This window comes from Spea bombifrons, chromosome 3 (assembly GCF_027358695.1).
Source record: "Spea bombifrons isolate aSpeBom1 chromosome 3, aSpeBom1.2.pri, whole genome shotgun sequence".
Classification (NCBI taxonomy): domain Eukaryota; kingdom Metazoa; phylum Chordata; class Amphibia; order Anura; family Pelobatidae; genus Spea; species Spea bombifrons.
This window is the reverse complement of record NC_071089.1, coordinates 2,185,982-2,248,237: the sequence shown is the minus strand read 5'-3', so window position 1 is coordinate 2,248,237 and position 62,256 is coordinate 2,185,982. Positions and strand designations below refer to the sequence as shown.

Below are 62,256 nucleotides of genomic sequence, written 5' to 3'. Positions count from 1 at the left end.
CTGCTGGAAGGCTGTTCCACTTATCTACCACCCTCTCAGTAAGGTAAAAATTCCTTCTTCTGGCCCTTTGTTTTTTTTTTTGATTACAGCCTAACATTCCTCCTTGTTTTGGGGCAAAGGGAAAAAATGTTATATTTTACATGCAAAGCGTGTGTTCCGTCTGAGCAGAGCTATAATAAAAAATATCCTATTAATATTAAAAGAAATAATAAAAAAATAAAATAAATAAAACCTCCTTCCTTCCATAAATCAGCGGAATCCGGAGAGCTTCTAACAGAGAGCACGCGATTAATCAGCAGCTGAACGTTCGACCTCGGCGCTTTATTCAAACCTCATGCTTCGCTCTCTCTTTAATGTTCCGGGGAAAATACAATTAGCGCTTACTCAGAACCGGCTCTGTCGCCCTCACAAGCAGAGCGCTGTTTGCTGTCTGTGGCTGAGCGCACCAAATCCACAGGATTTCCACGAGCCTCGTGTGTCGTAATTCGATTTCGTCCGGTGGGTTTTTCAAGCGTGTCGGGCATGTGACCGAGCGCGAGGACGATTACTGAGACAGACACCGGCACCGATTCCTTCCCCGCGACCAACGGCCGCCACCGGTCGTTCTTACAATTTCTACTACTCCAGAAAATGGGCAAATAACAGGAAATGGAATAAAATGCGTCTATGGGCTCAGTGGCCGAGGTTCCACCTGCCTCGGAGCCGATTATTCAGAGTCTCTCCGAACCTGGGCTTCAGTAACGTTTTGGGACCCAGGCGAGTCGCTCATCGAGGGGCAAACCGTAATAAAACGACCAGGGCGTCACCAGGAATTCTGGGTAAAGTCTCACCTGGACTTTACTGGCAACAAAATATGCCCAAAACTTTCTACAAAGTAGTATTATTAACACATAAATCTAGAAGACCCATCCCAAGAATGTTTAAATTCCCTCGCTGCAGAAGACTCTACCACTTCTGCTGGGAGGCTGTTCCACTTATCTACCACCCTCTCAGTAAAGTAAAACTTCCTTCCTTTCCATCTCAGTCTCTGACTCTCTAGTGTGAGATTCCAGTCTCTTGTTGTAACTTTTCCTCTCCTTTGAAATAACTGCTCCCCATCCTTTATTAAATCCCTTTATGTATTTAAACGTCTCTCCCATCCCCCCTCTCTCTCTCTTCTCTCCTCTGTCTCTATCTCTCCCATCACCTCTCTTTTCTCTCTCCCCATCTCTCTTTTCTCTCCCCCAAGTCAGACATGCTAATTTCCCTTGATATTGCACAATTCCTGATGCGGAGGAGCCCAGGATCCATAGGACAAGCGGATGATCGGAGAACAAAAAAACTCAGAATATCAGAAGAGACATAAAGAGAGTGAGTGTGAGAGCGAGTGACAGAGGGTGAGTACAGAAAACGAAATTCAAACTAAAATTCAGAGCTTACAGCTTCGTTTCATTTCAGACTTTGGGGCCACCTACTTGGTTTTAGACCTTCATACGAATTAATAAGGATTAAAAGACCCTCAAAAGTAGACCTTTTGACCTCGATAAAATCAGATTCCACATAAATTGTTACTCAACATTGTTACGCACAGAATCAAAAAGGCTGACGTCCTCTCCCCTGATCGGAAGATTGGGGGAGGGGACATAGCTGGATGCACACCGCCATTTATCCTAAGGTGAACTTCTGCGCTTTCGGTGACGTCCTCTCCCCCCGCTTGGAGGATCGGGGGAAAGTTCAGGCTGGGTTATGTCCGCGGAGATGCGGATGAAGATAGAAGATGAAGAACAAGAAGAAGTGGTAAGAAAAAGCGGAAGAAGTCAGCAGAGAAGGTAGGGAAACGAGAATAAGAGTGTGGGAGAGTGTAAGGGGTAAGAGTGAAGGGGGGCATCCTAATTTCTGTCCAAATAGGCAGAGAAGGTAATTTGTGGCCTCAAAAAATGAATGGGCAAAAAAAGAAATGAAGAATTTGTCCAAATCGGTGGTTGGTCTCGTCTTAGATCCGAATCTCCGTCTCGCCTATTTGCACGTTTAATATATATATACAGTATAGTATCTCAGCATTGTGAAAAGTTTAGGGTATTTCCAATCCATGAAGGTATTTTCCACCCTCGTGCTTCACGAATCCTAATATTTACATTCATGTCTCCGGTACGCAGTAATTCTCTGCTGGAAGTTATTCTCGATCACGTTGTCTTTGGCCAGGACCCGGCCAACGCGTTTCATGCCTGTTGATTCAAAGTCAAAACAGCGCGAAGCTTCCAGGTAATTTAACTAAAACGTGATTAGCCCCGTGGTCATTTATATCGGCTCGACGAAATTTCCGACTTCTTACAGAAAGCTGCACAATGGCATTATTTTCTACCTTCCAACCTCGATGCGGTAAGCGCAATAACTTCCTCCTGTGATGCTAAGACGTTACGTAACATCAGGAAGATATCCAAGGTTCAACGTTCCTCCTCTCCATCAAAAAATTCCACAACCTTTCGCACAGATATCACATTTTATATATCTATCATATATTATGATTATTATTCCAGTAAGAGATCAAACTCACCGGCGGCAAAGGTTTCCTTTCAGCCAATTGAGATCAAAACAATCGATTCAATGAAACTAGCGATAAAAATGTGTCCAGATTCCCTTGATACCGAGTGAAACGGATGACACCCGCCACATACGCGTTTCAAACCCCTATTCTTTAATATCGTATCTAATAATTATTAAAAAAAAGGTCATATTTATTTTTCCATTTAGAAAATGCAACCAAAAAGTATCAGTTTAGCAAAATTTGGCGTTATGCGTTGAATTGCTGAGGTGGGGGGTGTTTTAATCCATCTCCGTTTAGCTTCTCTTAGCACTTGCTATCAGCGAAACCCAGAACCTGCCGGCAGATCGGCCCCATCCGGCCCCCGTCTAGTCGCCTGTTTCTCCTGCTGTAAAGACTCAAACCTTAATCAGTCGTTGGTCTCGTCTTAGATTCAGGAGCCGTATGTCTATCCCATGCGGGTTTAAACTCCCTCACTTTACCTCCACTCAGTCTCCATTAAACCTGAGTTAAGGCAGGTAGTTGAATTAGAGACCACAGTATTTGGTGGGACGTTGAACCTGGCCCCATATCAGGGAACCATATTGGCCCCATTGCCTGGATTAATATTTAGATGTCCGAAAACGGCCTATTGGAGTACTTCCGCACAAGAGCAGACTCACTGGGACAGCCTCTTGCCTGCTCCTCCAATCGTGCGAGAGGGTGTTCCCGGAGGTTCCGCCCTTTTGCGGAAGTGCACCGGGAGACCTGGTTTCCGGGGACACGGACAAAGACAGAAGAAAGAAGAATGAACGTGGGAGAGAGTGAATGAGAGCGCGAGGGAAGTCAAGTAACAAAGAATTTCATTTCCGAATGCAAAATGCCTCTGAATTTCATCCAAACGGAAAGCGCAGTGTGACAGGGGCAGGTTAACAGGAGTTGCCCCAGACCTCCTGTCCCCGGGCAGAGGCAGACATTTTCGTGGATCTCTAAGTGGGGTTGTCTGAGAGCAGTTTGCACAAAATATTTTGTTATGTAAAACATTTTTGGAACTCTTTATTGCAGATTTGTGTGCAAATAAGGTGTTTTAAGTTATAGCCGGCCCTAGAGACTGAATGCGGCTGCAGCTCCGGCCCTTCAAAAAGACAACCCGGCTGGGGCTCTTAGTCAGCCAGCACAGCCCTGTCTGGCCAGACGGCCCCCGCACTACAGGGGGGATAACACAGGTGGGGGAACCCATTGTATCCCTTATCCCTGTACCGGATCCATTGCCTGTGTACTCCCCGAGCTGATGGGGTTTGGTTCTGTGTCCTCCCCGAGCTGATGGGGTTTGGGGTTGGGTTCTGTGTCCTCCCCGAGCTGATGGGGTTTGGGTTCTGTGTACTCCCCGAGCTGATGGGGTTTGGGGTCGGGTTCTGTCTCCCCCCCCGAGCTGATGGGATTTGGGGTTGGGTTCTGTCCCCCCCCCCGAGCTGATGGGATTTGGGGTCGGGTTCTGTGTCCTCCCCGAGCTGATGGGGTTTGGGGTTGGGTTCTGTGTCCTCCCAGCGTTATAAGTTGCAACGTAGCTTGAACCCTGCATCTCAAGTTTACCGTAAAATGCATATTGGAGTCCATTCTGCTTTGTCCCCAACGCATTTTAATCCATAGAACTTGGCTCACACATCATAAAGCCATTGGGGTTAGAAGGCAAGTCTCATTTTCCTTCATTCCTGGTGGGCTCAAAAAATGGACCCCAATTCAGCATTTTGACGACTGGACCGGCCCTTAAATACATTGGTAAAAAGTTTTATACGTCGTGAGATTTAGATGTCTCGCCGCATCAGGCAGTAGAACCGTAAGCCTTCCGCGGTCGCTTTAATAGAAAAAAAAAAAAAAGAATAACAATACAATGAATCTGCGATTTTGGCAATCTGTGCAGTTATTTTCCACTCTGTTTTTTCACGGTTCATAATATTTACATGAATTAATCCCCATACACAGTAATGCTCGGCTGGAAGTTATTGCTTGAAAGTTATTCTCATTAATCCTGTTTTTGGCCGGGGAATTGGCCGACGCGTTTTATACCGATTGACTCAAAGTCAAAACGCCGTGGTTTTTTTTTTTTCCAGGCGCTTTTATTTGCCCCGCGGCCATCTCTATTGAAGAATTTGTCTCCCCGTTTACAGAAACGCTGACAATGATCTTATGTTATCCCTTACAACAGAGAGATACAGTAAGCACAATAACCCCTGTGTGCTTAAACTTCCTCCCGTCAGGCTAAGAAGTTTCATCACATCGGGAAGGGATCTGAGGTCAACCTTTTCTTCTCTCCCTCTAAAAATTCCATCACCTTTCATACACATTTCACGTTTTTCTACCTTAATGAGGTGTTTAACCTCTTAAGGACAATGGGTGGTCCCTGAACCCATTGAAAAACAATGCATTTTGAGCCCGTACATGTACGTGCTTTGTCATTAAGGGGTTAAATGATCTGTCCGGGGGAATCCATGCTCGCCGGAGACCCATCGGTTTTTTGTGAAACGCGCTGTCCGTGATAACATTATCTACCCCGTCTCTTATTTTGTAAATCTGTAGTATCGCTAGAAAACAACTTTTTAAGTCATTTTTTACGGCGGGGCGATGGGGAGCCGCTCTGCTGGGGTTCCCTATAGCGGCGGCGGCTGTATATTATCACAGGCACCAGACTTTCTCTATTTATTATTAATGATAAACCATCAATTTTGTAAACCCTTTTTTGTTACTTAGAGATATTATATAAGATAATTTTATATATTATTAGATATTAGAGCAATCACAGGTTTGGAATGTAGTGACTTTCATTTTAATGAGCTGTAGGGTGTCTGAGAAACGCGTTGTCTGCGCTAAATCACAGCCTCGGTTTCATTTATTCTGAAAGTGCCCTGGAAAGCGCTAAACGATCAATGCTTCCAATAATGGCTATTAAGCAGGGAACGTAAAGGAGATGGAAAAGGAAATGTAAGTAGGTTTTTATCTAAGACGAGGCCAGGCTTCAGTCTTTACAGCGGGAGAAGCGGGCCGACGGGGGCCGCGCGAGTCTTAAACTTCGTGGATGTTTTGATGTCACTTTGAGCCGTGGACGTGAGCGTTGTCTGATCTCTCTTTGCACATGGGGGACCTTGACAGATCGTTCACCTCGTTGGGTAACTGGGGGCGCTCTACATTGTTATCTAATAACATCGCTCTCGGGGCCTTGCAGCTGTCACTTAGAATATTGTTTGTTTGCTGCCTGGAAATTTTACAAGGACTTCCAAAAAAACTGAACGAGTCTCCCGTTCTCCTCCGCCCTGCGCGTGTCGCTCCTTCCTCCATCTAACAAAACCGCGTCCCGGGCTTGCAGTCAGCGAGACCTCCTTTTTACGAGATGGCAACTAGATCGACCCAAGAAGTCTATGGCACCCCAAAAAACATGGGCAGCTCAGGGAGTCACCAACCAAAGATCATTGAATGTGTGACCCACAAAATCCCAAGAGCCGCACAATGCCTGCCTGCCTGCCATCCGCTGGATATAGAGTGATGCCGGCTGGCAGCCGCCATGTTTGTGCCTGACAGGCCAGATGGTCAGTCGGGTCTCACTTACTTTACATTCTCAGTGACGTAGTTAGTAAGGTTTTGGTCTATTGGTTGCTGGCAGGGAGCTCCTTCATTGGTTGTTGCCAGAGGAGCTCCCTGTTGGTGACCAAAAGAGTCACTCGCACCGACCTTTAACTCCTGAAACCTCCCCAGGCCAAGTTTCGCCATCAGGAGTTAACACAAAGAGTTGGCCGGCACTCAAGTCCAGTTATTACTGTATACAGCGCTGGGGGGTTATATTACTGTATACAGCGCTGGGGGTTATATTACTGTATACAGCGCTGGGGGGGTTATATTACTGTATACAGCGCTGGGGGGTTATATTACTGTGTACAGTGCTGGGTGGTTATATTACTGTATACAGCGCTGGGGGTTATATTACTGTATATAGCGCTGGGGGGTTATATTACTGTATACAGCGCTGGGGGGTTATATTACTGTATACAGCGCTCTGGGTTATATTACTGTATACAGCGCTGGGGGTTATATTACTGTATACAGCGCTGGGGGGTTATATTACTGTATACAGCGCTGGGGGTTATATTACTGTATACAGCGCTGGGGGTTATATTACTGTATACAGTGCTGGGGGGGTTATATTACTGTATACAGCGCTGGGGGGTTATATTACTGTATACAGCGCTGGGGGTTATATTACTGTATACAGCGCTGGGGGGTATATTACTGTATACAGTGCTGGGGGTTATATTACTGTATACAGTGCTGGGGGGTTATATTACTGTATACAGCGCTGGGGGTTATATTACTGTATACAGCGCTGGGGGTTATATTACTGTATACAGTGCTGGGGGGGTTATATTACTGTATACAGCGCTGGGGGGTTATATTACTGTATACAGCGCTGGGGGTTATATTACTGTATACAGTGCTGGGGGGTTATATTACTGTATACAGTGCTGGGGGTTATATCACTGTATACAGCGCTGGGGGGTTATATTACTGTGTACAGCGCTGGGCTGTGTATTAATGTATACAGCGCTGGGGAGGAGATAACATTTTGTATAAAGGAGGATGAAGGCCTAGCTGATTCCCGCCATAAATGTTCAGTTTGTAGTAAAATGGCAGCTGCAGACGATGAACGAACCTCGGGTCAAAGAAAAGCTAAATTTCTGGATTGTGAGATTAGAAGCAGCTTTGATTCACTGGAGGGAGATCCTGCCGGAGAGCGGAGTTTATAACGAGAGGCGTCTGGAAGCGTGAGAGGAGGTTCTGCCGCCGAGAGTAGTGGGTACAGTTCTGGAGACCCCATATTTACACATTGGAGAGAACTCAGAGGAGGGCGAATAAAATGGGGAATGGGTTGCAGGTAAGGAATGATCCGGATCAGGGCCGGCCCAAGACTTGCCACCTGGGGCGAAATCTCCATTGTAGGGCCTGATCAGGAAAGACTAAGGGATAATAAAGGAGGGAAGAGAGAGAGATGGGATGTGAGAGACATTTAAATACATAAAGTTATTTCACAAAGTACAGGAGGGAATTTATTTCAAAGGAGGAGAAAAGTTACAACAAGAGAGCGGAATCCAACACTAGAGAGTCAGAGACTGAGATGGAACGGAAGGAAGTTTTACTTTACTGAGAGGGTGGTAGATAAGTGGAACAGCCTCCCAGCAGAGGTGGTAGAGGGTATTACAGTGAGGGGATTAAACATGCATGGGATAGACATACGGCTCCTGAATCTACGTGACCAACAACATTAAAAACAGGCAGACCGGATGGGCCGAATGGTTCTTATCTGCCATGAAATGTTTTGTTCCTCCGTATTCTTGGAGCGAGCCCCTGCATTCCATGGGTGAGGAGACGCTCTTCATCTTGAGTAATTTATCTTCCTCGGAGGAGGAGGAGTGAAGGCCAGGTCTGATATTACAGGACATACCACCGGCGGCCCTCTTACGCTCCGTACATTCCAGCGCTGGTATGAAGACCAAGGCTAAGCAAACGATGTAAAGGACCACCAGCAGCCTGCCCACCTCCCTCTCCTACGGGGGATGGCGCAATAAAGTTACATCTATTTCATTATAAATTTGTTTTATCAACTAAACGTCTTAATAAAATGCAAAATAACCAACCTTTCCCAATAATCCAGAAAAAAAGGCTATTTATTTAGACTGTAAGCTCCTGTGCGCAGGGCCCTCCTCACCTGTTGTCTCTGTTAGTCAAATTGTTATGTTACATACTACTTGTTATGTCCTGTCTACCCATTGTACAGCGCTACGGAACCTGACGGCGCTATATAAAAGATAACAAATAAATAATAATACATATATTATTATTACTTAAACATAATATAATAAATATAATAAAAAATATATAATAAATAATAATAAAAATAATGATTATGATATATTATAAACATACTAAATAATAATAATAATACAAATAATAATACATATGATAGATAAAATACTAAATAATAAAACAAATAATAATGCAAATAAAAATAATAATAGCAATAATAATTATGATAAATAATAGCATAATAAAAATAATATAATAAATATAATAAAAAATATATAATAAATAATAATAATTATGATATATTACAAACATACTAAATAATAATAATAATACAAATAATACATATGATAGATAAAATACTAAATAATAAAACAAATAATAATGCAAATAAAAATAATAATAGCAATAATAATTATGATAAATAATAGCATAATAAAAATAATATAATAAATATAATAAAAAATATATAATAAATAATAATAACACAAATAATAATAGCAATAATAAATATGATAAATAAAATACCAAATAATAATAATATACCAAAGCGGCTAAATGTTACTCTATATCTTGTTGCCGCTCTGAGTTATAGGCTAAGTAGACAAATGAGACAATCACATCGGGGCTTATTTGTCTGGAGGGGCTTTAGACGGGAAGTTTGTTGTAAAAAGAGCGTAATTACTAAATAAATGAATTTGTGATTTGTGTGTTTGCTGGCGCGGGATACTTCTGGATAAAGGAGGCAAATAAACGGAATTATCTCTTCATCTAAGTTAGTTCTTCATTGAGAGAATGTTGCGAAATTCAAGGGAAGCAATAAACACACAAACACTCCAAACAAAGACACGGCGGACATCGCGATCTCGGCGACTGTTTGATCCGTACACAAGCTTCTAATCCCCGCCATTGAGGGGCAATCAGACGGACATCCCGGGGGCCACGAAAAGTCAACAGGGATCGCTCCACATTCTCCGCTCATTCTCATGTAAATCAAAGCATCTGCCCTCCGCAAACACCCCCGGCCCACCCGGCCCACCCGTTACACGGCTAATGAATGTCTGGCCGTGTTCACGCCGATCATACGTTCTGAACGGACGTTACCATCGAAGGCAAATGGGAGCGGTTATTTCCTTTCATTATTTAATAGAACGCGGTGAGAAAACAAAAGAAATAATATTATTACAATCAACAATATATCAAATAATATGAATAATAATAAAATATATTAAAGCCACAATAAGATGAACTCGCATTGAGACATACAGAGGGAGAGGAGTCCTAGGAGCTTACAATCTACTAGAAGGCTGAGGAGGGGGTGAGACAGAGGGAGAGGAGTCCTGGGAGCTTACAATCTACTAGAAGGCTGAGGAGGGGGTGAGACAGAAGGAGAGGAGTCCCAGGAGCTTACAATCTACTAGAAGGCTGAGGAGGGGGTGAGACAGAAGGAGAGGAGTCCCAGGAGCTTACAATCTACTAGAAGGCTGAGGGGGGTGAGACAGAGGGAGAGGAGTCCTAGGAGCTTGCAATCTACTAGAAGGCTGAGGAGGGGGGTGAGACAGAAGGAGAGGAGTCCTGGGAGCTTACAATCTACTAGAAGGCTGGGGGGTGAATAATTGTAGTTGTTTTTGAAGATATTGAGTTTCGGTGTCCACCCCACTGTGCCTCCTCCTCCTCCTGACCTTACAACGGCTGCCTGCACCAATCAGGAACAATCAGCAACGTAACAATACAGGAGAGATAACCTAATGGGGAGGAATAATCACGCGGATCCTGAGAACAGGAAGCCAACATGACTGCTTCCATAGTATACAAGGGGGGGGGATTACTAATACAGATATATTTCATTTTGGAAAACCCCGTTACATGCGTTTATTTAATAATAATAATAATAACAAAAATAATAATAAAAATAATAATAGTAATAATGATAACAATAATAATAATAATAATATTCTCCCCAAAATTCCAGTGGATACAGGTATTTATTATATGGAGCGGGTAACAATTTCAATTGGAGGTTAAGTTTTAAGATTCTTGAGTAATTAACTTTTTTTTTTTAATTAAATATTTGGGATTTAGAGCCCCCTTGAAATGTAAGCAGCTTTTGGGTGTCTTAAAACTATAATTAAAAGCGTTTCCATAGAAATCTACCGGGCAGTGTGCGATTCTCACGTCGGGAAGGAGCTTTTATTCAGAGCGAGAATAAAAATGAACCTTTTTTCCATTTTGAGATATTTTCCTGAACTATTAAAAAAAAATAAAAAAAATGGTAAATCATAATTATGACAACCTTGTGATTCATTATTATTATGAGAGGTTAGTAAATAAGTGGAATAAGGGATTCTCCTAAAAGTAGTGGCTCTGAGGCTGAGGTGAAACTCTTGCTTTGCTGAGAGGGTGCTGGTGGATATGTGGAGCAGCCTCCCAGCAGAAGTGGTAGAGGGTAATACAGTGAGGGGATTAAACATGCGTGGGATAGACATACGGCTCCTGAATCTAAGACGAGACCAACGACTGATTAAGGTTTGAGTCTTTACAGCAGGAGAAACGGGCGACTGGAAGGGGGCCGGATGGGGCCGATCTGTTTCTTTGTATAACATAATGATAATTTCCTGGATTCCGATTGGGCGAGTGACCTCATTACTCCGGCGCTGTCGTTAGTCTGGTGGGGAGTACATCGTAACGCTTTGGAGATATTTCTGCAGACGCCGCTCTTTAAACCAACGAGATGAGGAAGGAGTTAAAAAATCTTAACGCAATAAAAGCGACATCGTTACAAACGGAGCTCAGGTCAAGAAGATGTCAATATTTATTGTAAGAATATTCAGCAATACAGCGGCCGCCGCCTGTCCAACGCCTGAGGACCTGAGCCGCCTGTCCTGACCTTTGCCTCATCCGACCGCTCTCTGTCTCTCTCACTCTGTCTCTGTCTCTCTCACTCTGTCTCTCTCGCTCTCTCTCTGTCTCTCTCACTCTGTCTCTCTCGCTCTCTCTCTGTCTCTCTCACTCTGTCTCTCTCGCTCTCTCTCACTCTCTCTCACTCTGTCTCTCTCTCTCTCTGTCTCTCTCGCTCTCTCTCACTCTCTCTCACTCTGTCTCTCTCTCTCTCACTCTCTCACTCTGTCTCTCTCTTGCTCTCTCTCTCTGTCTCTCTCTCGCTCTCTCTCGCTCTCTCTCTCTCTCTCTGTCTCTCTCTCTCTCTCTCTGTCTCTCTCTGTCTCTCTCGCTCTCTCTCTCTGTCTCTCTCGCTCTCTCTCTCTGTCTCTCTCGCTCTCTCTCTCTGTCTCTCTCGCTCTCTCTCTCTGTCTCTCTCTCTCTCTCTCTGTCTCTCTCTGTCTCTCTCTCTCTCTCTCTCTGTCTCTCTCGCTCTCTCTCTCTGTCTCTCTCTCTCTCTTGCTCTCTCTCTCTCTCTGATCCAGGAGGGAAGAAAGAAAAGCGAAGTTAGGAGACGAGAAAGGGAAAGAAGAAGACGGGAGACAGAGAAGTGGCTGCCGGAAGCAGAGAGTGAGATTCGAGCCGTGATTTTTGTGCGAAACGAACGGTTAGGACACGGAATGGGCCAAAAAAACAAACCGAAAAAGGAATTTTTGGGCCGATTTGCATAGTTTTGCACCCTGGAGACATCTTGACCGTCATCCTAAATGGGATCTCTGAAAAATGTTTCATTCCCAGCATCCGAGCCCCTGGACCTCCGCCGGTCTAACCGCCATTTGTTTTGTGGCCTGAACGGCCCCAGCTAAAAGATTTTATCATAAAAAACAAAAAAATATAGATTAGAATCGAATAAACAGTGTCTGTGATACAGCGTGACCAGGAGTGATGGGAGTCATGAGATCATCAACCTGCGGCCCTCCACCTGCTGCAGGACTACATCGCCCATAATGCTAAGGGGCTGGCTGAGGAGGATGGGAGATGTAGTCCTGCAGCAGCTGGAGGGCCGCAGGTTGGACGCCCCTGCTTTAAATAGTTAAAATGTTGATGTTAATTGATCGTTTCTAGACGCTCCCCTCAACTTTAATGCCAGGAATTCCTCATTCATCTATCTTGATGGCGTTTTGTGCTGATGATACCACAGCAGTCTCCGCTTCGCTAAAACTAATGCTGAAGAGGCAACTTTTGGAGGCTTTGCTGGAGGAGTAACTGAGGAAAGACTGCGGGGTCTCAATGTGTCCGGCTTGGGAGAGAAGAGAGAGAGGGGGATGGGAGAGACATTTAAATCCATAAAGGGGTTAATAAAGGACGGGAGGGACGTTAATACTGAAGGAGGAGAAAAATTACAACAAGAGACCGGAATCTAACGCTAGAGAGTCAGAGACTGAGATGGGATGGACGGAAGTTTTACTTTACTGAGAGGGTGGTAGATAAGTGGAACAGCCTCCCAGCAGAAGTGGTAGAGGGTAATACAGCGTGGGTATTAAACATGCATGGGATAGACATACGGCTCCTGAATCTAAGACGAGACCAACGACTGATTAAGGTTTGAGTCGTTACAGCATGAGAAACGGGCGAATAGACGGGGGCCGGATGGGGCCGATCTGCTGGCGAGTTCTGGGTTTATATATGAAAGCCCATAATTCGAGGAGAGGAGATAATGTGCTCCGAGGGGCCACTTTTTAAGGACTGAATTTGACGGGCGTGATTCTGAATGCATTCATTATTTTAAAACAATCCAAACCCTCCTCTGCGGGGAGGCTGTTCCACATACCCACCGCATAGAAAACGTCTCTGTTGCTCTAGCACCGGAATGCTGTGTATAGAGGGGGTTCCTCGATTAGTCGCTGTAGTGGGAGTGAGCGCAGACGGAGCGCCCGCTCGTATCAACACTATCCGTGTAAGAGGAAATCTTAATAGCTGTCAGGAAAGGGGCCAGCTGTGACCTCCAGACCCTCGCTTTTATTACTCGGCATCCGCTGGGTCATTTATTGCTGCGAGAGATCAAGCATCGGATCCGCCGGCTCAGCATTTAGAGTCCATTTTTTTTCTCTTTTCGCTTTGTGTCGCACGCATCCGCTCTCTGGCAGAAATTCAACATTCAGATAGACTGCGGGATGTTATTCCTCCCCTAAAATTTCAAAGAAGACAAGTTTCAAGGAGCATCTCCCCCCTCTCCACTTCCAATATCGTTGCTTATTATTAGATATTTATATTGCACCGACATATTCCGTAGCGCTGTACGGACCAGAATTCCGTGCGCTGAACGCGTTATCCGCGAGGGGGGGGTACCTGGTGTTTTATTTCCGGGACACATTAAATGATTGCGACCCGTGTAGAGTGCTGCCCCCTACAGGATGCGGTGGGAATGAGTTATTCCGATATACATCCCGTCCTGCAGGGGGCAGCACTGTACAGCGCGCGGACCCTGAGAACCGGACGCTCAACCGGCTGCTCCCGATCCGCATACTGAGTCTGACTTATTTACAGAACCATAAAATGTAAGAGGTAGAAAAAGTTTACAAATCCGCTATAAAGAGGACCCCCCCCCCAAAACATTTATTACTAGAATCAGAAGTTTTCAAATTTTTTGCTATTTTCTGTTTCACCCCCAGTTGTAAAGTTTTCAGGCAGCTGCATATCAGCCGTTTGTATGATTCTCGCTCTGTTATCTGAGCCCCGATCTACTAAACCCCCCCGACTCCTTATCATACTGCCTGTGGGGAACAATAGAATGGCTCAGTCTTAATCACCAGACAGACTCTCTGAGTAATGAAAGTCTATGGAGGAACGGACTTCATTAGCATCGTCATAAAGCATCAGCTCAGTGTGGGGTTTGAGCCGGGAAACTCACCCAAAATATCACATGATTGACAGCACCGGCGGCTCCAGCTCTGCAGATAAAGGGGGTTTTTGTCACCAACCGACATTACTGTATACAGCGCTGGGGGTTATATTACTGTATACAGCGCCGGGGGTTATATTACTGTATACAGCGCTGGGGGTTATATTACTGTATACAGCGCTGGGGGTTATATTACTGTATACAGCGCTGGGGGTTATATTACTGTATACAGCGCTGGGGGTTATATTACTGTATACAGCGCTGGGGGTTATATTACTGTATACAGCGCTGGGGGTTATATTACTGTATACAGCGCTGGGGGTTATATTACTGTATATAGCGCTGGGGGTTATATTACTGTATACAGCGCTGGGGGGTTATATTACTGTATACAGCGCTGGGGGTTATATTACTGTATACAGCGCTGGGGGTTATATTACTGTATACAGCGCTGGGGTTATATTACTGTATACAGCGCTGGGGGTTATATTACTGTATACAGCGCTGGGGGGTTATATTACTGTATACAGCGCTGGGGAGTTATATTACTGTATACAGCGCTGGGGGTTATATTACTGTATACAGTGCTGGGGGGTTATATTACTGTATACAGCGCTGGGGGTTATATTACTGTATACAGTGCTGGGGGTTATATTACTGTATACAGTGCTGGGGGGTTATATTACTGTATACAGCGCTGGGGGTTATATTACTGTATACAGCGCTGGGGGGGTTATATTACTGTATACAGCGCTGGGGGGTTATATTACTGTATACAGCGCTGGGGGTTATATTACTGTATACAGCGCTGGGGGTTATATTACTGTATACAGTGCTGGGGGGTTAAATTACTGTATACAGCGCTGGGGGTTATATTACTGTATACAGTGCTGGGGTTATATTACTGTATACAGCGCTGGGGGTTATATTACTGTATACAGCGCTGGGGTTATATTACTGTATACAGTGCAGGGGGTTATATTACTGTATACAGCTCTGGGGGTTATATTACTGTATATAGCGCTGGGGGTTATATTACTGTATACAGTGCTGGGGGTTATATTACTGTATACAGCTCTGGGGGTTATATTACTGTATACAGCTCTGGGGGTTATATTACTGTATACAGCGCTGGGGGGTTATATTACTGTATACAGCGCTGGGGGTTATATTACTGTATACAGCGCTGGGGGTCTGTGACAGATTGGGGGGCTGGGCTCTATACACAGGTATTGTTGGTACCCCGCGGTATAATAAAAGGATCCGGTACAGTAGAGAATGGGTAAATGGTTCATTGCCTCCTGATCTGTATCGCCCGACGCACTCCGTGTCTCCCGTGGATTCCGTCACAAACTGATGAGTAATAATGATTTATGAATTCTCATGCGCAGCCTCACCCCGGGAGGGGCTTCAGAAATGTTCTCCCTCGTGAAGCTCAATTTCTGTGGCATTTGGAGCATCAGAAAAAAAACAAAAAAAATGATCCATTTTGGGTGAACTTTGCCCTGATTTTGCAAATGAATTCAATCCTTCGGGTCGGGAGGACGATTCTGATTGGGATCAAAAGTTCAGGAGCTTATAATATTAGAGCGCGGTTTACTATCCATCTATCCGTCCATCCTTCCATTATCTATCTATCCATCTATCATCTATCTATCTATCTATTATCTATCTATCTATCTATCTATTATCTATCCGTCTATCTATCTATCTATCTATCTATCTATCCATTATCTATCTATCTATCTATCTATCTATCCATCCATCCGTCTGTCTATCCATCCATCATCCATCTATCATTAAGATTTGAGTCTTTACATCAGACAGAAGCTTCCATGCTAATCTTCCAGCCAGGTTGAAATAAAGATACAGAATTTGGCCGGTGCCCCCCGATCCGCCACGAGCAGCTCCTCCGCATTCCGTGTTATCGGAGCGGCGTTTGGACCGCAGGCCACGGAACGAAAAATGAAAATAAGAAGGAAATCCCCGGCGGGTGAGACTTTGTACGTTTGCTCTGCAGATGTTTCCTCGGTTTGCTCCAAAATAAACACCGCAAGCTTTTTATTCCAGACAGAGAATGGATGCGGAGAGTTTGGAACTTTCTTGGTCCGGTCTAAGTGGCTCTCCTCGTGGACGTCTGGGTGGGATCAGTGATTTTATTTAACGACCGCTACCTTTCCACCGTTTGTCTGGAACGCCCAGCGTCTGAAGTGTCTTCTGAGCCTCCACACGTGACTTTCTATTGTAGTTCTGGAAGATGATTCTGGATCTCCTCTTGTTCTGGAAGATGATTCTGGGACTCCTCTTGTTCTGGAAGATGATTCTGGATCTCCTCTTGTTCTGGGAGATGATTCTGGATCTCCTCTTGTTCTGGAGGATGATTCTGGGACTCCTCTTGTTCTGGAAGATGATTCTGGATCTCCTCTTGTTCTGGGAGATGATTCTGGGACTCCTCTTGTTCTGGGAGATGATTCTGGAACTCCTCTTGTTCTGGAAGATGATTCTGGGACTCCTCTTGTTCTGGAAGATGATCCTGGAACTCCTCTTGTTCTAGAAGATGATCCTGGATCTCCTCTTGTTCTGGAAGATGATTCTGGGACTCCTCTTGTTCTGGAAGATGATCCTGGAACTCCTCTTGTTCTAGAAGATGATTCTGGAACTGCTCTTGTTCTGGAAGATGATTCTGGATCTCCTCTTGTTCTGGAAGATGATTCTGGATCTCCTCTTGTTCTGGAAGATGATTCTGGGACTCCTCTTGTTCTGGAAGATGATTCTGGATCTCCTCTTGTTCTGGAAGATGATTCTGGATCTCCTCTTGTTCTGGAAGATGATTCTGGAACTCCTCTTGTTCTGGAAGATGATTCTGGAACTCCTTGTTCTGGAAGATAATTCTGGAACTCCTCTTGTTCTGGAAGATGATTCTGGATCTCCTCTTGTTCTGGAATATGATTCTGGAACTCCTCTTGTTCTGGAAGATGATCCTGGTTCTCCTCTTGTTCTGGAAGATGATTCTGGAACTCCTCTTGTTCTGGAAGATGATTCTGGGACTCCTCTTGTTCTGGAAGATGATTCTGGATCTCCTCTTGTTCTGGAATATGATTCTGGAACTCCTCTTGTTCTGGAAGATGATTCTGGAACTCCTCTTGTTCTGGAAGATGATTCTGGATCTCCTCTTGTTCTGGAATATGATTCTGGAACTCCTCTTGTTCTGGAAGATGATCCTGGTTCTCCTCTTGTTCTGGAAGATGATTCTGGAACTCCTCTTGTTCTGGAAGATGATTCTGGGACTCCTCTTGTTCTGGAAGATGATTCTGGAACTCCTCTTGTTCTGGGAGATGATTCTGGATCTCCTCTTGTTCTAGAAGATGATTCTGGATCTCCTCTTGTTCTGGAAGATGATTCTGGAACTCCTCTTGTTCTAGAAGATGATTCTGGGACTCCTCTTGTTCTGGAAGATGATTCTGGAACTCCTCTTTTTCTGGAAGAAGATTCTGGAACTCCTCTTGTTCTGGAAGATGATTCTGGGTCTCCTCTTGTTCTGGAAGATGATTCTGGGACTCCTCTTGTTCTAGAAGATGATTCTGGATCTACTCTTGTTCTAGAAGATGATTCTGGATCTACTCTTGTTCTGGATCTCCAATGATCTCCGATCCCTTTCCATGAAGTCCAGTCTTGGGAGGTTCCCGCGCCAGATGGGATGAGAATACAGAGGAGCATCGTGTGTCCCACCACAAGCAGAATGAGGACAATGACCGCAGAATCTCGTAATCCCCTAATGTCAGAAGAATAGAAGCCCGCTGTGCTCTTCACAGGGGGCAAACGGCACGTGAGCCTGGGGGCCCAGCTTGGCACCTGCTTTCCCAGTCAGTTGACAACTAACGACTCGGAACACAACACAACAGGTTCCCGAGTCCCCATCGACGAGGCTACATGGAAGAATCATAAAAAGGTTCCTTATGGTTTCCGGAGGGAATGTGAGAGATATTTATGAATCAAAGATGGAAGCGCGCTCCAAAAATTACAATCCCGATGAAGAAAACGTTAAATTATGTCTTAAATGAACGAGAAAATATATATTTAAATTATGAATATTAGAAATATATATATAATAATAATAATGATGCAGAATTATATTTTAAAAATGTTAAAATTATTTTATAATGATATGAAATAAAAAAATAAATCATATAAATAACACAATACATAGAATAATAATAATAATAATAATAATAATAATAATAATAATACATTATTACATTTTAAATTATTAAACACTTTTAGAATGAAATCAATTAAAACTCTTTCATGTTTTCTAAGGGACTACATAATTCTGGCCTGTAGTCATGTGACTCAAAGAGGGGGGGTACTGATCGTTTCAAATACAGCAATAAATAACATTAAATATTTTCTTATTTTTGTATGTTTTTTGGGGGAAAAGATGACGGCAAGCGAGTCACTCAGTGCCAAAAATGCATTTCTAAAACAAAAAAATATATGTTAAAGATGCATTAATAATCGTCGTTCAGAATATTAACCCTTTCATAAACCATCACCATATCTCAATTTTTAAACACTTTTGATTGAGGGGATTAGCTGGGGGTGTGGCTAAAGGCTGGAGTTTTTTATGGGGTCTTCATGGCCCATTGATAACAAATTTTGTGATTAGAGCATTGTTGTGAAAGCATATCATTTTAAGCAAATAGAAAGCAGAGGCTTTTTTTTAAAAAAATAAATCTATGGCAATAACCTATCAGAGCCTGCCATTGTGTCACATGACAATTAACTTTCCCCGTGAAAAAAAATTTAAATAAGGCAAAAGTTTGGATTAAAAACTCAGAAGGAGCATTCAGCAATAACAGAAATGGTAAAGTACTTTAAAAGGGATTTTTTTAAAAAAGATTATTGAAAAATATTAGAATTAAAATAAAATATATATTTTTTATAATGAAATAAATAATGCAGTTTGGCTGCAGAAGATTGTAGAACTCAGAGTTAGTTTTCCGGCAGTTTCTCTGTGGTCAAAAAAAAAATACTAAATTTAGTTTTGTGGGTTTCCTTTACTCTTTGTAAACGGAGCCCACGGCGCATGTACGAGCGTTACAAGTCACACACCGCCGGCACAAAAATGATTCCAATCGCAGCTGTCGAGGTCATGAATAAGTTGTTGGGGGGGGGGTTAAATTTTTTTTTACCGAAATTCTTATATTTTACAGTAAAAGCCAAAACATTTAAATAATCTAAAAACAAATAGTAACAGTCCTGGAAAACAACAAATAGCTGATAAACGGGGGGGGGGGGTATTAGAATCTGGGGAAAACACCACTAATCTAGAACATTAATCGACAGGAGGTCAGAAACCAACGAGGTTCAATCCGGAACCCTGCGATCTAGAGCGAGCGCACTGAGGCCTCGTGAACAGACCCGAAACTTGAAATATTAACCCTTTAATAGCCCATGAAGACTGTATGTAGCGACTCACCAAATGTATCATGGAAGCCTCGACTTGTCATTCTTGTCAAGAAGAGGTATCAATAATAATATACTGGGGGCAAACGCGTCAACTGGGGGTCTTCTATCTGATCCCAGCGGGGGGGGGGAGGGGATAGGAAGGAGTCAACTCCAGACTGAGTGACCCTAGGAATTTGCCCCTTCACTTGGAGTTTGGGGCAAAAAACCCTGAGACTCAGGGGTCAAATCCAGGTATGCTCATGAACACCTGCCCATGGGCTCTGGATACGTTGGCCTAATGAATGTTTGATTAAAAACGATCCACTATTCATAAGAATTACCCGACAGACAGGCGACGGCGATTCCTGCTGACAGCCACAATCACCATAAATATTATTTATGATTTATGATCTCTCGATTGTCAGGTAGCCGGTTACCTTGGCTGTCGGATATTTGAATCATTGGATAGCCGGTTCTCTTGGCCGTCAGATCTTTGGATTTTTCAGTAGCCGGTTACCTTGGCCGTCGGATCTTTGGATTGTCGGGTAGCCGGTTACCTTGGCCGTCGGATATTTGGATTGTTGGGTAGCCGGTTACCTTGGCCGTCGGATCTTTGGATTGTCGGGTAGCCGGTTACCTTGGCTGTCAGATCTTTGGATTGTTGGGTAGCCGGTTCTCTTGGCCGTCAGATCTTTGGTTGTCGGGTAGCCGGTTCTCTTGGCTGTTGGATCTTTGGATTGTCAGGTAGCCGGTCACCTTGGCTGTTGGATCTTTGGTTGTCAGGTAGCCGGTTACCTTGGCCGTCAGATATTTGGATTGTTGGGTAGCCGGTTCTCTCGGCTGTCGGATCTTTGGATTGTTGGGTAGCCGGTTCTCTCGGCCGTCGGATCGTTGGATTGTCAGGTAGCCGGTTACCTTGGCCATCGGATCTTTGGATTGTCGGGTAGCCGGTTACCTTGGCCGTCGGATATTTGGATTGTTGGGTAGCCGGTTACCTTGGCCGTCGAATCTTTGGATTGTCGGGTAGCCGGTTCTCTCGGCCGTCGGATCATTGGATTGTCGGGTAGCCGGTTACCTTGGCTGTTGGATCTTTGGATTGTTGGGTAGCCGGTTCTCTCGGCCGTCGGATTGTTGGATTGTCAGGTAGCCGGTTACCTTGGCCGTCGGATCGTTGGATTGTCGGGTAGCCGGTTACCTTGGCCGTCGGATCTTTGGATTGTTGGGTAGCCGGTTACCTTGGCCATCAGATCTTTGGATTGTTGGGTAGCCGGTTCTCTTGGCCGTTGGATCCTTGGATTGCCGTTTCTGCCGGCCGTCGGAGACATACGCAGGAGCTGTGGTCGGGCCGTCATGCAGCCCCCAGGGCGTAGATAGTTGGAGATGATTGTTGGGGAAGCGGCGTTACAGCAGCAGGGAGCGATGGATATGGATTACGTACATTCTAATCTTCCTGCGTCTCTCTTGGCCTCCTGACCACCTTGCGCATTATAAAGCAATCTGGGGAGCGGCTGCTTGGAGCGAAACAAGTCAGAGGATGAGCTTTTTGGCAAAAAAAAAAAAAAATCAGCCGATTTCATTGCGTCAAATCAGTGTGTTTGGTCTCAGGTGGCGTAAACGGATTTGGCCCCGAAAAACTATTTTTCTGCCCAAGAAAAAAAAAAAAAGATTTTGATGAAAACATTTCCTTTCTTTGACGCTGTCCATGTAAAAACTTTCGCTGATTATCGATGCCGAAAAAAAAAAGGGAAAAAACTTACTTTACAGCGTTTTAGCGAAACGTTAGCGTGGGGGGAGGGGTTTGTTCAGGGATCGGGTCGCAGGGGCATCTACGTTTCCGGGGACTCTGTCGTTATTGAGGCTTCGGCCCTTAATTCCCGTTGGCCCCATGAATTTTCAATTGAAACCCTCTTAAGATCCTATTTTAAGGGAAAAAAACCTTTTTTTGGTTAAAAGTCATTAAAGGTATTTATTGACATAACCATTGGAATTATAAAATAACTTCCATGATAATAATTTGATTAAAATTAAAAAAATGTAAACTATGTTTATATCGCAGCTAAAACAAACAAAAAAAACCTCCACTAATAATTCTTTTCTTATGCAACCCTGGCCCGAAGAGCTGACACTCTATGCTGTAGTAAGTGGGTGTACTATATTCCTGTATGGAATTGACAGAATTCCACGGGGAATAGGCTTTTTTTTCCCCCGTCGTTAGTACAGAAATCCCATGGTTTGGAAAGTCCTTTGTTAACCCCTCGCCTCCCCCAGTTTCCCCGACGGCGTGACTCGTCACCAAGCGGCGTGAACGTTTGGCAGGCTGCGGCGCTGGACACGCGCATTCAGATCTGCCGCCTACCGCCTTGGGCAAAGGGGCAGCTGGACGGCACGCCGAAAACCATCGCATTCCAGTGCCCGGCGGACACACGGAGCGTTGCGCAACGCGCGGAACTGGCCGGCGATTCACAACATTGTTTTTTTTTCGTTTGTTTTTTTTTTTTTTTTTTAAAGCTCTTTTTTTTTTTCATTACTAAGAAATCTCACCCTCCGGCCATTTAAAGGAAAAATACAACAACCCGGCGAAAGGAACCGCCTCCAGCACAGAACTGGTTAACAGCAACGCCAATTTTTAATCAGATGCCCCCCCCTGTGGTATTTTAGCAGATTGTTTTTTTTATATATATTTTATTCCTTGGGACAGCAGGCAAGGTATTAATCATTTATATTATTATTATTATTATTTATTGATTTGTATGGCGCCATCATAGTCTGCGGCGCTGTACAACGGGATTGTAAGCAATCATTTCTGGTGTATTGAGAGCAATAACATGTCGATGCGTTCCTGCCCCGGGTCCGTTCGGATATCAGTGACGCGTACAAGGGGGGTGCAGCTAACAAATTGCCCCTTTAATCCCAACTGCATTATTTGGGGCAGCTAGGGTTTGGGGGGGTACAAAAAAGGTTTGAGGGGGGTCACTCTCTGGCTGGTTTATCATAATAGGATTTGCAGTCCAGATCACATAAAAGGTTTCAAGACCTTGCTCTTTTTTTGATGTTGGCTCAGCTTGATGGGAGTTGGACTGCAGAGCCAGTGAGTTCTAGAAGTTCTATGTCTTTTGTGTTTACCGTCTCCCCAAATGGGGTAAAAGACCCCAAACTGTCCTGGCTTAGAATGGTAGGAGTTGGAAGTCTGCAGCAGCGGATTCCTGAACTACCCCCAGCCAGCACTTGCTCTTATTAACCATAAAGCTCCCGCACCAAATAAAGTGCGCCTGGCCCGATGGCAGCACCGGCTCTCCTTTACAAGAGTGCCCCGAAGAGAATACAACTTCTACAGAGGGCTGGCTGAGCCTGGTGGGAGTGATAATAAAGAGCCGGTGCTTCCCAGAACCGGTTTCTCCTTTACCTGCGCTTCTCTTTTCCAGTTTCCCCAAAAGGGACTAAACGATTGACCCTAAACCAGCTTGGCTGGGGGTGCGAGGAGTTGTAATACGCAGCAGGTGAACTGCCTACCCCTAACTGGTGTTTGCCCCTACACCATAACTGGACCCTGTTGCTAAAAGGTGAGCTTGGCTGAGCCTAGTGGGAGTTGCAGTCTGCAGCAGGTGGAATGTGAGGCGCTGCCACTACCTGCCTTCATTCCTTTACAAACTTCCTACAAGAAATAACTTCAAGGAAATAACTTTCCCAGGTGGGAGCCTCTCCGACCCCCCCCCCAAGGGGCCACCTACCCCCCCAAGGGGCCACCTACCCCGACAACCTTGAAGAGGGGGGCCGGGGGGGTAAGAGCTGTCTTCTGTCGGTTCCTCCTGTAATAATTCGATCCATTCTTGCCTCCCTTGGGCGGATCTTTACCCCAAACCCCTCCTCGGTGTCTCAGATGTGACTCTTCCCCTTTTCACTACAAATATGAGGAGGGTGAGAGCTCGGCGGAGAGTCAGTGCCCTGCAACCACCCCCAAAAGACCAGGGCTCCCCCGCACCAGCCCCCCGCTGCATACATGCAAGGAGATCCTAGGAAGGGCAGGCAGGAGGGCAGGCAGGGGGCGCACCCGGGGCAAACAGCTGCCGCACAGGGCTATTCATACCCCAGGACAAGGGGGGCTTTTGTCCTGAGCTCGCTCTCCCCCCTCCCCATGCCAATTGATGGCTCTGAAGCTCTGAATTTCAGGCTTTTGCGGCTCTCGGTGAGGAAGGATTTGCTACCATGGTAGATCGGGGGCCCCTCCTGACCTCTGCCATCATCTTCTACCTGTCCATAGGGGCCGCGATATTCCAGGTGCTGGAAGAACCCAACTGGAAGCAGGCAACGAAGAGCTATGAGGATTACAGGGGCAAAATCCTGGCCAAACACAAGTGCCTCACCCCGAAGGACCTGGAGGACATCCTGGAGGTAAGAGCCCCCCCCCCAATCATCTCCTAAACATTAACCCGTTCCCAGCCACGTGGATGCATTCAGAACCCCCCTTATTCGCTACATTTAGGAGTTAAAGGGCTGGTGGGGGGGGGGCTGCCTGTTTAGAGACCCCCTTACTGTTTGCCCCGTCTGATACAATAAATTAACCTAATGCCATCGCTGCTGGGCATCGAGTGTTTGGGGGTTTCCTCCCTGGATACCCTTTTTTGTTTGGCAATCAATGCTAATTTCATTAACCCTTTAAGTGCCTGGGGGCAATTATCTGCCCCCCCCTTGCATGTCGAAATGCTGCTTTGTATCTGGTGTTTGTGAAATACTTCGGTTCGTCTCACCTGCCATTGTTCGCATTGTTTGCATTTGTAAATTCAGCCGCTTGTGATTCACTGTCTACCCCTGGGGGGCAGTTTCTGATGCCCTGGGGGTGATTCACACATCAACTGTCTCACACCCCCCCCCACACACCCTAAATGAGATGTGGAAGCTGAACCCCTGGGTGTAACAATGTTTCTGACTGTTTTGTGCAAATTGTTACTTTATCTTTGCATTAACTCTTTCATTACTAGCGGTGTGAAAGTTACCCCCCCCTCTCTAAATACCCGCTCTGATCATAACCTCCAGTAATCCCAATCCCTGTTCTGGTCAGAATACCGGCCGTGTTTCAGGATGCTGAATAAATCGTTTATATGTAAATAACGTGATTTTGATAATTAGTTTGAAATTATCCAGCTGCAGCTGTTTTAGTTGGGGGGGGAGGGGGGGCACTGAGTAAAGTGCATAAAACGAGCGTAACTGTGATTAATGTGAGGTTTCCCAAATCCGCTGAAATTACTTTTAATGCATTTATTTATATAATTAGCTAATTTCCCCCCCCCCGATTTGGTAAAACGGTTCGATCCCTCGTCAGGCGCAGAACGACGTCCGTGTTGTGAAGCTGAGACTGTAAGCTCTGTGGCTCAGCTGCGAGCAGCCACGCTTCGGGTGATGTCACGCCGCGTCTTCCTGTTGTTTAAGCACGTGTCAGCATTTACATGCCTTTTCACCCGCGTTGCTTTGTGAATCACTCGGATCTGCTGTTTTTGGAGAAATCATTTATAGTCTACCTTTTTTTTAAAAAAAAAAAAATAAAAAATGTACCAAAATTTCCAGAATTGAAAGGAACTGTCTTAAAAACGCCTAAACTTTTTTAGTAGCGCGGATAACGAGAAACACAGCTGGTGTTTCAAAGTACGGTAAAGCTGGAATTTCTCCAAGGAATCTCCCGGTATACGGCCCGTCATAGAGAGGACTACACGTGACTGCAACTCCCATCACGCTCACTCTGCAGTTACAGCTCCTGGGGTTCCTTAGATCTGACCGTCTGCTCGATCCCGCTGCGTGCTTTCAAATATGTTGGCGCTTCCTGCTTAAAAAAAAGAACTATATTTACTAAAATGCCTTTAGTGGCCCTAAAATCCTGCCTGGCAGCCAACGGGTTAAATGAATAAGGGGATAGATCGTAAGCTCCCAAGACCAGGACCCTCTTCTCCTTCTGTCCCGGTATGGCTTAACGTATGTTGATGTTTTTGCCAGTTTTCAGTTGTCTTTTGTTTAGTGTTTTCTCTGCGCAGCGCTACGGAATCTGCTGGCGCTATATAAAGAAATGTAACGAGGGCGGTTTTGCCCCTGGGGGGGGGTACTCGAGAAGCTGTTTAAGCACCGGTTGCCGGGCGGGCAGCATACGCGAGAAGTCTGGGACAAGGTGCGCTTTGCGTTTTACGGCCCTGGAGCTGATGCCGTTTTTTTTTCCTCCCCAGTAATGAGGATGTGTCAGTTTCTCGCTGGGCGGTAATTCTGTTCCGCTGTGCAGTGAACACCCCGTTCACCAAGTGCCTCCCAGCAGACTCGAGGCTGGAGGTGTGGAGAGTGAGATAATTTCTCAACGACACTGAAACTTTTTCTCCGCTTGTCAGCGCTTTCTAAAAGCGATACGAGTGCCGCTTAACCATTTAAGTGCCCCATCCGGCCCCCGTCTAGTCGCCCGTTACTCCCGCTGTAACGACTCAAACCTTAATCAGTCGCTGGTCTCGTCTTAGATTCAGGAGCCGTATGTCTATCCCATGCGTGTTTAATCCCCTCGCTGTATTACCCTCTACCGCCTCTGCTGGGTGGCTGTTCCACTCATCTACCACCCTCTCTATAAAGCAAAAACCTTTTCGAAAGACCCAAACATTCTTCTCTTGGAATTGGCGCTTAGCCCGTTGAGTGCTTTTTTATTTATATAACGCCATCATATTCTGCGGCGCTGTACGGTGTGTGGCAGTCAAAGGGTTAACGCTGCTGTTTGTATAGTGAAACAATGGTCGCATTAATTGGGTTTAGTTCTGAGGAAAGCACCTGTGAGGTTAAAGGGGCGGGGGGGGGGGGCAAAGGAGCAAATGCATGGGGGGGGTGTTCTGCAGAATGCCCCTCCATCAGAAAGCGGGGGGGGTGCCATGTAAATGTAAAGGCCCCCCGGTTATTGTGCATTAACGTTTATATATAATGGCTGCAGCGGCCCTTTAATTAACTGGTCGGTTGCTGAAAAGTATCACAACCTGCAAGAAATGAGCCCGGCCGGCCCTACGGCAAAAAGGGGGCTGTCTGCTTAACGGCGCACAACTCCCACGATCCTCAGCCAAAGGCCGCTGAGAATGACACGAGTTGCCCACTCTGGCGCTGAAAACACCGATATTTCACCATTCGAGGAGGAAAAAGTGTTTTTCTGTTTTGTTTTTTTCTTTTTCCTGCAGTTTTGACGATTATGAGCAATATTTATTTAAACTGCTGCAAATACGGTGTTTTTTTGGATCGTGATGATGGACTTTGAACTCTTTACCAGTCATGTGACTTTGTGACCTATTGATAACTATTTATTTTTATTGAAGCCCGGCATGCGGCACTTCGATAAAACGCGACCGTTAAGTGCTGCGGCGGGTCACCCGACCCCAAATCTTCACCCCCCCCACTCCCCTCCCCGCCCAAACAGGGACTGGGTCAACTGAACAGGGACAATTGGGATGTATGCTTATTCTGATCATGGTTGAGCTGCTCTGTGACCTGAGAATAAGTAGATCCCATACCTGGACTGACCAATAATAGCCCAGGCACTGGACTACAACTCCCAGTATGCTGGCCATACAAGAAACTACGAACTGTGCAGCCTTGCTGTTAACTGTAAGCTCTTGTGAACAGAGCTGTTACTTCTGACATCATAGACTAGGTATTATGCTTCTGACATCATAGACTAGGTATTATGCTTCTGACATCATAGACTAGATATGACGCTATATCCCCCCCCCACCCGAGCTTTGAGAAAGCAGCGGGTGCTGTCGAAGTTACCAGGTGTTTTACTCGACGCAAAAACATCCGGTCGCTGACAGTTTTCACCAAGACCCATAGTGAGGATCTCGGCTAGATCCCCTCAACCAATCACGAGCCGGTGTGGGTGCGTCCGCAGCCAATCGGCTGCCGCGGGATCTAATTCTTTTTTTAAGGCTCTATAAACCGGGTTTGTTTGGTTACGATGTATCTCTTCTTGTTTATTATAAATACGGATCTCATTCACACAGTAAGAACTCTTTCCTTGATTAACCCTTTTGCTCCCAGCAGGGGTGAGGCGAGCATTCCCTGCCGCCGACGGGTGTTTCAAATACTTGCACTCAGGTGTGAAAAAGGACCTGCATCCCCCAAACCTCTTAAGTCTCCGCTCCGTGTGATGTTTGCCTTTCAAGTTGAGAATGTGGATCGCGGCTGCGGCGGGGGTTGCGCTCAGAGGCTTTGTCTCGTCCTGTATGCGAAGCATTATCTGCGCTTTGGGTGTAATGCGCCCCGTATCCAACCCCACCTGGGGATCGCCGGGTATGCAGCGGGGCAGTCAGACGTAACCCGGGGGATGGCGCGGGATTTCAAGAGACCCTATACATCAAAACGTTACAGGTTTTAAGCGGCGTACTTTTAGACTGGAATTTTGTAGAATCAACAATTTTTGTAAGGGAAAGAAGTTTTACTTTACAGAGAGGGGGGTGGAAAAGTGGAACGGCTTCCCAGCAGAGGTGGTAGAGGCTAATACAGTGAGGGGATGTAAACACGCATGGGATAGACATACGGCTCCTGAATCTAAGACGAGACCAACGACTGATTAAGGTTTGAGTCTTTACAGCAGGAGAAACGGGCGACTAGTCGGGGGCCGGATGAGGGCCGTACTGCTGGCGGGTCCTGTGGCACTATTAAGTATTTGAAGCATTTTATTAAAGTTTAAGAAGGGGTTAAATCATAGGGGTCGCCGGGCATTTCCCTAAATTACACCATTGGTGAGGTTTATAGGCAGTAAAGTGAAGCAGCCCCCCCCTCGATCTGATGGTACGGCCGGGATGGTGCAACGCTATTCTTTATTGGTCGCTCTGCCATCATTCAGCCAATCGGAGACGACCGATCAGGCGGGCTGAACCTGCCTCACCTCTCCCTAACACCCCCCCCGACAGCCCCGTATTCCAAAAACTACGATTTTTAATAAAAATCCTGAAAATGACCCTGAATCTCCCGCCGTTGCCGTGGTTACGAGCGAGTGTTTAGGTCTCGGCTCGCGCCGTCGCGCTTCACCTCCTGCCGCGCCGCCTGTGACACTCGGGCGTCCCGCCGTTAGCTGGAAAGGCCAAGCTACTTCTTCCTAAGATTATTTTTCTTGGCTCTGGACTCCGAGGATTAGCAGCTTGCTCTGTGCCGTGGGCCAGCCGGGGCCGCTCGGTTTGTTTGAACGCGGCTTTTGGTGCAAAAAAAAAAAAAAAAACCCCTAACGTGGCGACCCGCTTTAAATCGGACTCCGTGTCGGCCGCTGGTAGCGGGATTGGCACCTTTTGGAAGCCGCAGTACCTGGCTTGATTGCGAGGGAGGCCGGCGTTCGGGGTGTTCGGGGTGTTTGGGGCGTTCGGGGTCCCGCGGATGTTCTGTGGAAGGCGGCCGTTCCCTGAAACGTTTTCGCTTCTTGTGTAAGCGAGCGTCTCGGAGGATCGTTGGCCCGGTGTCAGCGGACGTGCGTGCGCGGCGTTGGTGTTCTCTCAGCGCTTCTGTTATCTGACGGCTGCGTTGGATCCAGAACTCCGGCCTCATTAGAGACGTTGCGGAGGGGGGGGCTGGCAGAACACCAGCCTCTGCAGAGAACGCCAAAACTCACAAGATTTACCCCAAAATACTCTGACGGAGGGAATCTGATCTCGGCGCGTTTTCTTTATTTTATTTTTTTTTTTCTTTTTCACTCCCCCCCCCCTTTATTTTATCTTTTTTTTCACAAAAGCGTGCACAGAAGTCACTGTTGCCTCTCGCCCCCCCAGTCCCCCCCCCAACGCTGGCTGAAAGGGGCCGATTATCTGCTGGGGTAACGGGCGGGCGGCGCGGGGTCAGAGCTCCGGGCCCGACCTGTGTGAGTTTCTTTGTATCCGAGAGCAACTTGAAACCAGGATTTCCTGATTTATACACCCAATTCCCATGGCAGATTCACGAGGGGGGGGGTTTACCCTGTAAATGCCAGCGCGTAACTGTACAGCGCTACGGAATATGATGGCGCTATACAAAACTCGTTATCCCGTCAGACTGAAGGCTTCTGGCTTTAATGTTACAATCTGTTTGTGTAAAGGATAACCAAATAAAAGCCTCCTAAGTGGAACAGCCTCCCAGCAGAGGTGGTAGAGGGTAATACAGTGAGGGGATTAAACACGCATGGGATAGACATACGGCTCCTGAATCCAAGACGAGACCAACGACTGATTAAGGTTTGAGTCTCTACAGCAGGAGAAAAGGTGGGCTTATGCAAAGGGTTAATTATCACTACGGAAGGACGGGGGTCGCAGAACAAAGTGTTTCTTTCAGTTGTGTGACGGTCTGCGGCGGCAGCGAAGCCACCTCTGCTGGGAAACCTGAGACCGGCGGCCGGGGGAAACTCCCGTCAGTCTGTGAGAATCACACGGATCTGGGTCGGGGGTCTGAAATAACGCGGCCCTAACGGGAGTTCCTGCGGCTACACGCTGGGCAGGTGGAGGGACTTATTTACTAAATGATGAGCTGAGACATTTCGTCTCCCTGAAGGGCCAACCCTGGAGAGCTTCTCCTGCAGGAATGGTCCAGTGGCCCCTGTATAATGTATAGATAAATCAGTGACCGGCCCCTGTATAATGTATAGATAAATCAGTGACCGCCCCCCTGTATAATGTATAGATAAATCAGTGACCGGCCCCTGTATAATGTATAGATAAATCAGTGACCGGCCCCTGTATAATGTATAGATAAATCAGTGACCGGCCCCTGTATAATGTATAGATAAATCAGCGAGCAGGCCCCCTGTATAATGTATAGATAAATCAGTGACCGGCCCCCTGTATAATGTATAGATAAATCAGTGACCGGCCCCCTGTATAATGTATAGATCAGCGCCCCGGCCCCCTGTATAATGTATAGATAAATCAGTGACCGGCCCCCTGTATAATGTATAGATAAATCAGTGACCGGCCCCCTGTATAATGTATAGATCAGCGCCCCGGCCCCCTGTATAATGTATAGATAAATCAGTGACCGGCCCCCTGTATAATGTATAGATAAATCAGTGAGCCGGCCCCTGTATAATGTATAGATCAGCGCCCCGGCCCCTGTATAATGTATAGTTTGAGGATATGTCTTTGTATACATTATACAGGGCCAGGGTTTGCTCGTTATGGATAGTGATTCGGGGTAACAGTGGGTGAGGTATCTTGGGAATAAAATGGAATTTTGGGTGTTTGTCACGCGGGGGGGTTGGGGTCACAATACGGCCCTTTTGTGTTTTTTGTCGATGGTGTAAAGGCCTTTTTGTCCGCTGTGAGGATTCATTGATGGGCGACCGGATCAGCCGGATCACGATGTGCCGTTTAACCCATGCATGTCCTGAGCTGGCTTCGCTGTCGGCGGGGTTGGCGCCGGACCTGCTTTTTTCCCACAGTGATGACGGCCGATAGTGACGGAAACGCAAGAAAGCTGAAAAGACCCCATTGTTCAGTCATCTTATTCATGAGGGTCTCCTTCTGAGGCTTTTTTTTAAATATTTTTTTGTCTTTTGTTCTTGCTCTCGTCTTAGAATCAGGAGCCGTAAGTCTATCCCATGCATGTATAAATCCCCTCTACCACCTCTCCTGGTTGGCTGTTCTACTTATCTGCCACCCCCTTAGTATGGTAAAACATCCTTACACTTAAGCCTCTGACCCTCATTAGAAATCTCTGGGCTTTATTCGCTAAAGTAGTAGGACCCAAGTTACCTGTGTTAGCCCCGCTTGGTGCATAGTTAATACGGTGAGATTGAATCTATACATACTGCAGGGCCAGCTCAGCCATTGGTGCGGGGAATTGGCTGTTCATGATGAAGACGGTTAATTTAATAAAATAATAATAATAATTCCAGAAAACTCTTGGTGAATACGGCTCCTCATTAGCATATAAGGTAATATGTGTAGGGGGATTAACCCTTTAACAGGCGGCATATTTGGTGAAAATTGAGGCTGAATCTAGACAAGACATAACCAGGGGGAAGGGCGCTCACCCCTTGGGGGGGGGGCGTTATCCTTTCCCAATTTCAAGGTGGCCTCCAAACTTTGGTTGGATTCTTTTGACGAGGCGACCAAGTTTTTGACCAAGGTATTGGCTATAAAAAGGAGTTTGTGGAAGAGTTGCATCTACATCATGTATTACGAAGGGCCGACGTTGGCCAGCCCCTCTTGCACGTAGGGTGGTGGCCCCTACGCGATGATCAGACCGGGAGATACGAGGTCCACCGAGCTCCTGTTGTAGAGGAAGTTCTCCGTAGTCAGCCGTTCATAAACCGCTGTGGAGTTCCTGAGATGGACCTCGACTTCAACGCACGACCCCCACCGAGTCTTCTGCCATTGGCCAAAACGCAGGAGCCTATCACCTTGTAGAGATCCGCAGATCTCCTAAGGTGATTCCCCCCCCCCTTACTGACGCCTATTAGGGACCAATCATCTAAGGTGGCGCTTACGAGATTTGCTTGGGCAGGAATAAAGCTTTTTAGCAGCGGGGGCACATCGGTGAGCAGCGGGGGCGCATCGGTGAGCAGCGGGGGCGCATCGGTGAGCAGCGGGGGCACGTCGGTGAGCAGCGGGGGCACGTCGGTGAGCAGCGGGGGCATGTCGGTGAGCAGCGGGACTCGCTTGAGACTCGTTACTGATATGGATGCCGCGCATGTTTTCTCCAATCTTTTGTCATAAACTGGGGGGCAGAGGGACGGTCCCCGGGGGTCCGTGTTTATAACGCTGTAATAATGTTTCTAGGAGATGCGATCTCCGGCAGATCGTTTCTTCTGTTTTTTAGAAGGTTGCTTCCTGTTTACGGAGTCTCTCCAATTATTTTTTTCTTTTTTCGCTGAATTTATTTATTGCTGGATAATTTATTATAGACTCGCAAACCGAGAGCAGGACCTGAATCTGGAATACAGGGGGGCAAAATATTCAACGTTCTATCCAAACGGCATAATGTCAATATTTTATATAAAAATAACTTTCGGATATTTTGGGGATGAAATGTAACAAAATATCTGCGCAAAATCAAAACGCAGCACTGCAGCCATCTGTACACGAGTAGATTCCCCCCCCCTTCTTTCTCCCCCCTTCTCTTTCTCCCCCCCTTCTCTCTCTCCCCCATATATATATATATATTGTAATCTTTCTTATTTAAACTTATCAAGTGATAAACAAAATGTGCAAAAAAGGGAAAAAAAAGTGTTTTTATGGATCTGTTGTTTGATAGACCTAGCGATGGCTCCACAGAGTATTTTAACCCTTTTAACCCGTATTTTTGTTCTGGAGAAAACATGTATAAAGGGAACACAAGAATGCTGAGTGATCGCCATGGCAACGTGATTTTTATATTAATGCTGACGCGTCGGTCTTTTATTGAGAGCCAAAAACACAAAATGAAGACGTAGAATGTTGGGCTTTTTATCGCCGTGTTGGGTGGCGTTTTATGGAAAGGCGGACGGCTCACCTGTGCGCTCGGAGGTGATTCACACCGGGGCCGCCACGGACAGGTGCATGAGACGCTCTGTAAAAGCATTTTATAGGCGCCGCTGGATTCCTGCGTTCCGGGTTCGTGACGCGCGTCGGGTGCGAGGAGCTGGGGTATGACACCTGTTGTGATCTCGCTGTCCTATTAGTCACCTGTTTGACAAGGATGGGTGGCGGATCCCCGTCCGCCAAGTAGATCCCTCTGTGATGCGAGGTGGGGAGTTCATTAACCCTTCGGGTGTCTTTATCTTAACAAATTCCTTTAGTTCTGTTCTTTCTGTCATCCAGCCGATTTTTCTTCTTTTTCCGAAATCCTGACACAGACTTTTTTTTTTTTTACTGGGGGCCGATCTGCCGCTGTAACAACCATGGCTTTAGCGAATAAAGCCCTAATGTTGACGTTGGTATGTGGCTTTAGTAGAAACCAACCACCTCTCTGTTATTCTGGCTTTATTACCCCTGAAGGGGTAACTCGCTGCCCGTGGTGTTCAGGAAAGGGGCATAAAGTCTTTCCTTTTGCACTAAGTGTTAATTCATTAACTATTAATATCCCGCGGGGTGGAATTGAAGCCGGGGATCCCACGGCTTCTCCCGTTCTGACGCTCTGGGAATTCAGAGATCGGGGAGATTAAATCTCATTCGATAAAAGCAAATGTCACACGCGAGGGGGGGGGATGGGGGGCTCGCTGCGCTCTCCGTCCATTCCCAGGGTTTATTAGAACTTCAGTGGCTTCCATGCCAGAGGGCTGCGCATTAAATGTACAAAGAAAACGGGTGAAAACAAAGCGTTTCCATATTAAATCTCATTATTTCTCAGAATAAACGAGCCACGGCTTCTGGAATATTCCACTGCGTTGGACAAAATCTTGATTCTGTGTGTGTGTGTATATATATATATCCCCCCCCCCAAACAGCTTGTCTGTGCCATCTTTGCCCCCAAAAACCCTGTGTCTGCCATCTTTGCCCCCCTGTTTTTTAACTCTTTGCATAATTCCATCACGCAGCTATCCTAGTAAAGTGCATACGTTGGCCGGAACGTTCCCTTTTTAAGGAGCTCCTTAGACACTTGATGATGATGATTACATTTATCATAAATCTGATAATAATTGTCCGGAAATTGCCTCTTTCTAGTCTTGTCAAGATCCAAGTCTGCTTTGTGACCTTTGACCCGACTCCACCTGACCTGTTTGGAACTTGGTCTGTAATGGGTTTATTAATTGGTTTTATTTATTTATTTTTTTCCTCCCCGGTGTGTTGAACTTACAATGAATTCTTCCACTATTTAATGTATTGGACCATTCCAAGGAGTTGGCAGCGGAGGTCTTATAAGTATTTTTCCCTCTTGAAATGCGTCGGGTTCGTTACCGCGTTCCGCCGCGTCCTGTGAGTGCTGGGAGTTATGGAATCTCTATTATTATAGAACATATTGTAACGTTTTCCGGAGCCAGACGCCCGTCTTGCAAACGTAGAACTTCCATGTTTGTTTGCCACGTCAATAATAGACATATTAACCCCTTTTGCCTCCCTGAATGCGATCGGTGCTGGGTTGCGCATGTCCTGTAGGCGCCTCCTCCCTGCCGTTGGCACTTGATTCGTTTTTATATAAATTTATGTTAATGCAGTCTGATTATAAAACCTGCCGCCCGACGTCCCTCCGTTTTGTTCCTGATCGGCATCCTAAAATTCCGTTTCTTTTCACGCGCGTTTGGGTGGATAGAAAGATATTCAACACAAAACATTAATTACTCTCCACCCCATCCATCCCGCCGGGGTAATTACTGTTTATGTTATAAAAATTTGCCCGGGAGACAGTCCCTGCGAAGAATTATATATTGAATAATATAATTAATTATTAACCCTTTGGTAGCTGGGTATATAATCCTATAAGTTATCGGGAGGGGAGGGTTGATCGGGGAGACGGCTCGGATTAATTTCATGGAGCGGGGGCACAGCCCCTGATTCCTGGGATGGGCGCGGCGCTCACACCCCTGGTGTGCGTTTTATTTTGGAAGGGGAGTGATTGGTGTCGGGTAATTGGCTGGGAACCGGTGTGTTGTAATCGGCGTCTGGTTGTGTGATGTCGTTGTTGTTCTTTTATATATTTAATGTATGGAAGAGTCTGCGGTGTCTGGGTTCTAAATGAGAATATGACGTAGCCAATGGGAAGCCAGCAGAGCAGAGATTCCTCCTCCCATTGGGCCATCGCTCCCGGGCTGGATGTAATGGGTGCAGGTGGGAGATCCGGTTCCGTGGAACTATACATCAGAACCTGCATGTCGGGGGGGTTCTGATTTAGAACCCCAAGGAACCAATCAGAGAGGCATGGCTGAGATCTCCCCTGCCATTGGTCGCATAGAGTCCAAAGCGCCCGTAATTCTCTGTCTCTGAAGCTTCATGGGAAGAGGTTATTTCCATTTCCAATTTATTTCCCTCCTGTCCATGCAGCGGAGGATTGTGCCCTAGACCCGCTCTCGCATGCCCCCCCCCCGCCCCTGTCATCAATGTCCTCAATGTCCTCAATGTCCTCACTGCAGGGTGCTGGAATATGACATCATATATCACATGGCACCGTAATGCATGCCCAATGTGGCACAGTCCTCCGTAGTGTAAATGGGATGGTTGGGCTGATCGGAGAACTCTCCTCTTGTCGCATTAAGTAGCAGAACTCTGTCCCCAGGTTTTGGGGGGCTTTTCTGCTATGTAGGGTGCATCTCTGAACCCTTTCCAGGCCCTCTCTTAAGGCACTAGGAACCTCTCTTGGCTCTCGCTTGCGGTTGTGGATTTGGCCTCCTATGTGGTGATCACTCGGCCACCTCTGCCCAGCGGTGGTGCACAGGAGGCTGTGGCGCTCTTATCGGCCGTCCTGGCCACCCAAGTGTCGCCAAACCCTGGCGTTCCGGTATCTCCTGCTTCCGCTCCTTAATCTCCATCCAGCAGACACCTCCTGCATTTAATCTCCGGCTACCACAGAAGCCGCTTTCGAGGCCTCGCCATTTTTGTGGGGTTTTTCTTTTTTTTTTTTTTTTTTTTTTTTTTTCAGTCTTTACCAAACTTTCTCCAGCTGGGAGCGGGGAGGAAAAACCCTGATATTTGTTTATTGGCGCGTGAGGGAGAAACATCTGCAGATAAGATGGAAATCTCTCAGCTGATCGAACGAGCGTCTTACTGCCGGACCTCGCTGCGAAGCCGCGCATGCCAGTAAATAAAAGATGACTTTTTGACGGGGGTTTTTTTGTGCTTTTGCTCCCTAAACAATCGGCCGCTGTCGTCATTCTGAAGTAAACCGGCTGATTAATGACTTTTTCAAAAAATCTGTTTTATAAATATTTGGGAAGCAGCTCCTTAAGTGCGCAGTTGGTTATTAACCCTATTAACCTGGTATCGGGGGGGGGGTGTTGTGTGGGTTTTTTTCTGGCTTTAAAACCTATACATGTTCTAATTTTTCTATTTGAATGACGGAATAAACTAGATAAACCCTCTATATATATTCTATATAGAAAATATATATATATATAATTTTACGATTTAAATAGCTGCATTAATAATATTTATTAGAAAATATTAAAAAAAAAAATATATATATATATATATATATATATATATATATATTTTATTTTATTCATTTTTTTATGTGTTTAATTGGCTTCTGCTGCTTGTTTGTTTGCCTTTCCAGGGATCTGTTCTCATTTCAGATTTTTATTTGTTTTTATTATTATTATTATATATCGTTACTTTGTTATATGAGGGACATAAAGTTCAGAGCGGCGGCGGCCAGCTCACCGATGGAATGAGTCACAGAGCTTACGATTAACTTTCACTTTGTGACACAAACGTCTCCATGGCTGCTTATCTTTTGTTTTTTTGTTGTCTTGTTAAGGGGACTTTTTCCCCCCCCCCCAGCTGATTTGGTGTTTACTATTTAACCAAGACAGCGATTATTTGGAAATATTTAATCGGCTTCTTTATCAGAACAGGTGAGGACATTCAAGGCTGAATTGTAATTTATTAACTGGCCGCGCGGCCCGTCCCGGTCTTCTGGGAGCTTTAATGAGCCTCCCGGATATCGGGATTGAAAATCCAGGAGATTATGGGGGTTACCCTCGCAGTACTTTGGGGTGCTCGTTACGGCGGGTGTTAAGTGCACAGTAATTGGCAATGGTGCAAAAAAAAAAGGTGGGATACGAGTGGAAACCAAGCATGGAGAGAGGGGCATCTGAATTCAGGACTGTCCTGCTAATGATGGGACTCTTGGGAGGTATGCCATAGAATGGTCCAGTAAGAAGTGTTCTGTATCTTTTATTAATGGCTGAGAGCGCCGAAGGGTTTAAGGTTTCAAAGAGCGCTTGGTCTGACGTCAGAATCTCTCGTGGCTGCGAAACCTGACGTTTCCTACGTGATGGATCACAAAGGACTGCGCCGTATCATGGAGCGCTATCAGGACTTGGTAGATAAGCTTGGGGCAGTCTGTTCTCTTTGACCTTGTTGTGGCGTCTCTTGGGAAGTCTTCCTCCTATCGCTGGTCTGGTCCAAAGTCCGTTTACTGCTTGGGGTTTTTGTACTTTACCCCCCCAAGGCGAAAGATATCAGAAGTTGTGGCATCTAAACTGATACAATCTAAAAAAATGTTCAGTAACGACGGCTCATAAGTCTCCTCCTCACTAATACTTTGTTTTTCGTTTCAACGCTAAATGATTGGAACTGGATATGTGAAGTTGGACAGATCCAAAAACCAAAGAGCCCCGACTCCCCGGCTCATCAATTCATCAAGCCCGGTATATAAGGGTTTGTGTAATATATATTCAGGCAGCCATTTGTATGATTCCCGCTCTGTTATCTGATCCCCGATCTACTAAACCCCCCGACTCCTTATCATACTGCCTGTGGGGGACAATAGAATGGCTCAGTCTTAATCCCCCAGCCGGACTCTCTGACTAATGAAAGTCTATGGGGGATCGGACTTCATTAGCATCGCCATAAAGCATCAGCTCAGTGTGGTGTTTGTGCCGGGAAAGTCACCCAAAACATCACATGACTGATGGCAACGGCGGCTCCAGGTCTGCAGATAAAGGGAGTTTTTATTGGAACAAAATGAGATAAAACCAGGTTTTTATCAACACCAACTGAGGGCGCTTGGGGGTTAATGCTCCAGATAATTATTATTATTATTTATTTATTATGGGATTCCCTTTATATTCTCTTAAGCTCATCCCCAGGGCCCTGTGATCCATAGGGTTGCTGTCTCTTGCATGTTAAATTGGTCACAACCAAAATCCCCCATTGATTGCCCCCCCATTGTTCCCCGCTGCGCATGTTCCTCTATTCATACGGCGAGTGAATGGTTAATACGAAGAAGAAAGCGAGCGTCGGACTTTGTCCTTTTGAAATCAAAGGAGTTGACTTTCAAACTTTAACGGACTCTCTGGCTTCCCGCGGCTCTTCTTGTGAGTGTGAGCGAGCAGTGTGAGTGTGAGCGAGCGCTGTGTTTTATGAGTGTGAGTGAGCGCTGTGAGTGTGAGCGAGAGCTGCTCACGTCGGTGTCAGCGCTTCATATTATGACGCGGAAGAGACAGGCGGAATCTGCGAGACGGGTTTCTGGCTCCTTTTTTATAGAGCTGAGAACGGTGAGAACTTCACTAAATACACAAAAGAGCCGCCTTGTAAAGCGTCTTAAAATAAAGAGGAATTGTGCAAATATTGGGTAAAAAGTGGCCTTCGCTGCCAAAATAAACCAATAAACCAAACGTGAGACTTTACGACGGCATTATGTTGGCGAATGCCACAAACGCTACTCTCAGCCAGCCGTGGCGGCACAGGCCCCGATTCCCTCCATATCTCCGCGCTGAAGGGTAGAAGCTTCCGGTGTCTGGAATGGCGGCATTTATGAGGTTAATTGGTTTGTCCTGCTGATCACTCCCTGCACCTGCGCGCCGTCCCTTTAATCGCATCTACGGAAACCTCGAGAATCGTTGGGTTTTGGTTTATTTTCAGAAAGAATATTTTTTGCCCCCGGGGGGGGGGGTTGTTTGATATAGTAGGAATTCGTGCGATTATATAACTTCAGGACGGAGCGGCAGCTGCTCGAGTGCCGGAGATTTTCACAGGGCCTTGAAATGTCTGAGCGGAGCGCTGGCGTCGGTTACTCGGCAACCACTCGCTGCCGGAACCGGTTTGCACCCGACGTGCCGAGACTCTGCAGTCCCAGAGATTTCTTTAAAGGGAAACCGTTTGTCTTTTTAGTGATTTCAGTCTAAAGAAATTGAAAAAATGCCTGCAGCGTTTTTTTTTTTTTTGTTTTTTGTTTGTTTTTTTTTCTCGCTTTTTTATTCTTTTCGCTTTTTTTCCCCCCTCCTCTCTCATTAAGCTATGCTCAGTCACGGTTGGTCACCGTTAATTCCGTGTAATTCTTGCGGTTATCGCGTTTCCTTTTTATTTATAAACCGTTATATCGGATCGCGTTCCCCGCGTGCAGCGCGACTTTGTTCAGATTCGGAAGCCTTCTGATGAGAACGAGCCTCATGTGGTTTCCTTCTTCTGTCCGTTTGGACGGTCCTGGTTTTCCTCTCAGGATCAGGAACTTTAGACAAGAAATCAGACTTTACCCCGAGTTGTCCTGGGGGTACGGACTGTTACCCCGGGCTCTTACCCGGCTCTCTAGACTGGATTTATTTTGCGTATCCATGGGGATGGACTGGGGGGGGGGAGCCCCGTTTCCTCCTGCCAAGAAGATGACGGAGCCCGTAGTAGAAGCTGATTTTGGGCCGCCGTAGATTATACCAAGTTACACGAGCTTTTGGGATCCCGTCTCCGGATACGTTGCGATCTGAAGAGAAGACCTCTGTGGTCCTGAAACCCTTTTCTCTGTTGGGCCTCCAAAGAAGCTTCTCCTTCCCCCAAAGTCTCCGTTACAATGCGATCTTTTTCTCCACCAAACTGCTACTTTCTGGACGATCCGGTATTTCCCCCCCCCCCCGAAGGATCGGGTCTGAAAAAGATACTTCTCGCCCTTTTCACGTCCGCGTCCAGCCGCCGCTCCCTGCCGGCTTCACCCGAATGACCCCGTAACCCCGTGTAATAGGCACAGATCGCGCATGGGCTTTACGAGCTGAAAAGGACGGAATGCGCTGCCGGCAAACATTCTAGAAGCCAAAGGACAGAAAGTGCCGTCGGATCGAGCCATCGGCTGATTCATCGCTTTACCTCGCAGACATGGCTTCCGTAGAATGTTCTGCTCGTAACGTTCCGGCTCGGAGCGCCCGGCGTTCTACAGATGTATTTACAGACTGGCGCGGGTTACGGCGGCTCTACCGGCATCCCTTGGGGCGCTTACGTCCCATTTAGTAGATCGGCTCCCGCTTTAAGCTCTGAGCGCGTCGGTCCCCCTTTTATAACGAACAGGGAATTGTATTTATTACGCCATTAAACCAGCAGATAATGTGTTAAAACGCTCTGTTGTTGGGTCCGGATTAGCCTCTTATGTCTTGGGTTTTGTGAAGAGCCCGAGTCGCGTGAGACCGGAATCTAACACTAGAGAGTCAGAGGCCGAGATGGAACGGAAGGAAGTTTTACTTTACTGAGAGGGTGGTGGATAAGTGGAGCAGCCTCCCAGCAGAAGTGGTAGAGGGTAATACAGTGAGGGGATTATACGTGCATGAATATTTCCTGTTTTTATTTCCTTTTATATTGCGTGGTTTTGGGTAAAGATTCCACGCTTTCTGGCCCCCCGACGATTGTTGCGGATTCTGATGGATCGTTAACCGAAGAGAACGCTTTGTTTCTTTTTTTTTTTTATTATTATTATTTGTGGGTTTTTTTCTCCGTGAAACAATCTCGCGATTATTTCGCTTTCCGCGGCATCGATTGGAAACAAAATTCCAAACGTCTCCTAATCCCTAAAACGCGAAACCATAAAACGGAGGATTCCACCCGAACTCCCAGCGATAAGACTAAAAAAATAAAATAAATAAAACTTTACAAACCCGCCTGTAGATTAAAGTAATAATTTCTCCGAAAACCCAAGACCTTTTCCATTAACTTCGTGATGTTAGGGGGGGGTTTGAAGTTGGCGCTGATTTCTGGCAGAGGAGGCTGAGTAATTATTCCTCCCCAGCCCCCCCCCATACATCTCCTTGTTAGAAACTCCCGGCGATGAAGGAAACGTTACAAAGGAGTTTAGCGCTTAATGGTACCGGACGGGCATCGCGCCAAATCCCCTCTCCTTATCTTCTGCCCCGATTAGATTCCTCTGTGAATATTGACATAATTGGAACGAGTTCCTGCGATTGACGTTCGTTTGGCTCCACAAATTGAACTCAATTTGTTTTTTTTTTTTTTTCTTTTGTCCCATAAATCAGAATCTCGCTCTTTAATTATTATTTTTTGTTGTTTAATGCGTTTTTGCGGTTTAATAACGTGTTTTTTTTGTTTTTGTTTTTGTTTTTTCAGACCGTGTCGAACGCTGCTGGACAAGGGGTGACGATCACCGGCAACGCGACCTTTAACAACTGGAACTGGCCCAACGCCGTCATCTTCGCTGCCACGGTCATCACTACGATCGGTAGGGGCTTCTAGCGTCAGGGGGGTCCTGCGTGCGCGAAGGCCGGGCTACAGGCTGTTTGTTAGGGCAGTGAGGATGTTGGGGGCAAAGTATGTGCTCAGACCGGACGCTGGAGAGGTGGAATCGGCATGCGATCCGTTTTTTAACGCTGCCGTTCCACCTATGATGCTGAATCCAACACTTGGAAGCAGACGCAGCATTAGAAACTTCTGCCCAAACCCTTCTGCCTCGTTCATGGTTTTTTGCTGGGAACGCTTAAATGTCACGTGACACGGAAGCAGCAGCTGATAGGCTGTTGTCAAAGGAATGGAAAAGGCTTCTGATGTTTTTGCTTTTAAACGTTTGAACCTTCAGAGGAAAGCGATGGCAGATCTACTAGAGACTGCGAGTAACGCTTACTAGAGTGGGACAGCATCTTTAACAGGTGGCCACGTCTGCGCTTCCCTGCTGTGGACTCCGCAAACCGAAGGCTCCCCCCCCCCAACCGCCTGCCAAGATCCCCCAAAAATCCTAATATTTGGTGACCGTTGAATGTTTTTGGTCGCGTTTTCCATCGTTGCACGAAGTGACCGTCTTCACGGGGCTTTTCACAAAGTTTGCGGGAGATCCGGTTTAGCGATGAGGGCCGCGCGGGGTGTTTGGTTTCGGTTCTTCATTCGATCGCATGACGGATCGACGAGAACCGATGACTTAGCGGTTTCTAAAAGTTAAAAAAAAAAAAAAAAAAAAAAAATTATATATATATATATTTTTTATTCTCCGACGCGATGATTTTTATTAAGTGACAGATTCCGGAACCTTTCCGCGTGTGTATATGTGTATATTTATATATTTATCGTTTATCGGACGTTCTTTTGCAGGTTACGGTAACATCGCACCCAAGACGTCCGCCGGGCGGCTCTTCTGTATCTTCTACGGCCTGTTTGGCGTCCCGCTCTGCCTCACGTGGATCAGCGCCCTCGGGAAGTTCTTCGGCGGCCGCGCCAAACGTTTGGGGGTTTTTCTGACGAAAAGAGGCGTCTCCTTGGTGAGAACTTCGCTGTCCGTTCACAATGTGTCCACCCGGGAGATCGGCTTGGGTTAAACTTCAGCTGGTTTTACGGGAGGGGTTACTTGTGTAACTGGGCGGGGCATTTAGAAGAAGAATAATGGGGTTTATTTACCCCGTTTAATTTATAAAGCCGTTTCCTGCTGTTTCTATACACATTATCGGGGCTTTTAGGGCCGTAGAACCCTGCGATCCCCTCATACCCAGCAAACATTCCGACCTCCTAGAAAAGAGGGGCATCGGGGAGGAAAAATGGGTGTTAACAGGGGCACTTGGGGGTATGGAATGAGCTGTCCGTTAATTGATTTATTCTATGACACTCATCAGAAAAAACGGCTGCAAAAATCGCCGGCCTTGTAATAAAAAGCACTTTTGCAACATGTAATAAATTTCCGCGCGTAGCGTTTATAGCCACGGTCACCGCCGTAACTTCCTTCGTTCTGACAAAACCACCCAAATTTGTAGCCTCTTACAAACGCAGTGGTGTGGGGGGTTTTTTTTTTCCGTTTTTTTTTTTTGCTGATTCCTGCTGATTTTCGCACGTCGACGCGTCGGTGCTAAACGCGCGAAGCTTACAAGAGTGTCCAGTTTAGTTTCCAAACCTTTAGCAAAATAATCTAACTGATGCTGTCCAGATTTCTGCATTTCAGTTAATTGTTTTTCATAAATCTTTTTTTTATTTTTTAATATAGATATATATTTTATTTTTATTTATTTTTATTTTTTTACCGCAGGAACTGATGGTGCCGTTCAAACCGACTTTCACATTAAATTAAAATGCGGCATCAGAACGTTCAATCCCTTCCCTGTAATTATTGTTATTATTCTTTTTAATTATGTAAAATTTGTAGTTATTTATAATATACAGGGAATGCTTAATTATCACATGACTCTAAAGCAGGCATTCATAAGGTGTTGCCATGGAAACTGCATCCTAGTCGTATCTGTACATTTTTAAATGTATTATTTTAGTATTAATATATATTTTGTACTTTTTTATTTTTTTTTATTTTTTTTTTTAATAAGAAAAATAATAATAATTTCCCGAAGGGGAAGGTGCACTAAACGGCGCGCTGGTGTGTGTCTGCCTCTGGCGGCTCCTTGCACCTGCGCGGGGTTTGTCTGTAACCCCGTGATCTGCGGCGGCTCGGAGAATCGTTTTTTCACATGGAATCGAGTTTCTCTGAAGTCTGGGAAATGTTTGAAAACAAAGGCAGGTGGAGGATTATTCCGGCTCCGCTCCGGCAGATGTTACGCACATGGCGCGTTCTCCCTGACGGATCACGTGCCACCCAGCTGTGTCCTTTCTCTGCTCCTTCAGACTCTCAACCATTGCAGCCAGTCATTCGTTTTCTCTTTGCAACCTCGGCTTCCGGAGTGCAACTCCCATAAATCTCAGCTAACTTCTTGTTGTTGTTGAGAAAGATGTTACTTGTCAGGAGTCAGACTCTTCACAGGTGAATGAATAACGTAGGAAATGCAGGTTGGTTTTTAATTTATTATTTTTTTTTAATTGTGTTTTGCAGAGAAAAGCTCAGATTACCTGCACAGCGATCTTTATATTTTGGGGAGTTCTTGTGCATTTGGTGATTCCTCCGTTTATCTTCATGAAAACCGAGGGCTGGACATACATCGAGGGTCTCTACTTCTCCTTCATCACCATCACCACCATCGGATTCGGAGACTACGTGGCAGGTCGGTGCTCGGGCTTCATATTCAACCAAATCGTGACCATAGAGTTCTCTGTCTGTCTCTCGCTCGCTCGCTCACTCCTGTGTGTGTGTCTCTCGCTCACTCCTGTGTGTGTCTCTCGCTCGCTCCTGTGTGTGTCTCTCGCTCACTCTGTCTCGCTCTCTGTCTGTCTCTCTGGCTCCCTCTGTCTGTCTCGCACGCTCGCTCTGGCTCCCTCTCTCTGTCTCGCACGCTCGCTCTAGCTCCCTCTGTCTGTCTCGCACCATCGCTCTGTCTCGCACGCTCTCTCTGGCTCCCTCTGTCTGTCTCGCACGCTCTCTCTGGCTCCCTCTGTCTGTCTCGCTTGCTCTCTCTGGCTCCCTCTGTCTGTCTCGCACCATCGCTCTGGCTCCCTCTGTCTGTCTCGCTCGCTCGCTCTGGCTCCCTCTGTCTGTCTCGCACGCTCGCTCTGGCTCCCTCTGTCTGTCTCGCACGCTCGCTCTGGCTCCCTCTGTCTGTCTCGCACGCTCTCTCTGGCTCCCTCTGTCTGTCTCGCACGCTCTCTCTGGCTCCCTCTGTCTGTCTCGCTTGCTCTCTCTGGCTCCCTCTGTGTGTCTCGCTTGCTCTCTCTGACTCCCTCTGTCTCTTGCTCTCTCTCCTTTGCTCCCATACAACTAGATTTGAAAAATAAATACCGGGCGTAATCGGTGCCTAAGACGGATTCCATCTGTTTTTTACAATTTGTGTTTCTCCTCCCCCACCTATATCCCCTGAAAGCGGAGGTGTACTTAAGTACACTGCCTGCCCATCTGCTGTAGAGCGCGTCGGCTCCACCTACGCCCAGCCAATGGATGGTGATTCAGTTATTTTTTTTTTTAAAAAAACAGCTAGATTTTGGGCCTTTGAAATCTAGATCATGTTGCTGGTTCCATGAAGGAGGTCCATCTCGCTAACCGTCTTATGTGATGCTTTGTCCTCGGCAGGTGTGAATCCAAAGGTGACCTACAACGTCCTGTACAGGTACTTTGTGGAGCTGTGGATCTACCTGGGCCTCGCCTGGCTTTCTCTCTTTGTCAACTGGAAAGTCAGCATGTTTGTGGAGGTCCATAAAGCCATCAAAAAAAGGAGAAAAAGAAGGAAAGAATCCTTTGAAAGCGACCCTCGCGCCAAAAAGGACAAACCGATTCCGCTGGCGAGCTCTAAAGACAACATCATGGGTTTCCTCTCTAAAAAGGAAGAAACCTACAACGACTTGATCAAGCAGATCGGCAAAAACGGCCTGAAGGCCGACGGTGAGAAGATAATTGGGAACGGAGACGCTCCGCGCAATAGTAAAACGCAAAACAAAGGCAGGGAGATCATGGTCTCCTACAGCAAGCGCAGCAGTCCGGGATACAACGTGGTGACGTTTACCAACGGCCTGCAAAAAGACATGGGCGTGAAGACCTTCCAAGACAAGGACACGAGCATCTTCATCAACCAATTAGACCGCATTAGCGAGGAAGAAGGAGAGCTTTGGGACTCTAAAGATTACAAGCCTTTGATATTCCAGAACGCCAACATCTCTTTTGTGAACGAGGAGGAAGAATGCGACCTCTCCGAGGACGAGGAGAAGTCCAAGACCTCGTTTGAGGAGAACATGGGTCGTCCAGAGACCCCGACAAGGCTGGATGAGTTCACCTGCTTGGACGAGTCCTCTTTTTCCAGCAACGAGCTGGAGGCTTACGTTCCGTACGAGCAACTGCTGAACGATTACAACAAGGCGAGCAACGTTCAGGGGGAGACGTGACGCGGCGGCGGTGGGAGAGCCGATGAAGACGCAGTGAAGTTTACATGGAGAAGGTAGAGCAGGAGCTGAAGTTTGACGTCTTTCCGCGCCCTCGGGGTGCAGGGAGGATTTAGCGTTGTGATTTTTAAGGGTTTTTTGGACGGCGAGACGCCTGGCTCTGTTTTAAAGAGTAAGTTTTTGAGTTTTGAGCATCAAAGACGATTCCTTTTTGATACAAATTGGATTTGGAACTGACGTTTATATCTAAATAGCCTTTTCCTGAGACTTGGTACAATTTTTTTTTTCCGGGGAGGTAGATATTTCTTCCCGATACCTTGTAACACAAACTCTGAACACGTCGCCCCCGCCTAGAACGCTCCCTCTTGTAGCGAATCTTTTCGAAGGTTCCGTAGACGCGGACGCCGTTACTTTGTGACAAACGGTTGGACTTGCTGGTTCCACACTGGACGTTCTCGATAACGGGAAGGTGTTGCCTACGCTGGAGACGCTTCTCAAGTGAGAATTCCACAAAGCGGAAGCGTCGTCCGTCGTCGTCGTCTCTCCGGTTTCTTTTCTTTTTTTTTGTGTTTTTTATTATTTTTACGCAAATACTTGAATATAATGATGATGGATATTGACCTACAAACTGTATTTTAGTGACACTGTCTTCCGACGATCTCTAACGTTGTTGTCTCTTGTATTTATGTTGAAATGTCAGTCTACGTAGGGGGCAGAGCGGCGGGGGGGGAGGGGTAGGAGAGTCTCTGCCTCTTCCCCTCGATTTCGGCTTTTGCACGGTTGGTACTGTACGGAAAACTTGAACCTTCCATTTATATAAAAAAAAAAAAATATTAACCCTTTGATTGCACCATGGGTCACGTAAACCTCTGCCGGTCAAAGTGTTAATGTTTCCTACATGTGAGGTCTTCCTTGGCTCATGCGCAATTGCATTTTTTTTTTTTTAACCCTTTAATGTGCCTCTGGACTGAGCCATGCTCGAGAAAGCAATGCCTTGCTTATACCTCCAGCACTTGAAAGGTTAAAAAGTGGGTCCCCCCTTTTGCATTTTGTTTTCCATAAAAGCAAAAAAATTCATTTTTTTTTTTCCCGTCTTTTGTTCCTACAGCACTTGTACGACACTCCAAAAAAATGTAATTTAAACGTGACTGTTACTGTTAGGCTTGTGGGGTATTATCAAAGCCAAATACCCCACTGGGGGGTTCAGGGGTAGTTTAATGTCATATTTTTTTTTCTTTCTGGATACGATGTCTATGGGACCACTAAGTTGCTTGGGAAATACCCCGTTACCCACGTGCCTTAGCTCAGGGGCTTCCGATAAAGTCTCAGACGACCCGCAATAAGTCCAGCTTGTAAATATTAAGACTTTTTTTTTTTTATGAAAGAATCGTCTTTTCGGTTCATAATCTTACGGTACCTTTTTTGGATTTCGGCAAAGGCGACGTCATTTGGTCGCTGATATCTTTTAACCAATTCGCATTCCAGGGTATTTTTGTTTTTTTTTTGTTTTTTTTTTATTATTATTATTTTTGTTTAAATTTTAATCTTTTTGTGAAGATGGACCAAAAATCAGCATTTATATCTGGATCTATTTGTAAATGCATTTCAATAGGTTACCCTCAAATTTTGGGGAACATTTTTTTTATTTTTTTAAAATGTTAAGTCTCCTACTAATTCCAGTATTGGGTTAATATATAGATCTACAAATTATTATTTTTTTTTTTTGGTTTTGGGTTATTCTAATACTTTTTGACCTTTTTCACTGTGCTGCAGATTTAGTTAAATGTGAAAATTTAGGAACTACTTACAGCATTTAAAAATAAATTAAATAAAATATGGCTACTTAGAAGAGAAGAGAAGTAATAATGTGAACCATGGGAAGGGGGGGGGGAATAATCCTAGCTGGCCGGTGATACGTCGGGGCCGGAGACGGACGCACCAGTTGACCGTTCTGTTTTGGAGCGGATGAGCGGCTGCTTTGGGTTTTTGTAGGTTTGGGTATCTGTATGGACGTTCTCCATCTAATGATATCCATCCTTTACAGCTTTAACCAGGTAACTAAAGCACATCCGCCGCCTGTCTTCCTTTAGATGGGGGGAGGGGGGGTTACCAGTTGGTGGCGTTCGTGCCGAATGTCGGTTTAGGAACCAGCTTGGGGATTGAAAACTCTTTGGTTGCCCCCCAGATTTGCTGCTTGATTCACCATAAAGCACGATTCAGATAAAGTAAACCCTTAAGTGCCTTTTGGAGAGCATTTTCTTCTTCTGGAACCTTCCTAATGTCTCCGGTTACAATGCATCTCCTACAAAAGCCAACGATGTCCACGTAGCACGATGCGTGCGCAGCTCTTCCCTCAAACTTAGTCTACTCACTCCAAAGCCGCGCTCTTCACGCAGACCGCAGCAAACCAGAAATGTTACGGTCGCCGTGAAGTATTTTCTGTATATCCGGAGAACGTGTTCTTCCAACTTCTCAGCTGAGAAGATCACCCCAGGGTATTCGAGACAAAATCCACCAGGAGTATCACCGATGGTGATCTAGAACCTTGAAACAAAGTGTTGTTCGTGTTTAGAATGTTGCAGACAACACCATCGCTTAAGAAAACTTAGAAATTCTGTGAAATTAGTAATTTTTATTATATTTTTGAGTAGTTATTCCATGAAAACACACGAGGTCCATGTACTAAAGCTCTACTGATTGTTAAGCTTTTACAGCGGAAGTGTCTATTAACGTTCTAGAAGTCTCCAGCGTTCTGTTCTATCAAACACTCCTAGCTGGCTTATTGTGTTTGGAGTAGTAGTGTTAGAAGTGGGATAGATTGAATGGTATTTATTATCATCACTCTTAATAAGATCGGATACTGTCTCTTCTTGAAGCTCCCTCCTTCTTCACACTGATGTTCTAAACACTCGCAACATTGTGGCTCTGATGTTCTAGGTATCTTTGGTTCTGCCGACCTCCTGGGGAACTCGGCCGTCTTCAGTTTATTAGTTATTATTACTCTTTTACCACCGGATTCGGGTTCCAGATGGCTGAACGTCATCCCCTCGCAGACGGCCGGTTGGTCTTTCTAGAGTCTCTGTTGGTTACGCAGAAGATACTTGGCTTCTTGGTTACCGGTTGAGTTCGAGGGTCGTTGTCCAAAACGCCCCCCCCCCCATGAGTGTTGGGTTTTCAGGATCTTGGGTTGGCTGAATTGATTTTTAGAGAGGATCGGGAGAACATCCACTGTTGGGGGGGGGAGTAACTAAGGACCCTCATTAAACGCTAGAATGTTGAGCGCATGCTTAGAGTCATTACGGCCTTCAGAATGTAACAGAAAACATCAGAGCCGATCCGCTTCCCGGACAAATAATGTTCTTGGTTCTTTACTACTGGATCTTGTCTGACCCCCCCCCCTCGTGACGCCTGAATTTCCCTTTAAACATTTCAATGTTTTTTGTGTTTTTATGATGATTATTTTTGTTTTGTTTGTGTTTGTACCGTGGGGCTGTGTCTACTAAATGCCTGTTTGTCCCACTCCTCGCTCCCGGAGTCTGTTCGCTCGTTCCTCCGCATCTGATTTAAAGATGTCAAAACTCCCACCGCAAGCCATAATATTCATTTTAATTATTATTATTTTTTATTTTTTTTGGCAATAGGCTGATTTAAATTTTTTTTTGTCTTGTGGGTTGTTTTCCCTGTTTTTGTGTCACTGGAATCACTGTATGTAAATATTTGATATTCCTGTAAGATACTGTAATTTATTTTTAATATTTTTCAATAAAAAGATTTCAACCAAAGCCGTGCATTCCTTTCCTTTTTTTTTTATTTAGAATTTGTGAAGGGCTGTACAGCTCGGGAATCCGCCGCCGCTGGGTGAAGGTAAAACAACCACAGGTATAGTTGATGCTATAAAGAATAAACTGCAAAAGGGTAAAATTTTATGTACCCCTAAACTGTGGTCTGACCCCTCTGCTGAACAAAGGGTTACATATAAAGAAACCTACAATTAACCCCGTCTAGTCACCCGTTTCTCCTGCTGTAACGACTCGAACCTTAATCAGTCGTTGGTCTCGTCTTAGATTCAGGAGCCGTCTGTCTATCCCGCGCATGTTAAAACCCTCACTGTATTACCCTCTACCACTTCTGCTGGGAGGCTGCTTCACTTATCCACCACCCTCTCAGTAAAGCAATGCTCCGGGATGCCGCGTTATTTTTCCTGTAGCGCGTTGCATTTCTTCATGATTGTTATTTTAAAGTTGATCGTCCAAAACCAGAATTCCGTTTGCAAAAACCTGCGGAAGATTCCCTTGGGGGGGAGGGGAATTCTTTATTGTCGGCCTGAGGGGTAAGCAAAGTCCTGACATCATAACGTCACTAAAGAGTACATAGCGTCGAGCCCATGCGTCACGGCGGCACCCAAACGCTGGCGGGGGAGGGGCGGAGGCAGAATTAATAGATCGGCGAGTTAAACCTGCCGAGAACGGGTCGAACGTTAACGTTTAAAGAGACCGGAGCACTTAAACCGAACAAACGCCCGCAATATAAAACGAGAGGGTGAGAGGCTGAGAATGGAACGGAAGGCAGTTTTACTTTACTGCAAGGGTGGTAGATAAGTGGAACAGCCTCCCGGCAGAAGTGGTAGAGGGTAATACAGTGAGGGGATTAACAAGCATTTTACTTTTAAATTTGTGTCATTTTAACAATGAGGGCGTTCTATAAAGAGCGGCGATAGAACCCTCTCGGTACACGAGCGACTGATTCATCAGCATAAATATCTTTTATTTGAATAGAAATCCTTACTCTGTAATCGTTGGCACGCGATGACTTCATGTTTGAGTTTCCTTTCCTTGTCTTTACTTTTGGTGTAAATAATATGTTTTTTATTTACATTTCAATGTTTTGTTTTTTTATTCTTTTGTTTTCTTTAGGGTGGCAAAAAATAAATATTTTACTTTGCACGTTCGGTACGGAGCCGTGTGCGGGGTTTTAGCGACGGCAGGCGCTCCCCTTTTTCAGATGCATAAACTGTCGGTTACCCAGAGCCACGCTGTAGCACACCTCCCATGATGCTTTGCTGTCTGCGGTGCGTCGGGTGCTAAAGGGTGTTTATCTTCGTAATCTCTGCGTTCTAAACGGTGTTAAAGTGTTTTAATGCGGATTTAAAATTCTTTTGCCGATTAGGATTATGCGTTTTGTGTTTTTTTTTGGCGCAGAGACTTTTTCCAGGCTTATTACCCAGCAGATGGTAATAAATATTACGATTAAACATCGGGGTAAAGCCCCCCCCCCTGCTTGATTTTCTCGCGTCGTGGAGCGTTTCTAATAAAACGCTATTTTTTTTTCTTCTTCTGGTCCAAAAGCTGCCATTTTCCAATGGGTGTCTCACAGGGTTGCGCAGGCTTAGAGGGGCATCTCTTTCCATGCATGCGCCTGGGGGTCTCGTTGGACTCTCTACCCACAGCAGTTAATAGCTGGGTGGTGGGGAAAGGGGCAAATGCTTGTGGGGGGATTCTGCAGAATGACAGCTGGGGGGGGTCTCTCTAAGTTCCCCGCTTGCTCGGCGGCGTCCCGCGTGGCACGGGGAACATGGCTGCCTGTAGCCGGGTTACAAGGAGAAGCCCTTTAACTGCAACCCTTGCCAGGCTGTCCCTGAAAAACAGCCCAGGTGCTTCTACGGGGTTAACCTGCTGGAACGCAGCACGTAAAATAAATAGTCTTTTTTTTCGTCATGCGCAGCTCCGGATATATGTAAAGACGTGGCCGGCTTCTCCCCTGGGGCGCTGTGTGTTTGGTCTTTGTAATGTAAATCACTGCAGTTTGTGTCCTGTCGGCATCGAGAAATATTCCCAGCATCCCGTATTCACTTCAATAAAAGACAAGGTTTTTTTTTTTTAAGAGCAAATGCTCCGAAAAATACCCCCCCCCCACAAATCTGACCAGAAATAGAGGTCTCGCTATAAGACGAAGATCCAGATTCCCCGCAGCGCTGCAGGGACCCGGATCCTCATCTCATGCAGCCGGCGGACATCTGTGCGATGCATGCGGACAACCTCCGCTGCTACCCGGCACTATGACGGAGCGCCAGTGTCACATGACCTTCCTTCACTCAGTCATAGAAGCCCCGGCGGAAGTGCCGGGCAGCAGCAGCAGAGGTTGTCATCGCACAGACGTCCACCGACTGCCCCAATAAACACCCGGAGCACGGGGGACAAGTCTGGGGATGCATTGGTAAATCGGGGGGGGGGGCAGAGTGGCATATAGGGGGTTAAAAGACATATCTGGGGCAGAGTAGTAAGCCGTGGGGGCAGATGTGCATAACTGGGGGGCAGGTAGCTAAATAAAAAAAAAGAAATGCAATTTTCTCAATCTTAGTTTTTATTCAATATGAAAAAATAGTTTACATGAATTAATATTTGCTAATAAAACATTTTTCTATAGGGTCATCTTATATTCAGGTTTTTTCTTTTTTTTTCTAAGTTAATATTCAAATTTCAGGGGGGGTCGCCTTATAATCGAGCAAATACGGTACTTACGACTATTGAAATCGTTTCAACAATGGCAGAAATCTTGTGATTCGCGCAGGAATGTGCGGCTGCCAGGGCCGCAGGGCGGCTGCCAGGAACGGAGCGCCGGGTTACATAACCCGGGTACGTTGTGTCCGTATGGCTGCCCGTGAATGAGGCTTCTCCGTTTATACAACAGAAACGCCGCGTGCCGGAGTCCGGCATCCAGATTCACACGAATAATAATCTTCAATGTAACGTAATTTACCAATTTTGTTAAACTGGACCAAATTTTCATTTGCGTTTGTTTTTTTTCATTCTCACGCGCTCGCACACTCATTCACGCTTACACTCTGTCTCCCTACTTTCACCCTGTCCCCTTCTCCTTTGCCGCAGCTCCGCTTCTTCTGTTCCCTCTTCTTGTTCTTCTGTCTTTGTCCGCTTCTCCCCGGCAGCAGCTCCGCTAACCCAGCCTCCCGGAGCGCTTCAGCAAAAGGGCGGAGCCTCTACGCACACCCTTTCTCCCGATTGGAGTGCTAGACTGCCCCTGTGATGCCCACTGTGGCCCCACCCTTTTGTGGGAGAGAAACAAAATAATCCACGCAACGCTTAACACATCCAATATCAATATATATGTATCAGGGACCACGGGGGCCGCCATCTTACTTCCTGTTAAGACCGTCTAATATTTATTTAATGCATTTTTTTTTTTAATGTAAAATCCAAACATTGCATCATTTATTTCAGATTTTTGTCTATTTTCGTTGTTTGCCTTCGGCGAATCTTTTGGCAAAATTCCAGGAAAACATCAACAAGATGAAAAATGTGCGCAATTTCCTGTCACGCCGAATATTTAAACCCCGTTTTGGCAAAAAAAGATGGCGCAGTCCCTGCAGGGGGAGTTTGTATTCCACATCATACTGGAACGTAGTCGCACTGGAGATTAGTGGGGGCATCTTTTGGCCTGGGGAGGCAGATGGGGGGAGTTGGCAGCCCCTGTACCCCATGATGTGGCCGCATTGCCGCATTGCCGCATTGTAGGGGCGTCCAACGTGCTTCCCTCCAGCTGCTGCAGGACTACATCTCCCATAATGCTCTTTCGGCTAAGGGGCTGGCTGAGGAGGATGGGAGATGTAGTCCTGCAGCAGCTGGAGGGCCGCATGTTGGACGCCCCTGGCGTATTGAGTCATTATGGGGGTCTGTCCGCGGCCGGCACGCGCTCTCTGTGGTATCCATTCCGTGAGTAGCGTGTCCCCGGCCCACATGCCAAGGTATGATGTCATGTCCTGACTTCCAGCGTCGAGGAAATGCAGCGTGAGACGCGGCTGGGAGTAGATCCTGGGAACGTTTCCATCTCTGTCACAGGAAAGCCCTCCTTCCCGAGTCCTCCTAGTTTCCTCCGCCGCACGGACCCCGAACCCCATGATGTCATAACGTGGCATGCATCAGAAGGGCCCAAAGCTACTTATTCCCTCCAAATTTTGTGCTCCGCTCTGCTTTCGAAGCAGTCGCATTTTTAAAAAATGTTTTTTAAAGGTTTTCACCGGTTGGGGGTATCATTCATAATTACCCCAAAAAACCCGGGTAGATTTAACCGTAATTAAAGAAAAATATACTGGTACCTTGGAGCCCGAGGGGTTGGAGGCAATCTCTAGAAAACTACTTAAAAGGAAGTTTTACTGGGAGTGATAGATAAGTGAAACAGCCTCCCAGCAGAGGTGGTAGAGGGTAATACAGTGAGGGGATTAAACATGCATGGGATAGACATACGGCTCCTGAATCTAAGACGAGACCAACGACTGATTAAGGTTTGAGTCTTTACAGCAGGAGAGACGGGCGACTAGACGGGGGCCGGATGGGGGCCGATCTGTTCTATTGTAGAAACCCCTTTGGACTCCGTCTGGTTTTAGCCCTGCGTTGGTTTTGGGCCAAACGATGCGGCGGTCATGAGATTTAACAATTAACCATTTCCTCTCGTTAATAGGAATAAAGTATAAATTAACACTATTGTTAACTCCGAGCAAACAGAAAATCACATTTTTTCCCATCGATATCCCAGTAAAAATAAACGTTCGGCAAACAAAGGGGCCTTTTCTGAAGATGCCGGCGTCGCACGCAGCCCGCGTTCCCGAAAAGCCGCTCTCCGGGGACGGGTTCACATGATGTTACCCCGCGCCGCTCCTCACACGATGCCTTGCAGCGATAAGCCGCGTGCATGCGCCGCCTGGACTTTTCCCTGCTCGTCGGCCGGACTCTCGCCCTGGGAAGAGGTGTTTGAGCACAATGACTCCTCGAGTGTGAGGAAGGAGGACTCCCTCGCGCCGTACGGATCTCTTCCTGGCATTTCTAGGAAGCCTGTATCTCGTTACGGCTCATTGTTCGCCGGTTCCCCACGCGGCCCGCGGAGCAGAGACGTGGAATCACAGAGTTTCCTTCGTCGAAGAATAGGAAGAAACACCTAAAAGAGACAATTAAACTGCGGCTCGTTCATCGGAGTGCAGCCGGAGGGGCTTAGAGAGAGCGCGGGCATTTCATACGAGAGAACTAGAGAACGTGGCGGGACTGTGTTGGCGGAATTGGGGCTCAATGTAAATCCTTACGCATAAAAGGTAGGGGTAGTTGCTTAATAATGCTGCATGAGCATGGTGTCTGCGCATGTACAGGCAGTTGATAGCTCCACCCACTCCTACAATGGCCCCACCCCCGCAGTGCCTGCACAGCCTAACATTCATAGGGATCCACTTTTAACAAGTTCAGTCCCTTTTAGGACACAGGATGTACCACTACGTCCTGACTTTCTCCCTACCACTACACGGGAAATCAGACTGGACTCTCCCCTGTTGGCCCCTGGGGCCTCATTCTGTGTAACCGGTATACTATCCTCCAAGGAATGCCCGATCAGGGCTGACACCCACTGGAAGTTAACTCGTGGACAGGAAAGCCTCAGCAGAGTCTTTCTTGAGTGTTCTGGGCTCTTCGATCTCCCCCTGCTGGCTGATTGCATGTAACGCGATCAGCAACGCAGGACTGTCTATGGAGCCCAACCTGCTGACCAAAGTGTGATCAGGAAGAGGAGATCAGGAAGAGGAGGGGAGAAAAAAGTGCCACGCAGCACTGGGAACAGTGCAAACATTTCTTTTTTTACGTACCCCTTAGACCACTATGAGTAAAAAATGATGCGGCTCCTACTGCGTAGAGAACATTTGGAGCAAAATTACGAAAATAGTGATTTTTTAAAATGTATTTCAGTATACCGTAACTTTAATTTTTATCACTAATAAGTAATTATTATAATTTATTTTATTTCTATGATTTAAAAGAAAAAGTCCCTACTTCTCCTAATCAAATTGATGTGAAATTTCTGCGGGTTCATCAAATATGGGAAAGGAGGATCGTACGTTAAACGTGACCAAAAGGTCAAATCTGGGTTAAAATGGACTGACTGTCGGCGACCAGAGAAAGCAGCCTGTAACCTGTAGAATACACTCTGCTTCTTCCAGTTCCACGATGGGAAGATAATATAATTTACAGAAAATCTAAAAATACCCAAGTTCTAGATTTTTACTTTTCTATATAGATATTTTTTTATATATATATAATCTGAAACCATTTTTAATATTTCCTTGTTTTAGGACAAATAAAGCGGGGGGGGATTATATTCGTATTCAAAGTTTAAATTATACAGTATTGAGGATACCAATATTCCAATTTGCCCTGGTAAATCCGTGACTGTTGGTAGCTATGATCTGGTATTGTGTTTTTCTTTCATTCTTTCGTGTTTTGAAACCCCTTTAATTTAGGGTAATTAGGGTAACATCGATGCTCGCTACTGTTATGGATGTGAAACCCAGTGACCCCAGTTTAGCGGAAGTGAGCTCTGGAGCTGCCGTGGTAGTTTATATTAGAGCCGTCGCCCCGGGTGCAGACGCAAAGCAGCTGTAAAGCGTAAAGGTTAATGTAAATGTTATTAGAGCGTTGAGTGGAGGTCCGGGGCAGTAAGTGGAGGCTTCCATTATGATTTTGACCCCAATTCATTTTGTTTGGAAAATAGTAACATTCTACTCAAATCCCGACTTTCTCAACAGTTTCAGATCCTGGGGAGGAAAAACAAAAAAAACCCCAAAGATAGTATTGTGTTCCTCCATGTGTAAGATCCTACGGCTGTCCATTCGTTTCTCCGCGAGAGAGCCGGCACGTACGGCACCAAAAGCTGGAGGTCGAGGAGGAAGAACACGGCGTTCCAAGACGCTTCCCTAACAATGGCAACCATGGCAACGCTCGATGTACACAGTCCCGTCCGATGCTTGTTTGCCTGAATGGACTGCGTGAAAGGAGGAAGTTTTACTTTACTGAGAGGGTGGTAGATAAGTGGAACAGCCTCCCAGCAGTAGTGGTAGAGGTTATGACACTGTGCGAATTTAACCCCTTAAAGACCAGGGTTATTTTACAGAGAGAAAGAAAATGCATTGGAAAAATCAAGAATTTTTCACCATTTACCTGTAAGAACTATACATAGTATTATGCAGAATTTCTGTAGATCTTTGTCCTGATTTTGGAAACATATGAGGGGTATTTCCATTTAATGTGGTAGCTAGAGGGTTAAATTGGAATAATATGCATCGCTCTATCCAAATGAGATTTTTTTTGCAATATGCTGGGATTTGGGTCCCAATAACTGCCAAACAAACCAAATTATATATAATTTTAATAAGATTTATATTATTAATAATAATAATACAAGTTAAAATATTATTTATTGATTGATTTCATTGTTATTGATTTCTGTAGCGCCATCATATTCTGTACGCTGTACAATGGCTCTATTATTATTATTATTATCTATTATTACCCTATTTTAATGAAATCATTTTTGCTCGATACCCGGAACTTCCCGTAAGTGAATATTCATTTCACTTTTAACTTAATTCTAAATTTTAGGTATTTTTTTTTAAATGTTTTTTTTTTGCCTTCTGATATTATGCAAAGTATTTTCTTTGCCTCTGTTGCTGAAAATGCACAAAAAATGTAAAAAATAATCCCTAAATAAAGTTTCGGACCTCGGATTAAAGTTAAATCCATAAACCCACGCGCACGAGAATAAATAGGAGGTCGGTCCATTCCTGTCTGCATTTTTCCGTGGCTCACCCCCCCCCCGCCCCCCCTCGTTCTCTGGGTACCTAATCCCAAACCTCCCAGTTTCTGCAATATTAGTTTTTAAAATTATTATTATTTTTTTTTTTTTTTTTTAGAATTTTTTAAACTAGAAGAGCTGACGTCTAATAAGAAACGGACGGCTGAATCGTTCCGGAATTCTGAATATAATTAAAATCTCTTAACCCCTGCAGGTTTGGATTAAGATTTCAATCAGAGGCTCTTTAGATTTAAATGTTATCTCTGTTAATTGGATTATTTTTTTCCCCCGTTAAATTTTTTTCCCCCTCTTTAATATAATTTGCTCCTCGTCTGCGCTCGACAGGGTGGTCCCTGGAAATATCCGATTTTCCTTGAAGAATCTCTTATGTTACATAACGGCAGGAGTTTCCGAGTCGGAATTCCATAACACTGTACATAGCAGTCTAAAAAAGAAAAAGTGGCGGAAAAAAAGATTTTTGGCGTAATTGAATCCATGAAAAGCACGCTGGTATCGCGTATCGCGTATTATCGGCCGCGCGGATCTCGCAAAACAAACTTCTGCTTTGGATTTCCTGCTACGCTTCATGCTGGACGGAAGCCTCGAGCAGATAAGCTACCAAGCTCTGTTCTTCTTGTTTCTGTTTGTTCAAGCTTTTAAGATCGAAAGTTAAGATAAAGAACATAAATCGACGTTTTCGTTAAGAACCCAGATCCCAAACTTCCAATCGCGGCCCGAACGATCTCCCGCTCCTCTGTTGCCCTTTTCCGCGGGAAAATATGGAAAATGAAAAAAAAATCAGCGTCTGTGGATTTTAATATTTTAATTTTAATATTAAGGGGTTTGCTAAGATTTCCCAGGGATCGTTATTAGAACCATTTGGCTGCCACCAGGAGCGAGTTGCGGCAATAGAAGCTGCATGGAAAGGGTTAATAGTTTGTAATATTTGTAGAATCACAGATAATTGAGACGCTTTCCAGGTGCAGTTTAAAGTGTGAACACAGGCCGCCGTGCCGCGATGCCGCGATGCTGCCGTGCCGCGATGCCGCTGTGCCGCGATGCCGCCGTGCCGCGATGCCGCCGTGCCGCGATGCACCAATGTGGCCGCCAGCAGCAGAGAAGCGCTAGTATTCATGGGTATAGCTAATTGGACCCAATTCTTTGTGACCGTTGATGGATGATACCAGGAATGTGGGTTTTGTGGGTTACGCTGTCCCTTCGCTGACTCTTCATTCTGATCTAACAATCCTTTCCAATCTACCGACACCTTCTGGTCTACCAAAACCTTCCTACAGCATCTACCAATACCTTCCTACAGCATCTACAATACCTTCCGATCTACCAATACCTTCCGATCTACCAATACCTTCCGATCTACCAATACCTTCCGATCTACCGATACCTTCCGATCTACCGATACCTTCCGATCTACCAATACCTTCCGATCTACCGATACCTTCCGATCTACCAATACCTTCCGATCTACCGATACCTTCCGATCTACCGATACCTTCCGATCTACCAATACCTTCCGATCTACCAATACCTTCCGATCTACCAATACCTTCCGATCTACCAATACCTTCCGATCTACCAATACCTTCCGATCTAGCGATATCTTCCTACAGTATCTGAAAGATGTTCTTTAATACCCAGCTTCTCCAAAGCACTACGAGATTTTTTAGTGCAAAATTGGAAAGAGCCAAACTGGGGGTTTTTTGCCTTCTTTTGGATCAACAGCAACAAATTAACAGATATAGGAAAGGCTGAACTTGATGGACGCAGGTCTTTTCTCAGCCTATATAACTATATAACTATGTAACTATAAGATATCATATTTCAGTGCTTAGTCATTAACATTTACATAAGTCCATCAAGGTCAACCTTTCTTAGAAACCTCATTTTATTGACCCAGGAGAAGGCAACAAAAACTAGACTTGTGCCTTCGTATTCGGGAGAACAAGAAAAGAACACAAAGAGTGCGTTTTTGTTGTTCAGCCCGAATACCGAACGTATAAACTTTCCCGTCTAGCCTACCTTATCTACGCAGCATCCCAGGGGTTAACACGAGTGGAAATCCATAGGTTTGCCGTCAGGAGTTAAAGGGCCGTGCGAGCGACTCTATTGGTCGCCTGCAGGGGCCTCATCTGTCTTCAACCAATAAAGTCGTTCTTAACTCCTGACGGTGAACCTATGAATTTCCGCTCCAAGAGTTAAAGGTCCGTATGAGCCGCTCTATTGGTTGTTCATACGGACCTTTAAGATCAGTAGTCTTCCCCGGCCAAGTTGCGGCACCGGGATTTTAAAAGTCTGTACGAGTGGCTCTATTGGTCGTCGGCAGGGGGCTCGTCTGCCATCAACCAATGAAGTGCCACTTCATTGGTTGATGGCAGAGGAGGCCCGTGACGGCGACCAATAGAGTTGCTCGTACGGACATTTAAAATCCTGGCGCCAAAGCTGCCGCGTAGTGCGTACCGCGTTAACCCCGTATTAACCCCTTCTACAAAAAACGAAGAAAAAAAAACACGAAGAATGTCCACAAATATTCGCCTGAACCTAACACAGGAACGGGCGAATATTCGTGGAATACGAAGATTTTTCTCCCCACGAAGACAAAGAGTTGGCCGGCGCCAAAAGTCTAACAAAAACCGCTTCGTGTCTGAGAGGGGAAAATGTCAAATTCTCTATCCAGTCTAATCTGAGGACAGGACTCAGGCGAGGGGACATCACTAATCCTCAACTCCTGACTCCCAATGTAGTCAATTCAGTTTCCGGTACAATCGGGGGGGGGGGTGAGTTTGGATTTATCGATGCCTTGATAGTCGGTCTGTGGCTTGGAGGAGGACCGGAGCTGGATTATTACTCTTGTGTTAGATCTGAAGTCTGGGGCTGTAGGAGATTTACTGACTCGGCTCACGCGCTCTGCTTGTATGTTTTTGATTTCTGAAGGACTTATGTTTCCATTCCGGAGCGGCGGGTCCTGGCTGCACAGCAGATGTCTGCAGTTATTTCTGGTAATTCGGTATGAAATTTCACTCTGCCAAGCGTAGGAACGCACAAAAAACGTTACAAACGCTACTTAAACCCGCCAGTGCAAGAATTCAGGTTACCCGCAGGACATTAACTACTTGCTGGAAAACAGAACCATTTTTTAAAGATGCATCGGCTCCCTTAACCCCAAAAATGCCAGAGCGCTGTGCCTCTCACTAACTTTTTAAGGGTAAAAGGAGGTGATTAATAACGGACGATTAAAATGAAGTTAAAGGGTCTCTATCGGAGCGTCGGGCTCATCGGTGGGTGCTGTGCAGGGTCCAAGCCAAGGACAGGTAGTTGCAGTTCATTTGATAGAAGTCACGGAGATCTCATTCATGACAGCTGTCTTGGATTTATGGTGTAGATCGTCATTCTTCAAATTGTGGTCTCTTATCCCGAATTTGGCCGTCCAGGTTTTTTTTAATACAGTTTTACCTCTTTTTATGATATTGGTTATAGATTTATCTGCTGGGGGTGTAAATGTCATCGCTCTTAGACAGTTATAGTGTTTCCCCCTCTGTTCCTTCTCTATACCCTGTCGTCTTATCTATTCTACTTTTGCTTTTCTCCCCTCCTTTCACTCTTCTCTACTTTCTTTCATGTCTCTTCTTCCTCTTTCATAATTCTATCTCCTCTCTTTTCTCTGCCTTCCTTTATATCTCTTCTCTACCATCTTCTCTATCATTTCTCTCATCTCCTTTCTCTTTTCTCTTCCCTCTTGTTTTTTTCTCTCTCTTGTTTCTCTCCATTTCTCCTCTCCTTTCTCTCATATCCCCTTTCCCCATTTTCTCTCTTTTATGTTTTTTTATTCCTTCACCTCTCAATTCTGTTTCCCTTTTTCTCCAGTCTCTCTCTCTCTCTCTCTCTCTCTCTCCATTCAATTGTCTCTTCTCCTTTCTCTCATCTCTTCTGTCTCTCTTATCTCTCCCTCCCCCTTGATTGGTTAGCTTCACCTAAACATTTTATAACAGATTATTGAATAGGTGGTGAAGGTCTCTGGCTAGCAGACATTGCTTCAGCACCCCTAGTGGCCAAATCCTTATATTACTGGTGGTTATTAAAAGCTGATTTTTGCAGTTGCTGAATTATACTTTGTAGTTATCAGCACAATAAAACAATTTGTAACTTCCGCTGGAAACCAATGCAGCTGATCATCCAGCCATTGGCGTGGAAACAAGATAGCGAGCTTCACAAATAGTTAAACAAACAGTGCTTTAGATTCTATCCACTAACAACATATAAATTCTCAATATTAAAAAGAAAAGGTCATTTAAAACAAATTAGGCATCCCTGTAGCATCTCTGTCACGTCTCATTCTTTTCTCATTTTTTTCTCCCCCTCTTCTCCGTCTGTCACTGAAACTGATCATACAGTGATCAGGGAGCAGGGAACCGTCACCCTGCATTGCTGATCTGCTGATCTCAGTACTTGTGATCAGCCAGCAGGGATCAGAACAAGAAGATGTACAAAAACACAAAGGCTCCCTCTTAACAAAACAAAAA

General features: G+C 45.7%; 2 protein-coding genes across 2 annotated transcripts; one reads left to right on the top strand and one right to left on the bottom strand.

Moving 5' to 3' along the window:
• Window positions 1–16,365: 16,365 nt before the first annotated feature.
• Window positions 16,366–20,036, bottom strand: IVL (involucrin). Its single transcript, XM_053459029.1, has 3 exons — window positions 20,012–20,036; window positions 17,085–17,694; window positions 16,366–17,017 (listed from the first exon to the last, which is right to left on the bottom strand). Exons 1-3 carry the CDS (start codon window positions 20,034–20,036, stop codon window positions 16,366–16,368), a joined length of 1,287 nt encoding a protein of 428 aa, XP_053315004.1.
• A 3,678-nt stretch (window positions 20,037–23,714) lies between these two features.
• On the top strand, window positions 23,715–46,208 carry KCNK5 (potassium two pore domain channel subfamily K member 5). Its single transcript, XM_053459560.1, has 5 exons — window positions 23,715–23,963; window positions 41,486–41,597; window positions 42,458–42,624; window positions 44,172–44,340; window positions 45,300–46,208. The coding sequence occupies exons 1-5, from the start codon at window positions 23,778–23,780 to the stop codon at window positions 46,103–46,105; spliced, it is 1,440 nt and encodes a 479-aa protein (XP_053315535.1). The 5' UTR covers window positions 23,715–23,777; the 3' UTR covers window positions 46,106–46,208.
• Window positions 46,209–62,256: the final 16,048 nt, after the last annotated feature.

What these genes read in the sequence shown, in the direction of transcription:
- KCNK5 (XM_053459560.1), top strand. Translation starts at nt 23,778, where the DNA reads ATGGTAGATCGGGGGCCCCTCCTGACCTCTGCCATCATCTTCTACCTG. An exon ending in ACCTGGAGGACATCCTGGAG is followed by an intron (nt 23,964 to 41,485) that starts GTAAGAGCCCCC and finishes TTGTTTTTTCAG; the next exon opens with ACCGTGTCGAACGCTGCTGG. An exon ending in CACGGTCATCACTACGATCG is followed by an intron (nt 41,598 to 42,457) that starts GTAGGGGCTTCT and finishes GTTCTTTTGCAG; the next exon opens with GTTACGGTAACATCGCACCC.
- IVL (XM_053459029.1), bottom strand. Translation starts at nt 20,036, where the DNA reads ATGATTCAAATATCCGACAGCCAAG. An exon ending in TCAAATATCCGACAGCCAAG is followed by an intron (nt 17,695 to 20,011) that starts GTAACCGGCTAC and finishes ATCATCTTCTAG; the next exon opens with AACAAGAGGAGTCCCAGAAT. An exon ending in CATCTTCCAGAACAAGAGGA is followed by an intron (nt 17,018 to 17,084) that starts GTTCCAGAATCA and finishes GAGGAGTTCCAG; the next exon opens with AATTATCTTCCAGAACAAGG.